The sequence below is a fragment of the Tubulanus polymorphus genome, chromosome 4 (assembly GCF_964204645.1).
Source record: "Tubulanus polymorphus chromosome 4, tnTubPoly1.2, whole genome shotgun sequence".
Lineage (NCBI taxonomy): Eukaryota > Metazoa > Nemertea > Palaeonemertea > Tubulaniformes > Tubulanidae > Tubulanus > Tubulanus polymorphus.
Genome location: NC_134028.1, coordinates 19,882,484 through 19,954,572, shown reverse-complemented (window position 1 = coordinate 19,954,572; position 72,089 = coordinate 19,882,484). Strand labels below are relative to the sequence as shown.

The following is a 72,089-nucleotide window of genomic DNA, read 5'->3' as shown; positions in this document are numbered from 1 at the left end:
GATAAACATCCAATCATCTTAGCATCTGTAGCCAGTACAGTTAATGGGAAGATAGGAAACACCCCTTATAATGTTTTAATTGACAGCGGAGCCATGATCTCCGTAATGGATAGTAGAGTTTATCATTCATCTTCTCTACTTAATAAATTACCTATCAACGAAGCATCGTTAACCGTGGCGCATTCAGCAAATGGAACCCCTATATCTTTAGAAGGAACGGTAGATATACCTATTCAAATAGGTTCTGAGCGATTTTCTCAAACAGTATATTTAGCGAGCCCTATACAACAAACTTTGATATTGGGATTAGATTTCATGAATGAGAAAAAGGTTGTATTAGATTTTGGTTCAGGAAATATGTCTATAGATAATGGACACCCAATAAAATTACAAAATCAAGTTGGTTTGGGTCATCAGGCTAAAGTGAGAACTGTTAATGAAATAGTAGTACCACCGAAATCACAGTATGAAATAAGGGGTAAACTCTCGAATTATCTTTCTGACAGCAACCAGGTTCTTTTAGAACCAGATCGCAATCTTGGATCGAGGTACAGTATTCATAGTGATGAGTCAGTAGTCGAGGTGCGCAATATAACAGTGCCATTGACACTATACAATTTTACGAATGCCCCGATAAAATTACATAAAGGCACATCTTTAGGTTTTGTAACGCTGAATTATATGATAGTTCCCGAGGCTAATCAATCAAGTGACTCGGAGGGTGAAAAATCAAAGAACTCGGGACCTAAAGAATTTAAAGTCTCTGATTTTAGAAAACGATTTTTAGAAAATGACACTGGAAATATCAATTTTCAAGATATTAATATAACTGATACAGGTCTCAGTCCGGAAGGTAAAATTAAACTGTACAATTTATTAGTAGAATTTAAAGATATTTTTGCGAAGGAAACGAAGGAATTATCGAGAGCTAAGGTACCCTGGGAGCATCGAATACACACTGGTTCATCTCCCCCGGTAAGGTTAAAACCCTATAGACCCGCTGTTGCACTCAGAGAAGTTGAAGATAACTTAATTAAGGAATTAGCTGATAAAGGAATCATTCGGGAGTCAACTTCCGAATGGGCGTCTCCTTGCATACTAGTACGAAAAGCTTCATTGAACCCTGATAAAACACCAGCTTATCGCTTGGTTCATGACTACCGCCAGCTCAATAAAGTAACAAAAATTGACACATTCCCTGGACCTACATTAACTGAGATATTCACTAACATTGGTAAAGGGAAAGGCAAAATATTTACAACACTAGATTTACATTCGGGATATTTTCAGATTCCTATGCATTCGGATTCTATAGACAAAACAGCTTTTGTTTGCAACAGTGGAAAATGGGAATACCTAATGATGCCGCAAGGGTTAGGAGGAGCACCCGCCACATTTTGGCGAAATATTACATATGTTTTAAAAGATCTCCTTCATGATATTTGTGAAGTATTTTTGGATGATATTATTATATACTCTGAGGATGAGGAATCTCACTTAGCACATCTGAGACTAGTGTTTGAACGACTGCGTGAAGCGAATTTGAAATTAAAACGACTTAAATGTCATTTCTTTTCTAATAAAGTTAAATATTTAGGTTACTTAGTAACTGAATTTGGATTGCTACCATTGGAAGAGAAAATTCATAAGATTGAAGAATGTGCTACTCCAAACTCTCTTAAAACTCTGAGAGGATTTCTTGGTCTGACAGGATTCTATAGATCATTTGTAAAAGATTATGCCACGATTGCTAAACCCCTAACGTTACTACTTCAAAAGGATGTTAAATTTGAGTGGTCTGATGAATGTCAAAAATCATTTGACAATTTGAAGATGGCTCTTCAGTCAGCTCCGGTATTAGAATTTCCTGATTTCGACAAACCGTTCATTCTGCAGTGTGATGCTAGTAACTTTGCTTGCGGTATGGTTTTAAGTCAAATTTCAGACGATGGCAATGAGCATCCTATTTCGTATGCATCAATACAGTTTACAAAAGCCGAACTTAATTACAATACCACTCGCAAGGAATTAGCCGCCATACTGTACGGTGTCCGTCATTTTCGGCCATTTCTTTATGGTAAACCGTTTTGTCATTCAAACTGATCATGCGGCATTGTCTTACGTTAAGCGAATGAAAAATCCTACCCCACAGGTATTACGAGTGTTAGATGAGTTATCGGAGTATGATTTTGAAATTAAACACAAGCCCGGTAGGATCCACGGTAACGCAGATGGGTTAAGCAGAATGAATTTCGGATCCAACACCAAGATTTATGAGTTAGCACGTGTTGACGTAGATAATATTCGCAATGAGCAATTAAAAGACAGGCATTTATCTGACATGATAAATTATTTAGAAAATGGTACTTTATCTGATGACGAGTCGGAAGCAAGATTAGTTCTACTAGAAGCTGATCAATATACCTTGAATGAAAAAGGGGTTTTATATCATATCCCAAGGCCGTCGAAAAATGAAAACGGAGATTATTTCTTACCATCAGTAGTACCCGAATCATTGAAACAAGAAATTCTACAATTTATGCATGTCGAGAATATTTCTGGGCATTTTGGTATACCTAAGACTTATTCTAGAATATATCGAAACTATTTTTGGAAGAACTTGTATCGAGATGTATCTCACTTTGTATCCAGCTGTTCTAATTGTAATCAGCGAAAGAGGTCTAATAGACGTGGTCATGCACCAATACAACCACAGGAGATTCCTGATGGTCCTTTTGTCAAAATATCAGTAGATTGTGTGGGACCCTTGACAAGGTCTAGTGATGGGATGAACCAAATTGTGGTCTTTGTGTGTAATTTTACACGATATTGTGAAGCATTTGCGGTTCCTGATATAACTGCTCCTACTATTGCTAGAATCATGTATGATGAAATTTTCCTAAGATATGCTTTCCCTAAAGAATTATTAAGTGATCGCGGAAGTAATTTCTTAAGTGAGATTGTGGAGGAAATACTTAAATTCTCGAATATTACACATAAGAAGACTGCTTCATTCAATCCTAAATGCAATGGTCTCTGTGAAGTTACGAACAAGTCAATTAAATCCTTATTATCTATGATGATTTCTGATAATCAAACCGATTGGACCACTTACTTGCGTGCTGCAGTCTTTGCGTATAATACTAGTCCAATGAAGTCAATATCGAATTATAGTCCATTTTACTTAATGTTTTTAAGGCATCCGAACACGCCGCTAGATAGTGCATTACTGGAACCTATGTATAATCCTCTAAAGATAAACACACATGTCAGACTGGCCCAAGATAAATTACGGTATGTTTACAAGATAGCTAAAGGTGCGATCCTTACGGCACAAGCTGCATTCAAAAAGATCAGCGATAAACATGCTACCCCGGTCAACTTTGAAGTTGGGGACCACTGTTGGGTTTTCTTTCCAAATTTTAAGAAAGGGTTGACTAGGAAGTTACAAAAGCGTTATCGTGGACCGTTCCAGATTGTAAAGTCAATAGGTCCCTCTACATTTAGAGTCAAATGTGTTAAAACTGATAAATATATGAAAAGTCCTATAGCAGCAGATAGGTTGAAGAAGTTTGTTCACAGGGACGATCTTCCAATAGGAGATCAAGACGCTTGTTTTGGCGAACCTTTAAGATCGGATTTAGCAAATCAGGAAGATGAGTTAGTTGATATTCCAGATGACATTTTTATAGTTAAAGAGATTTTAGGTGATAAAGTTATCAATGGTAAACGCCATTTTAAGATATGGTGGGAGGGTTATACGAAAGGCGAGTCTACTTTCGAACCTGAGGAAAATATATTAAACCCAAGTTTAATTGAGAACTATTTTAAAACGAAGGAACTAAAGGAATAAGTTGGTTCACGGAATGTAGTAACTATATTTCGTTCTCTTTTAGGATACTACCATGAGGCTTTACATTTTATTACTGGCTGTTTACATGACGACGTTGGAACCGGTTGACACTTCGGCGAATTCAGTTGTTATGTTGAATTGGGGAATTGTCTTCAATAAGTTCACAAATATTCTTAATGGTGTTTCCAAGTATAGGCATACCTTCTGTATTCCCTGGCCTAAATTTGACCTCGATATTATAACCCCTCTATCATGCCCTATACATTATCATTTTCACCCGTATAACGGTTGTGGGATGTTAAATACGATTATTGAGCGATTAAATTCTCAGATTAAAGAAACACGAACACGGCTTAACGCTAATATGAATACCGTTAAATCTTTGATTCCTGTTAGGGCAAGTGGTCGTGGGAAAAGAGCTTTATTAAACTTTGTAGGAAATTTTGCGAAGTCGCTATTTGGCACGGCTACTGAAGAGGACGTGGACGCACTTAGGCAACATGTCCTCAAAGTGGAGTCAGGGGTAACAGCCTTGGCTGATCAGGTTGTACAAGACGGCAAGTTGCTTAATTCATTCATGAACACAACTAACGAAAGGCTTGATAATGCTATGGTGGCCATCAAAGAGAATCATGAAACAATTAAGAGGTTTGCCGATTCTTATAATATTTTGACTGTAGAGTACCGAAATTCTCGGAAGGAAATATTTCATAAATTGGATCGTTTAAATGTCACAGTTTCGGCTTTGTCCATTTTAATGAGGAACTTGGTTGACTACCAATACCGTTTTGGGGTAGTAGTTGGCCAGTCGGAGAATTTTCTACAGGCAACTCAGTTATTATTGGATGGCTTTTTGCCTATTTCTCTCGTGGGTCCTGAACAGATCAATAAAGTAATTAATAATGTACAGGATATTCTCAGCGATCATTATCCTAGTTTTAAGGTTACGCATAGTCAGCCTAGTTTTTATTATCAAATGCGGGATATCACGTTCACGCAGACTGAAACGTATTTATATATAACGATCGCCATTCCCATCCATAGTTTGGCTGGTTTTATGGATGTTTATCATATTGATACATTACCTGTACCGTCGAATGCCACTAGTGCTAATACGACTCAAATTTTTGGTTTACCTCAGTATATCGCCGTTACAAGTGATAACGAATATTATACCGAATTCGATAGTGATTTTTTACTTTCCTGCAACGGTAGAGACCTTAAAGTGTGTAGTACAACTAAATCTCTCAATTCCCGTCATAAATTAACGTGTGCGTCAGCGCTATTTTGGGACCAACCTGAGGCTATAATGAAATTGTGTGACATTAGATATGAGGAAGCGTTACTGTTTGAAGGTAGTTATGAATTAGCGGATGGGCGTTATTTACTGTCATCTGCTGACGAAGTTTGGACTATGCATTGTTCTGACCGACAGGTTAAGTCTATCAATGGTTGCAGGTTGTGCGTAATGACAATCCCTTGTTTTTGCTCTATAATTGCGTCATCTTTTCGGATCCCTTATAAACTCACAGGTTGTCATATTGGAAAGGAGGATAAAACTGTTTTGCATGTAGTAAATTTACCTGTGCTGCATTCGTTGTTCTCTAATGCTGCAGATTTGAGAAAGATAAGGGGGAATGAGTTATCGAAAGCGCCTATGGTTGAGGTTCCACCCTTAAAACTGAATAAAGAATCATGGGATTTGGTAGCATCAAAGGATGCTAAATTTTCAACGGATCTTAAGAGATTGGCTTCAACGCATAAGTCTAATGTAGATTTGTTCGCCTCAAAGGCCGACGCGTTAAAGAATGAACTAGCTAAAGATAATTTGCGACATATATTTTCATCTCCATCGTCTATAGGCATTATATCGGTTCCTACTATTCTGAGCATAGCGGCGCTTGCTATGTCAGTTTATATTTTCTTCATGATACGGTATAATCCAGGGGGTATTTTTCCGGTTGCAGCCTTGGGTGCAGCTCATGCAGCACCACTTGCTGGGGCAACGGTTATACAGTCTAATAGGACTATTTCATTTTTAGAACAGTCTTCGCGGGTTGCTCAATCGCTAATTGACGACGATTCCAATTTTCTAGTTGACACGATAGTTCTTCTGGCTATTATCTTCTGTGCGTTGCATTTCCTGTGTTATGATATTAAATACCTATTTACCTTTCTAAGGGGCAGGCGTAATATGGTTCAACGTTGTAAATCACAGCTACTTTTAGAGATTTCGGATTGGAATGAATGTATCTTACTTCCATTAATTGATCTTAATGCCTGTGCGGGCAGTATTTCCTTACTTGGATCCCCTGCTTTACGTAAGCTACATTGTAATTCTCATTTCTTTAAATTATTTATCAATCTTGATTGGGTTACACCTTGTAAAATTCAGTATGATGGAATTGCTATTGATTTTCCGGATAAAATTCCGGTCAAGCCTTCTCTATATAGGCGAATTGGAAGATTGATTATGAGCTCATCATTTACTTTACGGATATATGTTAAACATCACGATCTTTTGGTTCCTTTGTCGATCAGTGAAGATAAAGGTATACCTCATGAGATTCAATATTCTCAAGACATGATTCGAAATATTGATGCATCTAGTTTAGCTGGGAGACCAGGTGGGAGGTCAGGTCTTTATCCGGACTTGTCACTTTATCAGCCTTAAGTTTTGAATATTTTATGAAATTATTCGTATTTGGAATGTAGTCGTGTTGCTGTGTTCGTTTGGTTCTATAGTCATTAATTGCAAATTCCTTTATTATTTATAAAAGATATTACGTTCATTTGGAACTATATAACGTATGTTATATCGTATATCGTTGCATAATTATCATTTATCGGAATCTTTTGGTTTAGCATTTGGAGTGAATTGTACCTTATCTATTTACTGAAAATCTCATATATTATTGCTATGCTATCTTTATCTGCACAACCATGGGGAGTGTTTTGGGTTTGATTGCTTAGTTTTGTTTGGGTTGTTCCATGTCACTTTCGTTTCGGCCAGAGTCGAACTCGTCGGGAATGGACTGTATTGTTTCGAGATCGTCGTGAGACCGTAGCCGTCGCCATCTTCACATATACTTGCAGTCACCGGATTCGCTTTACGTGACCTCAACTTAGCGCGATCGTCCGTATCCTGGATCTGAATGCGTTGTTCGGACTTCGCCCAATTCGCTGTTCGTGCAGATTGTCGAGCGTTCGGTCGCTTGTTCCGTTATACCGCTGCTGAATCGTTGTGGAGAGTGATTCTCAATATGGTGCCGTCGTTCTTGCGATCCCTGGAAGTCCCGTATATTATGGACGGTGTGATAGATAATTATATTCAGGATCGTAGTATGGTCCATTCGAAAAATAAAACCGACTCGAGCTGTGAGACTGTGCTAGCTTGTTCGTTAACACCTATGGCCATCATTCTGTATTATTAGCTGTCAGTTGTTCGTTCGAAAAGAAAAGAAAACCGCTTCGTCATCGTTTGCGCTGTAATCGAATTGATTAGTGTTCGTCTGTGGCGATGTATTCGCATTATAATATATACCTGTTTGTTCTGCGTCTTAATGTTTAATATGTCGTATACCTTATGGTACGTCTCTTACCGTATTTTGTTGTGTACTCATGTCATTTGTACGGTTACTTGATTTGATGCTTTTGAATGGAGACCGTTTGTCGACGCGAGAGCCGCCGTTATTCGAGAAGATTCTGATTCGCCATCTAAATGGGTGCGTTATTGTGTGTGAGTGGTACCGATTCATGCTTCGACACTTTCTTGTTAATTAAATGACTTGATTGAACTTGTTGTGCATTCAATTTTCGTACATAAATGATCAACTTTTGTTTTGCGCGTTGTATGCTGAACTGCTGCGGAAGTGGAAATAGAATCGTGCGAAAAAAAAATTTACATATTTAATAATGCATTAATGAATAAAATTAGTTCAATGAATAAATAAATTGCCATGTATAATGATAAATGAATGATGATATTAATTATGATAATATAAACTACTGATGATTATTATGTTAAATTAAATTCCTTAAGAATGCTGTCGTATCTGTATTGTATTGTTTGTATATTGTTTTATCTTATATTTAATCTGGTTGAATAAAGTTCATGTCTGGATGGTTGCCATTTGTTTTTCGGGGCGAAAAAAATTAAGCCTGGGGGGATGATAGTTGACTAGGGTTAACCAAATAATGAAATAAATATTAGTAACGTCTGGGAAAAAAATAATGATTTAATGGGAACAGTTGGGTTTAACGAAGCAAACAAGAAATATCTTAGTCTAAGGGAATAGTTCAGAAAACATGATTCAGAAACTTGGTATGTAGTGTTGGTGGTTGGGAATATATTTCTAGGCGGAGAGTGGTTGATGGAGGCTGCAGATTCTGTAGAAACCACACTAAATTTGGTAGGGAGAGATCACGTGGTTGAAACTTGGTAGAGGGAGATACTAGTTAAGTCGGGGAACAAGTAGAGAGAGGGAGTTCAATTTTTGGCAGCCACCAGGACAGTTGTCAGCAGTAGATCCTATGAGATTGCCTGGTCGTTAGTTTGATTTTTGGAGAGAAGACATCTTAGAGGCAATCGATCACTATCCACGACCAAATCATAACGATATGAACTATACTCCGAACCATGGTTCCTAAAACAACAATTTAAATCATAACTCCTTGATTTCCTAACAATTTCTTAAAACACAGCAACTTTATACTCATACTCATTTCTCCTATTATCCTTAATTAATTTCGCAACAACTGTTGGGTGCGTGGCAAATATCCTATGCACGTCGTTTCCGTCTTTTCTTGGCTTTCTGATGATATGCCGTCAAGATCGACCTATCCAAGAAATTCTCCTCCGGTTCCCAAGTCTTATCCGCATAACCCTCCCAGGCGACATAATAATACAACCTGCCTCCCCGTCTTCTATGTTTGAGTATTCGAGACACAGTGTATATCGACTCGTCTTTCCCGTCAATATTTTCGCGACCCTTCGATAACGTCATGTCCCTCTGCGTCAAAGTAGGAGGTTCAATTGCGGGCGTCATGCCGATTTTGACATGGCGACTCTTATGGGGCAAAACGATTTCATCCATGGCGAGGTTCCCTGGTAAGTCATCTAATTTTTCAATAGTCTGCGGTAAGTCGTAAGTAGGCGGTTTTTTAGATTCATAAACCGGACGCAACCTATTTACATGAACTAATGTTTTAACCTTTCGATTATCATCCGTTCTCAATCTGTAATTAACTTCTCCTATTTTTTCAATAATTTCATATGGGCCCAGCCAAAATGAATGTAATTTCTTTGATGCCCCAGTAGGCAAGTGTGGGTAATAAAGAAAAACCTTACTCCCCACTTCAAACTGAATATCTTTAGCATTTTTATCGTACTGCTGCTTCATTTTTATTTTGCTCAGTTCCCGATTCTTACGAACTATGTCATGTACTATATCCATCTTCTTAATTAAGTGTTGAAAATAGGCCACATGAGACCCATATTCATTTTTTGGAGCTGATATGGCTAGTTCCATGGGCAATTTAGGCATCCGCCCAAAAACAATTTCAAAAGGCGTGAATGACGTCGAATTGATATTATTTGAGGAATTCATTGCGAATACCGCAGATTGCAGATATAAGTCCCACTTTCCCGGGCTTTGTCCATCTAATAACTTAGCTATTGATTTGTCTATGTTGTACTTCTAAAGCACCATTCGCCTGTGGATGATATGAGGACGTAGTTTTTGTTCTACCCCCCAAGAGGATGGCCGTTCGTTGAAAGACTTTTGAGATAAAGTTTGACCCATTGTCGGTAAGTATAGTAGAAAACATCCCATATCTCAAAATGATACCATCCACCAACCTTTCGGCCACCATTTCTGCCGATGCCGTCTTAAGCGGAAATGCCTCCATATATGATGAAAAAGTTTCAATACATGTCAACACATATTTATGCCCCTTGTCAGACACCGGAAAGGGACCCACCATATCCATAGCAAATTTATGGAAAATTGGCTCCACCCGTACCGTTTGCATTAAAACCTTAGTAGCCTCTTTTGCAGACAACCCTTTCCGTTGACAGAAATTACATCGTAAGCAGAAATCCTTTACATCGTTAAACATACCATTCCAATAATACCTATTTTTCAGACGCATATACGTTGACTTGATGCCACTGTGTCCTCCAAAAACCTCATGTGTTTCTTGCAGGATTTGTAAGCGAAGTTGTTTTGGTATCACATAGCAAGGAGAGAAGTGAGCAGATTGGCGGCGATTTAAATGTTGCAAGTATTGAAGATTACCCTTGTTGTCCAGAATATACCTTTCGTGCGACAAGATTATTCGTCGTGCCAAACGATCATTTTTTGGTAATGATCCGTCTAATAGGTAATCAATGATAGGTCGTAACTCATTATCTTTACGTTGTTCCATAGGCAAATTCACCAAGATATCGTCGTTACCTGTGTCAACAGCCACTATTTCTGGATACCTTAATCTAGACAAGAAATCCGCATCTGCATGTTGTACTCCTGCCCGATACTCAACGTCATATTGGTATCCTTGTAGGAAGATGCACCACCGTTGTAGCCGACCTGAGGCGAGACCATCGACCTCCATCTTTTTTAACCACAACAGTGCTTTATGATCTGTGACCACCGTAAAAGGATTTCCATACAGGTATACTTTATAATACTTAATGGCTGAAATGAGTGCCAGACACTCCCGCTCACTAGCGGAATATGCTTGTTCTTGTTTTGTTAGTGCTCGTCCACCGTATGCAATTACGTGTTCTTGACCATCGTCTCCTTCCTGTACAAGACAATATCCCATCGCAAAATTTGATGCGTCGCAGTGAACCTTGAACTTGCGTTCCAGAGAAGGATATGCTAACACGGGTGCTGTTATAAGTGCCTGTTTCAAGTCATCAAACGCTTTCTGACAATCGTCAGACCATAGAAATGGTATACCCTTTCTCGTCAATAGTGTCAATGGTCGTGCCCGCCCCGAAAAGTTCTTAATGAATTTTCTATAGAAATTAGCAGCCCCTAGGAAATACCGAACTTGAGTTTGATTTGTAGGCACAGGGCAGTTTCGAATCACATTTACTTTCTCGGGATTAGTTCTAATGCCATCCCCGTCTAAATAGAAACCCAAAAACTTACAGTTTGGTCGAGCAATAAAACATTTGCTGGGTTTAAGTGTCAACCCCGCCACCCGTAACCTTTCAAAAAGTTGGCGTAAATGTTGTAAGTGATCCTCCCAACACGTAGAAAATACTAAAAGGTCATCTAAATAAACCAAAACAGAGTCCCCTAATGAATGTAAGAGGCGAGCCATAATGGATTGAAAAATACTAGGGGCCGATGCTATGCCCATGGGTAATCTAGTAAATTGGTAATGACCAGTAGGCGTTACGAACGCCGTTTTGTGACGAGACTCTTGTGAAATCAGGATCTGAAAATAACCACTTCTTAAATCTAGAGAAGAAAATATTTTTGGCCTAGCGGAGCCACACATAGTTAAGGTGTCGAAGATATGAGGTATTGGATGTAATGTTTGCAATTTTAATACCTTATTTAATCGCCTAAAATCAATACACAATCGATATGACCCATCTGGTTTTGGTACCAAAAGTGCGGGAGAACTATAATTTGAATTTGAATCTTCAATAACGCCTTGCTTTTTAAGTTCATCAATCTGCTTATCTAAAATATCCCTCAACGCTAATGGAACCCGATATGGTCGTGACCGAATAGGCACCTCATTTTCAGTCTCAATATTGCAATCAACCCCCTTTGCGGTTCCCAACTCCAATATCCCTTCTGCAAACCTATCTCTGTATTCCTCCAATAATGATTTTAAATCAGCTTTTTGCTGTACCGATATGTCTCCCGTTTCCACACTATCTAATATATCGTTTTGATTTTCAGGTTGAGGCGTGGAAATACCTTCACTATCAAGTGTCATATATGACCCGTCTGCGATAGGAGCATCTAAATCGATGAGAGTAACATCTCCTAAAATGGCACCCTTTTTTAACCGTTTTGAATAATTTGATGGATTACAAACTTGCACAGGTAATACCCCACTTTTAATATTAGATATACTAGCCGCACCCATAATACCATATTTATCCCATAATCTAGCTGACTGTTGAACAAAACCTACACCGTCCTTTCTTCCCGTCCCCTTCATTTTTGCTTTTATCTACACCTGTGTACCAGGCGGAATTGTGACCGTATCGTTAGCTACTATACAAATTTGTAATTGTACCTTTGCCCCCCCCCCCCCCCCCCCGTGAAGAGGTATTGAGTGACCGGATGACAGATGTAGGAGCTTTCTTGGAGTGTCAATAACCACACCCTGACTGTTAATGAAATCCATGCCTAGAATACATGGGTGAGCCAATTTCCTTAATATCAGAAATTCTTGCGTAACAACCCTTGATTCCATTTTAAGATTTAATTTAACAATACCGAATATTTCTAATGTACCCCCATCAGCTACCGTAGCATATTTATAACCGTCATATTCTAACGGCGTTACTAATACCGTGGATCTTAATTTTAAAAAGTATTCATATGATATGACACTTCGAGTTGCTCCTGTATCAATCAAAACATCCATCCGTTCATCAAAAATAACACAATTTAAGGATAGCGGGTGCTCAGAGCATAATACTTTTGGTTTTTCTTTCAAAATTTTCTTCTTTGTCAAGTTTTGTTTGTGAGATTTCAATTTTGTCTGTGAGCGCCCACTATCCCCCGTTATCCCCGATCCTACCTCATACAATACTTGGGCATTCTCTGTTTGTATAGCTCTGGACAGCTGCCCTAAGCCATCCTTGCTACAGCCCTAATTAGTCCGCTGTTGTCGATTCGTATTCCGACGGCAATATCTGCTAATATGTCCAGGTAAACCACATTGATAACAAATGATGTTTCTATTTTCCGTTGCAAAGGTAGATTTCGCTGGCCCCCTGCAATTTCTAGCCATATGTCCAATTATGTTACACCTGTAACATCGACCTCTAAACGTAGGGTAACGAAGTCTATTGTTTGTAGCTCCATTTCGCGCGTACGTAATCGCTTCAAACGGTCGTTGAATTCCCGTAAGAGCCCGACTTTCCTGTGCCATCGTCTCCTCCTTTCGTTGTTTAATTTCAAGCTGATTTATTCTTGTTTTCAGTTCGTCCCACTCCGCGTTGGCTGTCTCGACTTGATGAACACCAGGGCCATCTATTTTCAACATCTGGACTACGTTACTAGCCATTTTGATGGCTTTGTCCAGATCCTCTGGCATTTGCGTCCAAACGATTTTGCGAATGTCCGCGGAGAGACCGTCAATAAACGTACTCAACGTCACATGCGCGGGTAATTCCAATTCATTCGCTCTCCGTTTAACATCGTCTGCGAAATTGTCTACTGTTTGGCCTGAAACCATGCGCATGTGTTTCAGCTGGTGAGTTTTTAGCATTTTTCGATCCGGGTTATTATATCGCCGATTAAACGCTTGTAATAAATCATTCCACACGCGTTTTTTATCTTTATCGACACCTAAATACCAAGATCGAGCTTCTCCCCTCAAAAACAAGGGAAAGCTCCTCAGTATCTGACGGTCACTCCATGCCATGAGTTTTACGTATTGTAAAAATGCGTCTAACCATGGTTCCGGATCATTTGTTCCGTCAAAATGTTCTGGTTTCAGCCCGCTTATGCCTTTCGGGACAATGATTATTTCATCGTCGCTATCATTGTCGTCGTCTTGTCCTACAGCCGGATTGGCTGGTCCCACGGCCGGTTGCTGTCCCGCGTTTGCCATCCCCAACAGTTGTGCTTTTCGTTTAACGGGTTGGTTATAAAACATAAACCAGATTTTTATAAATCGATTTAAAGTTTCGTATAATGTCACTCACCACTAGCTTGGCTGCGAGACCGGAATTCTGCCGCTATTCTCCACCAGTGTTGTGGGGGTCCTCTTTCCCAGTGTCCGGGTGACGTGTGTTGACCACCTGCGTTGTTTGCGTTTCACCAGCGTAGTTCCATGGGGTTCTTCTCATAAATTAACTACAACTAGCTTCTTCTATCGATCCAGATCTTTATTCTTATACTCTCTTCTTACAATCTTCCTAGCACGTCCCCTCTAGTTCTAACCACTAGCTCAACCGACCCAGCTCTACCGACCAAGCTTTCGACCCCACTGCATTAAAACCCTCCCTTTTTATACTTATTCTTCCTTCGCTCGTGACGTATATTTCCACACCGCTTGGCCTCATCGCCAGAGACGTCTTATTCTATTACTACAGTCCTACTGGCCATGTAAATCATTTCTACGTGTGTTATACGTCACGAGCGCTAAATTTATAACTCAACTTTCCAGAGCTCAAGGCTGCTGCTATAACAAGCTTTCCCACGTAGACACCCACGTCACTCTCACCTATCTTCTATGCTTCTCTCTTATGTGTGACGTAAGTATTCACGTAGGTCGCCTGCTAACCGCAACTACTGCCTTGAACTCCGGCTTATTTCCCACTGTCTAAATAGGTAATTTATTACTCCAATAATTCCATCCATACACCCAACTGGACCTATTCTCATCGTACACGCTATAGGTTTGTTGTATTTCTTCATGACATCAATCGCCCATTCCATCTCTTCGATTGAACAGAAAAACTGGATTCGAAAAGTATATGTATACATTCTACAGTGTTATACAAAAGTTCGATTTGTTGATAGGGAAATTCCAATGTAAAATACCAATGAATACCATCTTTGTCTTGAATAGTAGAATTTTACCTCCGCTATAAAGAAATCGACATCCTTTTCTTTGAACACTTGGCATTGCTTTTCGAATTCTGCTTGAACTGCTGCCTTCCCTTTTCCAGCTGTATATGTCGGTGTAGGCGACAAACCTCCGCAAACTAGTAGATTGTATAATGTGGCAACATTACGTGCAAGATCGCACGCCGCGTGGTTTATTTCAGAGGTCTAAGATAAATACATTATAGATATGTACATCATTACCAAAGAACTAACCATTCAGTACAATTTGTGTCACTGAATAGTTGAATAAGAGTGAGATAGATAAAGACCACAACCTACGTTATAATTTTTGGCCGACTCACTACATTGAAGCATTCCATCTGTCGCGTGAAAGGTGAATGCTTGCATTACATCAGCTCCAGCTCGAGCAAATTCTTTGTGTAAACCACTGACTGAAAAATGGCAAATTAATGATTTTTCTTTTATCGGCTAATCCCCGTTTTGACTTGAAGATAACCCAACGGTTATTTTAAAGGACTTTTTTTCTGGCAGATGCCTCGTAGTTCGTCATTGTTTAGATTCAAAATGATGCCCACGAAACTATAGATTTTGTTGCAGGCAGGAAGGTGTGCTAAAATTGATCGGGTAAAGTTGGGCTGTGAATAGAATAAGTCACAAACATGTAAAACCTACCGGCGTCAGGATGTTCTAGAACGCATTCAGGAGTATACAGCCCAGCAGTCACATATCCTCTTTTTTCGAATGTATTCATGTAACAACCGTCGCCAATGATTATGCGTTTTGCTAATATCTCCAGTATATTCGGTTTAGCTGCCATATCTAGTATTTTGCAAATAAGGCCACCTTGAATCGTTTAACGTTTGACAAAGATTTCCAAACTGGTCTATGAATTTTACAGAAAACACATTCTACTATTAGGTCAACCATCGTTGTCCCATTTGATGGTTATAGAAATTGATTGCCTTGATATACATGTCACGCGTATATTCTGTTGTTGTTGTATGAGGTTCCGTCTAGGCAACTTGAATGATAGTTTTGATGTATATCAAATCATTAACTGGACCGTTGCCATTGGGAAATAGATTTCCCCCAAAAGTTGCACCTGTTCACGGTGACGAATATCCGCGATATCATAAGCTGAGATCCTGCCCTTTCTGATGATATCGACGAACACTATCAAGTCCATTCAATTTGCTTGATCATGTACAGAGGTTTATTAAGGTTTTTATTGGTTCATACGAAATTCCTGGATGCTGCGGGGACCTGCTGTTTGAGGGATGATTTCTCAAGGATTCTAGATTTTGGCAATTTGGTCGGAAGCCTTCATGAGTTGATAATTATATAATGTGTTTTTGTACGATATAAATTAGTTGCATCATATCTATAGAACTAATTACTGGATGTAATTAATCTATACCGCTGTTAATTCGTTGCTGATTTCAATATGTCAATTAGATCTTAATCGATTTACTCAATTACAATAATTAGAACAGCATTGAATTAGTTTACCTTCACAGAAGTCGAAAATGTGTAATTAAGTAATTAATGTCAGTCGCCAGTGTTTTATTAATGAGATGTGCTCCTCTCTCACGTGTCGGGTTTGAGTGACAGATGATCCCGGTATAAAACAATCTGATGCGACATCAACAAATCAGTTCAGCCAATGACTAGTCATCATCATCACTTTCATTGGATTAGCGGATAATCAGTAAGCACGGGATTAACGAATTAACATTCAATCGATGATTTACGGATTACCACTCATAGGATTTAAAGATTACAATGGATTATTACGCCTTTAAAACGATTGTGTTGATGTCAGTAATCTATTTAGTAACGGGTTAGTGTTCATATCTTATCGATAATGACAATAAAGTTATTAAATTATCCGATGATAAATGATAATATTGAAATGTTGTTTTTCATCAATTAAAGGTTGTAAATATCGGAATAAAGAATATAAAAGTGGAGCTGAATGGATTGACGAAAAAGATCCCTGTAAACAGCACTCGTGTTCGGTAAGTAAATTGAATCTGGATTTCTCAAATAATATGTCACGTCTGAAATAAACTACTGCTGCTGCTGCTGCTGCTGCTGCTGCTGCTGCTGCTGCTGCTGCTGCTGCTGCTGCTGCTGCTGCTGCTGCTGCTGCTGCTGCTGCTGCTGCTGCTGCTGCTGCTGCTGCTGATAGCTACGACCCAGTCCCATCTGCGTTAGAATCTAATTCATTAAACTTACAGAAAAACATCTCATTCTAACTCACTGGATCCTGATTGTTTTACATTATCAAAGCAATGGTTTAATGTTTCATGATATTTTTTTCAGTCCGGTGTTCTGACTCTAAGTAAAGTACAATGTCGCGCGGGATGTCGTGAACAGATATATAAACCGGGTCAATGTTGTCCGGCCTGTAGCAGCGAGAAAGAGAACACTAAAGGATGTGTTCTGAATGGAATAACCGTCGAAGATGGGAAATCAATGACAAAACCTGGTGAAAAGTGCACAACATGTAAATGCCAGGTATAAATGAATAATCATGTTTAGTTCTAAAACTTTTAAGCAATTCATACGTATTTCAATCATATACACACGTTCAATTTCATATAATATAAATATCATTGTTTTCGATGTGTTTCAGTCGGGTGAATTGACGTGTATTCGGAAAGTTTGCCCAGTTCTAAATTGTCCGCAAAAATATCAAGTACACGAAGAAAATGTGTGCTGTCCAATTTGTAAAGGTAACTAATCTTTTAAGATGTCCAGGTTCGAGTCCTGGCCCGGTGGCATAATTATGTTTGGTCACAACTTCACCTCTTATATACCCTCTCTGAATTAATTAGGAGGAAAGAAACTTCGATCACTAACGAATTAGAGGGCTCAACGGGTTGAGGCATAAACAACATAAGTTCTTGTCGTTTAATCTACAATATTTGATTTTTCTTGCAGGTAAAGAAGCCGTATCGGTCAGTTCTATTCACGGCAGTTGTTTATTTCGTGGTCATCTTCATCAAGAAAATCGACATTTCATGCCGGATAAATGCACGAAATGTTCTTGTTACAAGGGCGGGATGCAGTGTTATCGTAAATCGTGTCCAGATCTGAATTGCCCGAAACAATTCTTGGTCTACGATAAGAAATCGTGTTGTCCGATATGTAAGCGTCCGGCTGGATGTGCATACAAAGGCAAAATGTACAAGGTAAATATCTGACTTTGAGTTAAAAGAGCACATGACTCTTATTGTGAACATATATTCTAATAACCGTAGGATAAGCATAGATGAAATATCCCTGTACATTGTAGTATATTTTTTCATAAAAGAGGAAGAAACTGTCTTTTTAAATTTTAATTAAATCTTTATCTTTAATGCTAATCTGTCCTTTATTCCAACCTTGAACTCAGTAGTATTCTATTTATAGATTGATCAGATCTGGAAGGATGGATCCTGTACTGATTGTAGTTGTAAAGATGGAAAAGTCACCTGCCAAGAAATAACGTGTGGTTCAACTCCTAAATGTTCACAGGTAAATATCTTAGTTTTCATGTCTGAAACTCTGGTACAATTGAGGAATTAATATTAAGATCATTATTGATTGAAAAAACCAATAATTATTGTTCTATCATTTCTTGAGTGAATACCTACTCGATGTTTCGACCATATCCTAATACTTGTTTGCAGGGATACTTTCGGGCTGTTTTTATTCTAAATGTGGGGGTTTATTTTAGTTTGATATGTTTTGTTGCTGCCCGTCATCCATTCTTGGAGGGTCTTTCGTTGGCATTTAAATCATTTCATATTTTACTGAAATCATGAAACTTATATACAATACATTACATCTTTTCATTTTTTCAGAAATCTATTCTCTATCGGTCTGAAGGAGAATGTTGCCCTCTATGTGTCGCGGCTCATAGTATCTGTTCAGTTACTAACTCGAACAAGGATTATCTATCGTACGCTTCGTTTGACGGGTTCAATTACAAATTCGGCGGAACTTGTCGCTACACTTTACTTAAAGACGTCGCAGATCGTCGGATTAACATCCGCGTCAAGAATGAGTATCATCCGTATCCGACTGTCAGAACTAAACTCGTTACAATCATCGTATCTTCGTTATCTATCGGGCTTCATCGAGATCTGGATATCAGAGTGAATCGTAGTAAAATCGCTGTTCCGTTCAAACATGAAAACTTTACTATCGAAGTCGTCAAAAACGCGACAGTGGTCGTGAATATGATAAACGGATTCAGATTAACCTGGAGTAAACAAGGCGATATCAATGTTTACGTAACTGCGAGTAAGCAGAATAAATTAGGCGGTCTTTGCGGTAATTTCAATCAAGTCGTAAAAGACGATAGTAAAATGAAAATCAAGCAGGAAATTGTCTCAGACTCGGAGGTTTTTGCCAAGTCGTGGCGAGTCGGTGGTAAATGTAACTGCGACGAACCGTTTAATAGTAGAAAGTCGTCGTGTAAAACTGTGGATCAGCGAGTTCGCGCTCATCAGAAATGTGCTGTCTTAAAGAGTCCGGCGTTCAAAAGATGCCACAAGAAAGTCCCCGTCCAACCATTCCTCAGGTAAATATCAACTTCTTTAGCAAAGAACCTATTACGCGTTGGGGAAAAGGTGGTTAACGAAAAAAGAATTTGTAAAATTCACGACCGAATTAACCAGTTTCCTCAGTTGGCTGGTACCGAATAAGGAACAGTCCATATCTCATAGAAACAAGTTACGAAACTCATAAAATGAAAACTAGTTTGATACTGATCTGATTTGTTATCTATTTTATTTTCAGGGCTTGCACTGATAACGTTTGCGAATGTCCTTCGGGTAAAAACTGCGAATGCGCCATCGTGAAGTTTTACGTGAAAGAATGCGCCGAGCACAACATACAACTCAAACTACCTAAACAATCTCAATGTGACCATTCTATTCGGCAGAAACAACACGACTCTAACTCTTCAAAGAAGAAGAAGAACTTGAAGAAACAAAACAAACAGAAAAGAAGAGGAAAAATGCCGTTGTTGTTACGATCATTGGGAGGTGTTGTAATTGGTGATGAGTTCGAGAACGCCATATCGGATTAGAACGGGCGAGATCCTACATAATGTTAAAACCTGTTCTAAAAGAATGTTGACTTTAAGATTAGTAAAAAAATTCAGAATGATTGAGTGAAAAAAATGTTTGTGTCTAGTGGAAAAATTGATTCTCGGTGTTCTTTTTTCTGTTGCTGCTGCTGCTGCTGTTGATGATTTTGTTATTAATTAAAATTTTTATTTCAGAGTTTTTGCCATTTCAGGATTTATAGTCATTTCGTAGAAAATGTAGAATATTTCTATATTTTTGTGGCATTGTTTTCAATGCCTTTATCTCTAACATTGCTTTACATATGTATATATACACTGTACGATTTTGTTATCATATTGCGACTTTGTTTTGCAGGTTGTAATTAGTATGTTTTTGTAAATTTTTGTATTTTTATATAATTCTTTAACTCAAATTCAACGTCTTGACGTTTGTAATGTTACAACTATTATATACTGTGCTCTTATAATGAATTTAAATTCTATTGATTTGTTACTTAAATATCTGGTTTTTTTCAGGATAATTTAAATAATCGTATGTTTTTTATAACATTTGTTTGAAATAAAACATTTGATATCATTTATAAACAATTTGTCGTCAAACTTCACTTATGCGCAATATCAGCATCGTGTCTTGAGTAGGGTGGTGATACTCGAACATCCCCGGGCGCGGTCGCAAAAAGGGAATTGTAGAAATTTTAACTAGTTTTTTCTTTTGAAAGGCAAATCAAAATATAAGTGGAACACAGCGAACTTCACGGGACCAGAAAATATGTTCGTTATAACCGATAGTTATAACTAGTATGAAATCGATAACATTTTCTTACTTGGAACGGAATTCTTCATATTTTTGTTGTCAACCGAGTTCGAAATAACGAGGTTCCACTGTATTTCTGAATGCATTTTACCAGCCTTTGCCCCTAAAAACTTTAGAAATCAAATCATGAAAATAATGTTCAAGTTCGATCTCCTGCTGTGTATGCCTGTTTAACCAAACAATTCTCATCGATGAGCAGGGGTTTTATTACAGGGATGCATATTTGATATTGTATATTTCATTTTGTCAGGGGTCGCCGGTCGTTACAGGGCGCCCACAACTTGCGAGGGTCGTGTATAGCTATTATAGTACATACCGGGGCCACCAGTTGTCCTCGCGGGATATATTCTGCCGAATATTGAATCAGCCGTAAACATTCAAAAACAAAACTTGATTCTGATTGGGGGGTTTATAAACCTGCTGATATCAAGACAATCCGTCTGAAGCCATCTTAAAAACTTCCAAAAATATCTGGACTCACGTGAAAAGGAGGTAGCCACTATAAACAGATTTAGAACGAAACAAAATGTGAGAGATAGAATTGAGCTAATTTAAGTCCCATCAATTTATCTATAGACTATTCTGAAAAAAATGGGATACAACGAATATCAATTAGCTTCTAACACCTGCAAAAACAATTCGTTTACTTCACAAAACTACAATAAACGAAACACTCTGGTGCTTAAAGGATTTCAGTATCTTCAGGTCGATTCATTAAATTAGATTTGATATTCAAAAGCAGCTAGGATGACTTGTATTCTGAGAGACAATACTTTGATGAATATCAACAGTTCGATTGACACATGTTTATGGGATTCTAAGTCTATAACAAACGACTGCTTTCAGTAAGGGATTAAGTTATTTCTATGCGGTATTTTGTCTCCGAAAGCTCCTCTATCAAAAAGGAATTAAGTCTGGTATATATAAACAGAGATTAAAATCGAAACATTCAACTCTCATCGCGAAAGCTTTTCGACTTGTCACAGAGTGAAAGATTCCGTAAGTAGATATATGTTCTTTGTTTTTAGTTTTACTGTATTTTTGTTGAAAGTGTAGCATTCAATCCTTAGTCAAATTATAGAAAATAGAAAGATTGGCCAGTTTGTTTGACTACATCTACCTATCATAGAATCGAAAGTGTAGTTGTTAACATATTTAAGACCATTCTGAAGAATGGCCGATTCTATTCTACAAGAGGGAATACATTACATGTATATTGGTAACTAATGACTTGTTGACCTCATCATTCAGTGAGCTAATATCAGTGCAAATGAGTCAACCCCTGATCAACTCCGCGCCCATATCGGTCATTTCGATTTTTGGCGAGTATAGCGTAATTTCAGAGGTTGATTTTGACCAGTTTCGAGACAAATTATCTGTTCCGTTCTCGGCAGTAAACCCGGCTTCAGACGGGATTGGCGGTATATCGGGGGTTTACTGTATTTTTTTAATGATAATAATCTGTAATTCATTGATTACAGACGAATCGGTAAAATGAAATTGTCGGCAGTTTTTGTGTTGTGTTTTTTACTGGTGGTCGCCGTTACTGGTGATCAAATAGAACGAGCTCTCCGAGACGCTGAGACTGCTGGACACGATCCGCTGCAGTTGATGGAGGCCAGACGAACCGTTCAACTGATGAAACGAGGATGGTTCAAGAAACTCTGGAAAGGAATCAAGAAACACTGTTCTATTGGTTACAACCGAGGCTTCACAGCTCAATGCAGTGGTTAGAATAATGAAATATGCTAAAACATTTAAAAACATGAATAAATAAATGTTAATCGAGCAGCAATTGAATACACCTTGAGTTTATTCAATCCTATGTTCAGATGATCAACAATCATAACAATTCAGTCAATATTCAACGCCCCCTGGTGACCATATACAAAAACCAATGACCTTGAAACTCACAATCATGGAACATGTCAGCAGCTACGATTTTGTAATCGATAATGTGATAAAAAATATGCCTAAGTACCAATATAATATGGAAATGCTAAGCATTCTACTATTCAACGCCCCCTGGTGATCATATGCAAAACCCAATGACATCGAAACTCAACACAATTATAGAACATGTCATATCTACAACGGGCGCAAAACGAACATCATAGAGCAAAAACGAAAATTTTCCTCAAAAACTTCAAAAATGTGTGAAAAGTGCTGATTTTGGCGTACAACAATGGCTGTGCCAGTAGGCCATCTTGATTCTACCAAGGCCGGTTTTTGGGCTGAAGATGTGTCTTGGGTAGATAGTATAGTATAGTAGTTTATTTGTCACCATCAATATGTACAAATGAAAAATAACAAAATAGGTTATTTAAAGACAATGAGGTGGCCGGAGTCTGAATAGATACATATATAACCCAAATATCGAGACATTACATTGAAGCGTCTTTTCCAAAAATTTCCAAAAATAAATGGATTCCGTCTACCAGTAGATACGTGAAAGGTCGAGACGGGAATGGTGTCCAAGGAGCTGCCCTAGAAAGTAGGGACAGATGTAATGGGTCGAGACGGGAACATGGTGTCCAAGGGGATGTCTAGAGAAGAGAACCTGACTAGAACAGCGCGTAGTCCTACGAGAAAGACAACGTGTCATAAGTTTATCAATTATATTCATTTTTCAGAAAAATTCATACACTCTTGACTTAGAAGAATTACATTTGAATTGATAAATGGCAAAATAAAACATAAGCAAAAAGCCCCCGAACGTGAATTTTGAGAGATTTGAATCGTGAAACTCGATTTGTAGAAACCAAATGTTAAACTCGTGTCATTCATCGAATATTTAATTACAATAGGAAAGTTTCCAGTTACCAGGTGCCATTTTCAGCGTGTCTCACATTGTCGCGCAGATTTTAACATGTTCAAAACTAAAACCTTTAGTGCGATTAATTGTCGTCCATCCCTTCTTAGGCACAAAATCTAAACTTTTGAATCGTAAGAAAGTTGACAATGTTTTTTTCTTATTATTTATTTCATTTTTCTCGGCTGCAACAATCCGATACAAAAAAAGATGCGCGTCACTTTTAGGAAGGCGCCTCAAAAAAAATTGGTAATTCTGTGTTATTGGCTGTAACTTTTAAACTTTCTGAGATACAATTTAGAATTTTTCACTTAAGATAGAGTTTCATCTGAGGATTTTGTTTATACTGCAATCGTAAAACTATCTTCATAGAAACGCGCGTGGCCACGGGTTGATCAGTGCAAAGCGTGCAAGTGGTCGACCGTCGATTTTCTGCATACGCGGGTTAAGCTATTTTCACGGCAATTTTCAAACTTTTAAAGATTTTCAAGATCAAAATTCCATGTTGAATTGATCAGCTCATATATAAATGGTATATAGTTAATTTGTATTTGCGACACACCTCTACTAGGTCAAGGTCGGTGGAGACTAATGATGGCGGCTTGTCAAAAAACTGAAAATTTTCACTTTCAAGACGATTTTACAGCTTGATGAGAATCAGTTGATACGACTGGTATTCACAGTTTGACTGAGGCCCAGTTGTCCCCGGCCCCTATTATGAATAAACAAAAAATAAACAATTTCAGACTTATTTCCCGTTCGCATTGCTTTGTGGGAGTTTTTATAACAGTTGATTTACAGTCGGGCTCAGTTAAACCTCGTCTCAAAAGAGAAACCACTGTCGCAGTATTTAATACCGTACGCCTTCAGGTTTAATTCACTCGTCTGTAAGAAATATCTCGGCGAACAGGAATGTGAAAAATGGCGTTCGTTGCCGGACAGCCAGACGCAGCTGTCAGTGACAGCCGGAAGACACGCCCACACATCGGTCACACCTACAGGTATCAGCTCTCTTATTGAACATGTCAAGTTGAAACAAATCTTTTTTCTGGCGTTTCTAAACTGTTTAATTAGTTTTCTAACGCAGATGAACCGAATTACTTGTTATCGTTGAGATTGGGGTCTCGTGCAGTTGTTTGAGTGGAGGACTGGGAACCAAGAGGTCCCTAGATCGAAACCACATCTGGCTGTCCAGACACATGCATGGACTAAGCTCTGGTAACTCTGTCAGGTTGTGAGCCATAACAACCTATAAAAAGGCCTTGGTCGTCTCTTAAGAACCACAGGGTTACACTGTTACTTGCTGCTGGGATCCAAAACTCTTCTTATTACACGCTAGGTGGCGTTACGGCAATAGAAACTTGTCCTATTGTCCTATGTATTGGACACCGTCTGAAACAACTGGAAGCTCGTAAGTATCACCTGCTAAGAGGTTCCCGGGTACTTGTAAGTAATATCCGCACACCCCTTTTGGGGGAACTGTAAACTGCAAATCGTCAATGAAATCAATACATCACTAAATTCATTTCTAATGCCAAAAGAATTATTTATTTGCATTTTCAAGCATTGACATAAATTTGAATCGTATAGAACAAGGAAACGCGAAACCTACAGAATTAGAAAATACATCTTCTAGTATAATGCGATGCTGTTCAAATTATCCATCATTTCTTTATACATATCTAGTTTTCTAGTTTTTTCAATGCATTTTTCAGAGATTTCAAATTGTTTCTTAGATCTTTGGCATTTTTTCGTACGTAATCGAAAATCAGAGATTTGCCTTGTTTTGACTTGAAGACTTACGACAAAACGCTAGGTAGTTGTGAACCTTATTTTTGGAAATGAGTTGTTTTAGGAAGTCTATATTCGGGATTGGAAACTTCCGCGGAATCCTCAAAAGATTGGATTCGAACCGTTTACGGTATGTTCCATTGCGCATGTCTATTGCACGCGACAGAACAATAATCTCCCGTTCGATATGGCTTCGATGTTAGACGTGAAAGATGAAACTAGGAAAAGACTTTCATATTTGAGTGTTTTGCGAGTTGATATCGATATTGTTTATAGGTAATTCGATTTTCAGACTTATTTCCCGTTTGCATTGCTTTGTGGGAGATTTTATAACAGTTGATTTACAGTCGGGCTCAGTTAAACCTCGTCTCAAGAGAGAAACCACTGTCACAGTATTTAATACCGGCCGGACGCCTTCAGGTTTAATTCACTCGTCTGTCAGAAATATCTCAGCGAACAAGAATGTAAAAAATGGTGTTCGTTGCCGTACAGCCAGACACAGCTGTTAGCGACAGCTGGAAGACACGCCCACACATCGGTCACACCTACAGGTATCAGCTCTCTTACTGAACATGTCAAGTTAAAACTTATATCTTTTTTCTGGCGCTTCTAAACTGTTTAATTTGTTTTGAACCGAATTACTTGTTATCGTTGAGATTGGGGTCTCGTGCAGTTGTTTGAGTGGAGGACTGGGAACCAAGAGGTCCCTAGATCTAAACCACATCTGGCGTTGGCTGTCGAGACACATGCATGGACTCAGCTCTGGTAACTCTGTCAGGTTGTGAGCCATAACAACCTATAAAAAGGCATTGGTCGTCTCTTAAGAACCACTAGGGTTACAGTGTTACTAGCTGCTGGGACGAAAAACTCTTCTTATTACATGCCAGATGGCGTTACGGCAATATAAACTTGTTCTATGTATTGGACACCGTCTGAAACAACTGGAAGCTCGTAAGTATCACCTGCTAAGAGGTTCCCGGGTTCTTGTAAGTAATATCCGCACACCCCTTTCTGGAGAACTGTAAACTGCGAATCGTCAATGAAATCAATACATCACTAAATTCATTTCTAATGCCAAAAGAATTATTTATTTGCATTTTCAAGCACTGATACAAATTTGAATCGTATAGAATAATTAGAACATACATCTTCTAGTATAATGCGATGCAGGTAAAATTATCCATCATTTCTAAATACTTTTTCTAGTTTTCTTTATTTTTTTTCAATGCATTTTTCAGAGATTTCAAATTGTTTCTTAGATCTTTGGCATTTTTTCTTACGTAATCGATAATCAGCGATTTGCCTTGTTTTGACTGAAATACTTTCGCCAAAACGCTAGGTAGTTGTGAACCTTTTAACTTTAGATCGTCCAAGATCTTGCTGTTGACGATAGTTTCGCAATCTAATTTGCTCAGTGGTCCCGATATGGCCTTGCCGTAATGTTCGACAGCAAGAGATGATACCTGTCGATGAAACCAAACACATAATTGAAAATGCTATTTCCCGGAAAGCCCTTTAAATACAATACTGAGATTATAAGAATATTAAGAGGTTATAGTGAGTGTAGCTGCGATGGATTAACACACGTGATATGATTGAAAAAACGCTTTTTGACGATTACAGCGTTTTCTCTTTATAGACAGATATTTACCTTGCGACATGTAATTTCATCAATGGCATCGGTTGAAACCCAGAAAACGGCCAGAAAAACCACCAAAAAACTGATCAATTTCATGTTGTCTCCGTAAAACTGTAATCAGATCATAGAAATAGAGATTGGTTTTGTTGTGGGGTTGCTTTCGGTTCTCCAACAATGTTGTGGGGTTGAGTTTCTCAACCAATTGTTGTGGGGGCCACGTTGCGTTCTCCCCTCGTGTTGTCGTTGTTGGTTCCGATTAATCCGATAAGTGATATCCCTCTGACTCCGGAATAATAACAACTCTTCTCGTGGGTCTACGTTCTTTCTTTATTTTCCCGCACAATTCTTATTCCTTCCTACAGCTCGTATTTTTAGGCTTCTCCGCCACTCTAGCATCTCTCTCTCCCTTACTGTGCTGACCCTCCCTTTCTATCTTATTTCATGTTACTCGTGACGTATACTTCTACATATGTTATACGTCACGAGTTTATTATACTTGTTTACTTCCTAGCCATACCAGAGCTCAAGGCTGCCGCTATAACCAGCAACCCTACGCAGATACTCACGTCACTTTCACCTATCTTCTATTCAGTGTCTTGTGTGCGACGTAAGCATCTACGTAGGTTGTTTACTAACTTCAGCCACTGCCCTGAACTCTGGCTTCCCTCCCTCTATGCAAACTACTAATTTATCACCCCAATACTATCCTCCTCCCCAGACGATTGGTCCCCAATCGCCAAAAATTCACAAGACCCTATTGTAGTTTCCCAAAAAAAAAAATCTTTTCAAAAGTGCACAGGCTTCAGAACATCATTTATAAGCAACATCTCTTACAACTTAAAGCCAGCCGCAGGGTAATGAAAATTACACAAAACCTTCAGAACATCAAGACTAATGATACACAACCACCATTCCGTACATCAATTTACAACACCTGTAAAGTAGCCATAAATCACAATTTCTGACCCTTTCCCCTATTATCCCATCCCGCATAACTTCTACCTAAACTAAGCAACACACCCCACTCATCATCAGTTCATCTGATTCATCAACGAGACCTACATGGACCCCATAGAATTTTACGGTAAGCAAAAAAAAATTTCTAGATACTTATAAACTTAACACACGAACTTTATCTAAGGGAAAGCAATCATCTACAAATATCAAATATGAGACTCTTTTCATCAGTAATATATAACAATCATGAGGCATGTACATATGTATATTGATCTTACATTTAATGAGAACAAGCCTATACAATTGTAGTCATGCAAAAAAATCATATCAAACACAACTTCCCAAATAGCTTTCATAGACAATCACCCATTTCTCTATATCCACATTTATGTAGTCTAATAATTTAACAATATATGACCAACCACTTCAACTTTCTGACTCTTCTCGTTCTCGTTATCTTTACCAAAAAAAATAATCAGTGTGTGCAGCCTAATTTGTCTTTAAAATTACCATTGCAAACACGTCAATTTGCCACTGTCCAAACTATCAGCCGTTACCTTAACCGATATCAGATGATTTGTCAAACCTGTCCCGACCCCAATCAACGACGTAAATTAATACAGATGCCAGATACATCATTTAGTTGATTATTATGTGCCCAGCACACGTTGGCAACATACATGCTCAACAATGAATTCACAAACAATTTCATAATAATTTTTCTATGTGTACGTAACATAAAGGTAAGCCAAAACATACCAAAAATGAATATACCGCATGCGTACATTCGCATTATTGGGATGTCAGCTGCTAGTCCCCACCCATTTCCTCAGAAAGCACATTTATCCGTAGTCTAGGCAGGGATAACATGAACTGCTATTTGCGGCTTGGAACCGTTGAAATAGACAGACAGGCCGCCATATATTTATGGAAGGATGTCATAAAGTGACCACAAAACTCATTAAGATGCATCACCCAAAAGTTAGGGAAAATTCCTCTGGACACTACTCATTCAGTGCCATTCAAACAGCCGATTCTCAAAAATTAACTTTAACTCCTGGGCCTATGGTCTTCCAAACCACCCACATCTGATATTCGAATTGTTCTAATTCCTTCCCGCAAATCAGGGGATATAACCCCACATGTAAAACGGCCGACGCATCATCCTGTATATAAACCGGTCAAGACGGACTGAAAGTTCGGAAAAAAAAAACATAGCGCTCACACATCCCTGCAATCTACGACCATTCAGTTAAGATACCCAATCTACCGAATAATACTTATCATACTTATTGTATTACGCAATGAGCAACCCTTTACTTCTAAAAAACCAATCCCCTGAATGGCCATTTCAGCATACCTAACAAATAGCTGTATCGTGACATTTCTCATTTCCGTATCATCCCCCATGTCACGCCTTACCGGAGTAAATAAAATCTATGGATAAATAGGGAACCGGCCGACGAATCACCCATTTGGTATTTCTTGATATTCGACCCTAATAATGTCCAACATATATATCCAATCTTTCCCAGAGGCTAGCCACTAAACATTATACTGTTTCAAAGGATCTTCAGAATTAATCCTTCGGGCTATAATCCCCCGTTTTATTCCGGACCATCCCTAGAGAATCCCTTACTCTTCATCCAGGTCCCTGGTCCACCTTAATTCATCTCATATAAACTACTCTATTCAAACCCCCTCCGGTAAGATTCACCACTGAGCGCCCAATCTAACCTTTGCACAATAAACATATTCTATACTAACTCGCGATACTCATTATATTTCTTAAAACCACATAAACACCACAGTTATTTGTTAGGTATATACAGGCAGTGAGCGCTTTCAACTATCGTTACACTGATAACCGAGTGGCTCACCTAGACTAATAAATCATTCTTTCGCGAAATACCATCCAGCAATTTTAGCAAACTATAAAAGATTTACGTAGTGCATATTTATATCTACGTAGATACAATAACCCAGCACACAAGCAACTTAAAAACGCTGAGTATCATTCTACAAAAGCAATCAAAACATGCAGAAATACATATCATATTATTTACAATTACTATAAGCCGCAATCGTAGTCCGTTGAACGTCTCCAAGGTCGATTTCCCGTAGCAGATCTATGAACTGTCCGATGATGAAATGCGTTTGTATAATGCCTCTAATACCCCACTGTATTTCATTTATCGCGTTACGATCGCAGAATCGCTTCGTTTCCGAACGCCATTATGTCCGTTAATTCACACGAATCTAAATTCGGAGTCGTAAATTCAATTTGCTTTGATGTAAAACGTAGTGTCCAAAACACGATCTTACGAAAACGCCACACCAAATCGGATAATTCAATTAATTTAAATATGGAAAGAAACAACTTCTTTCCGCACTGGAAGCTCTATAATTCATTTCAACTGAATCTGACGATATGAAGATTACATATTTCTCGAATAAGACAAACAAACAGCTATTAAATCCTGACGGGAATGATTTTTATACACAGATCGAGTTATCCGCAATATTTCAACTTAACCCGCGGTAGCGGCCCGTATTTCATGTAATTATAACGGTTACGGAATGTAACGTTCATCTTACACTTTTACTTCACCCCTGTTCACTCACCAAATATACACGATCGCTTGGCAGCGAGAGGTGCAGGATACACCACTGTTCTCCACCAATGTTGTGGGGTTGCTTTCGGTTCTCCAACAATGTTGTGGGGTTGAGTTTCTCAACCAATTGTTGTGGGGGCCACGTTGCGTTCTCCCCTCGTGTTGTCGTTGTTGGCTCCGATTAATCCGATAAGTGATATCCCTCTGACTCCGGAATAATAACAACTCTTCTCGTGGGTCTACGTTCTTTCTTTATTTTCCCGCACAATTCTTATTCCTTCCTACAGCTCGTATTTTTAGGCTTCTCCGCCACTCTAGCATCTCTCTCCCCCTTACTGTGCTGACCCTCCCTTTTTATCTTATTTCATGTTACTCGTGACGTATACTTCTACATATGTTATACGTCACGAGTTTATTACTTGTTTACTTCCTAGCCATACCAGAGCTCAAGGCTGCCGCTATAACCAGCAACCCTACGCAGATACTCACGTCACTTTCACCTATCTTCTATTCAGTGTCTTGTGTGCGACGTAAGCATCTACGTAGTTTGTTTACTAACTTCAGCCACTGCCCTGAACTCTGGCTTCCCTCCCTCTATGCAAACTACTAATTTATCACCCCAATAATACCGCTAACTGGAACGAAGCTTTCAACTTAACGTTGAAACTCATGGTACTGAAATATGACCCGTTTTGGGGCGGCCTGAGAGCAGCGTATTTTGAGCAGTCAGTATCAGTGGTTAACGGTGACCCACCTGACATCAAAATGATGTAAGTGTTATCTTTGTAGTACGAATACAGTTAAGTCCCCTTCGTAGGACGTCTACCTTGTCCGCCGTAGATCCCCAAGCGTACGCGGCTAAATCTAACATTTATAGGCTTTAAACCTTTTTAATTACAAGGGGTGTTTTTAAATTTTTTTTTCAATAACAAAATAATTGCTTCATCATATCAGCCTCGATTTTAAATCTAGTAACTTTCACAAGTTACTAATTCATCGTATTCATGATTTCTTTTGTTCCTAATTCATTATACTTTAATTTATCCTATTTGTTGTTCTGTAATTATATATCTACGTTAAGTTATATTCATCTTAATTTCTAGATCTCGTGATTTGAAAAAATTTATTTCTTCCGACATTTGATTCAAATTCATTACAACTTTTTGCTTATTTTATGCAGTCCGTCCGAGGTTTTATGTGGAAAATACTCAAACAATAATTTTGTTTTAAATACGATTTTCCGTTCCCTTCCGTTTTAAAACGTCCAAAATAGCTCATTTTTATTTTCTCCCTTCGTTCTCCCACTTTTTTGAAAAAAAATCCATACTCCGAGTAACTAAAAACGGCCTCGATACCACACATGTAAACTATACGGAATCGATGACGTTTCTCAAAAAAAACTTCAAGACACATTTTCGGTAATTTCTGCAAAACCTTTGCGTAAATTTTGGTAATCGTTTTTGTTTTTAGATGTGTTACGAACTGTCAAACTAAAATGAATCCCAGCAGCCGATTTTCAATAGGAACGACCATCACAAATTTCCCGGGGCTTCGCGATTTCGGTTTCGAGTAAGTTTATACGACCCTTCTCCAATCATAGGTAATGATAATCAAATCATTCGATGTTTTCCAGATAATCCGAAGTAATAGGTAACAAACTGGATAAGGCGTGAAGATACACAACATCCGTATAAGATAAATATGCGGGAGAAATCCCATAATAAATTCAGCCAAAGGTCATAAGTTCTAGAATGGAAGTGTATATTACAGTTGTGTTGTTACAGCGCACATGATAAATAACAGTGGCCCCTACTTCGTCGGCGCCAACAAAGTAAAATGCGACGACTAAGATGGATTTTCGCGAGAACGAATGCTCAAAACACGTCTACCTATCATGACGCAGCTCTGCAGAGACTAAGGCGCAAGGTATCCGATTGGCTATTGAACAGCTGCGAGCGCACGTGAAGGTTTAGTGATAGATGGCGCCAGTGCGTGGTCCTCAGTCTCTCGTCGCGTAAATACAATTATCCACCATTCGATGGACAATTTCCCTTAATTTGAGCAACGTTTGGGCTAAAGACTATTCGCAATCATCAGTACGTCTGAACCAATTCGGAAGGAGTTTTGCTAATCGCTTTAGATATTTGGCTGAATTATTGTGGGATTTTTCACGTACATATACGTGTGGGATATATGTTGACATGAAAAATCGCATTTTAGCTGGACGTTGAGAAAAGTGAAAATCCAAGGTCACACAATCCTTTTCCAAACAATTGCGCTAAACGATTGGGCGAAATCAGTGCCCACCGGTATCACGCATGATTACATTTCTATATACCCAGCTGTAGATGGCTATTTCAACAATTTGAGAACCGATCAAGATGCGAGATACGCGCTATTAGTGCAGTCGTGGAGGACAGCAAACCCGAAAATCAAAGGTATAAAATCATCGTGTCTATCTTACTTTAATTCGGCTTGGCTGAATGGATATTTGTGGTTTTGTCTTTAGGTCAGTTTCTGGCATATAACCTATGATGAGAGGGCGCCAAAACAGCATGATCATGGTTTCCAAATGAATGACTCTGTCAATATTTAATTTCCCGAAGCGTCCACATACTGATATTCACTACTGCACACTAGCTTCATCAGAAAACAAAATCAGTTTAAGAGAGCTACGTCTTTCTCTTAGGGCCTAAATGTTCCTTTTTTGCATCTGCCTGTGCCCTTTTGAAATGGTGTCTGTATTGAAATCTTGGACCGCTAGTATCTTCGGTCTAGAAGGCCCTAGGAAGAGATAGCAAACTAGTCGGCGGACGTTTGGTTCATGTGATTGGAAATTTATACGAGGTTTAATACGTCATTTTCAACTCCAAACATGAGAATCTTAACTGATAACTTAGTTGACCTCAGATATAACTTCAAAACGGATCCTGTTAGTTTTTCTTTGCATCGATAGGAAAGGCCAGTCTGCCGTTCGAGATAAACGATACTCCGAAGGAAGGGATTTGCGGTGTGGATCCGCCTGAAGGAACGGCAATCGGTACAGAGTTTAACGTTTTCTGTAGTAAGGATTGTAGCGATCAGGACGGTCCACTTCGGTACAAGATCGCTTACAGGGTAAAGCCTACAGATGATCCCATTTGGATTTACGACGGTGAGATATGATATTTAAAACACTTTTTCCACGAAAAAGATTCTTCTGATATAATGACAGTGGTTACTTAAGCTGATGACCGACATTGTTCAAGCAATATAAACGTCAAATAATGGCTGCGTCGTAGCAATCATCACGAAAATACATTTGTCTTTTGAATTAGAAACAATTGAAAATCAAGTATCATTTACAATCCCGACAATTATACTGACTGTTATTGTATTGTAGATCTATCATACGATTTTAAGATTGTAATTTCGGAGTGTAATTTTACTTAGGTTTTCAATTCAATTTCAGGCAACAACGCGACGATGGAAAAACCCTCAATGTTACCGACAGGTTTAGTGTCTAATGACTATCACTTAAATGTGACATTGCGTTGTTTAGACCGGCTGGGTGCCCTTACTGATATGTTCCTTTCAGTCAAAGTACGTCGTGATTTTTATGAAATAAAAAACCTGATTTGTTGGTGAAAACAGATCGTTTGTACATGACGTCATCACACGTTCATTGTACGTCATGATTGGCCATTCATTCCATTGAAAATCCCGGAAAAGCAACACCATTTTAAATGTATATTTGGATTTAATTGATTTTAAAACTATTTAGTAATTTAGTTAAAATAGCTATACGACGTGGCTTGGTCGTGTGTATAGCTTGTGTCTTAGTAACAATTTAAGACAGCATGTGATTGCACGGGCATGGTCTGCATTATAGCCATTCTTATATATTCCACTTCAACGTTGTTTTCTAAATCTTAAAGCCGCGCTTTCGTAAGTCCAGCAATATAAACCGCCTAATACTTTTACAGGTGCTGCCACCTACGCCTAAAACTATCGCCAATACTCTGTCTAAGTGGTCAGTGGTTGAAGCGAAGATTCAGGATCAATTGGCGGCAGCTAATCTTGCAGGATTCGCTCAGTTCATTGGTTTATACGGCGGCTATCTGAATAACGAAGCGGCCAGTGATGATGCACAGTTCAACGATTGTAAGCATTCTTTACACGATGGCACATAAAGCCTATTAAATATTAAACGGATCGCATTAGTTTTAGGGTGTCCTCAAATTCTAACACGACATTGACACGGTTGGATATGGAGGTTTTGAGCCATTTGTTTTTCTTCTGTTGAATCTTTAGCAGCATTCATATCGTTTATACGACTGGAATTATGAAATTCATTTTGATAATAAGGGATTGGAGATCTGTTATTCGTTTCTTGTTTATTTTACATAAACAGATTTGAATTCGCTGAACCAAACGTTTGATGCAGCGAATATACCACCGAGGAACGAATCCCTTCTTGCCAGACAAAAAGTGAGAGAAAAGGTAATCCAGTGGTAATCCATTGAGGATTTCAATACCGGTATCATCCGTAACCATATCCCGTCCTACCAAATCAAGTAAACCCTTTGTTCAGGGTTGACATTTGACCCGACATTACTGGGCTGATCTAAGCCCAATTAATGAGCACGGTTTGGACGACTGATACTAACAACTCCGACGAGGATTTGAAAATGTTCTTGGACTTGTCCCAACTGACAACTTGATAAATACCAAAAATTTGGCATCGGTCTCACTCCGATGACGCATGATTTATTTTTCAGTATCGTGAATTAGTTGTGGGCGAATATACAGCAATAACGCCTCCTACTATCGGCGTTTTGAACCAGCTAGCTTCAGCGTTAGGTGTAGTAACAGCGCGTCATGACGAGTTATCCATTAGAACGATTGTAAGTTGTAACGAAACGATTTTATCTAATTGAAACCCTTTCGGTGCTGACTAATCAATACCTTCTAGTGCGGTAGCCAGTGCGGCGTACTAACAAAGTCCATTATCGATTTATACCCCGCACTGCGGTGTAGACGCACTGAAAGGTTTCATCAAGTTTGGTTATATAAATATAGTTTATTTTCAAGAGAAGTTGGTTGGCGAGTAAAAGTAATCGAAAAAAGAATCTCGCGGGTCGAAATTCAGTGAACCTCTTTAATACCCATTATGCTTGCGTCACTAAATAAGGTCTACAGAAAACAGTTCCAGTTTACTTATAAGTTTTCCATCTTCTTTTGATGTCAAATAGGAATTGCTTTACGCAATACTGACGGATTACTGTCATATGTCAATTCAACGCGCGGGTCAAGTTGAAAGTTCCGCCGAAGACATTGAGAGCGTTAGCAGGTTTTTACTGGAAGTGGTCGGTAGGTTATTTCTAAGATTGTACACTATAAACTATACTGAACATTATTCCTTTCCGATTGTATTCAACTCAAACGTAAAACTCATATCAATTTACTACTGGCTTCAAGCGACCAGACCCTATTAACCAAATGATCATCATTTCTGATACGACGACAAAAATTAATGCTTGATTCAAATTTGAACTGCGAGTGTGGAAGCAGCTCTTGGGCCACGGGTCTGCGATCGAATTCAAGTTCTTAATTGGCTTTTGTTTCTTTTCTCTGATCTAAGGTTTCGAAGATTTATCTTAGTATAATGGGTCTATTCAATTTAGGAAATGCGGCTATTGGTGCTGGAGAGGTCAGCAAAAATGCGCAAAAAGAAATTGCCATGTATGAATCGATGTTGAATCCGAATAGTAAACAACAAAATACTCCTCCAACAAGAACTTTGTCTCGGGCTGAATTACAGAAAGAAATGCTAAAACTGGATGATGTTGTAAATACGGTATGTAATTAACTGTTTTAACGGCTGAGTCAAAAGTATTCATTGACACTGTTGAACGCCGTCGATAAGCCTTCCAACGCGGTCGTTCAAAGATTCATTTCTTACGATGATGGTAAAGCGCGAAAGTCCAACGCATCTAAAAAAACGCATGTAATTTCTGCGAAGGTTTAAATGTGAGATAAAGCCACACGTTTTGACTATCCAGTACATATAGCCTCAAAAGGCTATAATGCAAATTCGGTTACAAGACAATAGGATATACATGTACGTATGGCCAACATTTTGCTAGGGGTTAGAAGACAATATGAGGTTTATACACAAATGACAAAAAATCAATCGTTTGTTCAACTAATATTTTGCATGACGCGACTTTCCAATAGACATGTTTATGTTGTTATGATCGTTTTAGGCTAAACAGTATATTCTGGATTTGGACACATTAGTTAAATCTTGTATGGTTATGATTGTGATGCAACGAAAAGTTCCCGGCGACGAGCCAAGCGTTATGACAACGGCATCAATGAGTATGAGTCTGGAAAAGAGGTTTTCTGGAGAGCTATCCAAAAGTACGTAATATCAAAATGTTCGATTTATTACTATTTGAATCGACTAATTGAGTTTCTTTTTGCAATTTAGAACCTATCACGCCTGGCAGGAAAAACTCGAAGGATAAAATAGATTTGCCTAACCCTTCGTTGATAGTCGGAGAAGGGAATGACACGACTTACTTTGTAGAGTCAAAGGTTCGTATTAGTGGAACATCAAAAGCTCTAAGTATACAATTTCTCCTATATTTTGTCGGATATCAAAAATGTATGTTAACACGTTTTCGTGTTCTTCGTATTTAAGTGTCTTTCAATCAGTTCAAACATTTATACGTTTTCGAACAACACCGGTAACAACGCGGCAACCAAACCCAAGGAAGTGACGTCAGGACTACTGTCGTTAGATATGAGAAATGAAACCGGTGACCCGATGATCGTTGGCGGTCTGCCAGACCCGATCGTACTAGTTATCGAAAGGAAACGAAACGGCGTAAATATCGTAGCAAAGAAACTGTTGATAATGTTAATTAGTAATATCAGATATTGCACTTTATCATGTTTTTTTTTTTAAATGTACTTAGATTCCAGATATAAGTGTTGTAGAATCGACGAAGCCTAATGAGGAAATGCTGATCCATACTATAACGGTACCACTTGACGCAACGCTCGGCATTAAAGTTGTATTAAGTGAAAACGCCACGGACGTTGTCAACGGCACAACAGAATCGACTACCAACAACAACACGCAGCAAGCCCCAACTACAAAGTTGTCTTCAATTTCAAATAGCACGACTTCAAATACGGTTACATCCTCGAGTTCCAGCGTTACTTCTCCGAGCGCTGCAACTTCCAGTAGTACTCCCCGAACTACTTTACCAAATTCCAAGATTTTCAAGACTCCAGACCAGACATTGGACACTACTTCATTCAATGTAACTGATGTAACCAATGTTACCACTTTCGGCGCAACAACTGCCGGTATTACCAATACCAAAACTATTGTCACTGGGACATCTGCAACTGTGACTTCACTGACAAATTCAACTCCGTCGATAAATCCAAAAATTAATGTTACTACAACAGCCCCGATGAAAGGTACTCACACTCCTTTTTATTGTCATCATCTACACAATCTACGAACGGTCGGAGTTAACTTGATTTGTAATTACGGTTGTTATCAGCGAAAGTTTTTTTAAAGCGTTGATTTGAATTCATGGATGAAAGATTATGATATCGAAGAACATGAACTTTGTCAATGGTGCAACCGATATCATTAGACTTAAACATTTCAGGTCACGTAGTAAGCGTGTGAATACACATTTCTGAATTGTTTCTCAATTTTGTTAAAGATCCTCCTGGTGGTTTTGTTCTTTCGGAGAATATAACGAGATTCGTCGTTTTCGTCAAAGTCGGTTCACGTCCAACTGTTTCTAAACATGATTTCAACTGCACGCTGCCCTTTCATGCTGAAACTGATTTGAATGGCTCTACAGCAGCAGAAAGGGATCTGAATACATGCTTGTTCCACAACATTCTAAATGGGTAAACGATGTATTGACACCAAGTATTGATTGTTCTGCATAAGCTTAACAGTTTTAATCCAAAATATTTCAAGTCATTCTTTGCGCGAGTAAGTTTTCGATTTAATCAGATATTTTAACCTGCATATCATACTGAACGACTTTTTTCTTGCAGAACCGATAAACCAGTTTATGTTGGCATCAAGGCTTTGAATGGAACTATAGGTTAGATGCCCGATTCTATGACGCAAGCATGCATTTCTTGAAAATTTATTCCGAATTCTTCAAGATACCGTCTACGATTCGTTTGCAGATCCTGCCAATGCAACTGTCAATGATTACAAGGAGGCTATGTACAATGCATCATTTTTCACTGCTGATTGCTTGTACTGGAATACAAAGACCGAAGAATGGTCGAATGCTGGCTGCACGGTAAAATATCCTCTTGGAAACCCCTCTTACTTCATCTGACGTGGAATACGATTTTTGAGGAAGCTCCCCGAAGTCAAAATTCATTCTGGATCCTAGTCATAATCAATATCTAGTTTTGACTGGCCGCCCTCCTTTGTTCTGAGTAAAATCCACTTGAAGTATTCTTTCGTTCTTGACTCGAGGCGCTGGCCACCAGTCAAATTTAATAACCCTCCCATTTACCGCCGCCCCCACCTACCGCCAATGTATATCTCAATACAAATACATAGTAAAACACCCCGATATACCGCCATTCACTCTCCATATAGTCAAAATCGTTCTGAACCGATGAAGCCGGTATACCGGGGGTTGGCTGTAGTTTGAAATCTCTGGCGCTAATCGTATCTATGTTCTACCACAGGTTGGTGACCTAACTACTAGTGATAGCACGCAGTGTAAATGCACACATTTGACGACGTTCGGGTCGTCTTTTACGATTCCTCTACCGAAAATAGATTTTAGCGGCGGATTTCTCAATCCTAACGACAATCCAGTGGTGTTCGGTACGATGGTGTCTCTACTATGTTTATACTTAATTCTACTGATCTGGGCTGTTAAAGCCGACAGAAAAGATCTCGTAAGGGTAAGGTTTCAGAAATTCACAATAACAAGATATGTTCTGGACCGATAGTTGCACAGTCAAAACCCTAAAAATGTCTGTCAAAATCTCTAAAAATGTTATTTGAGTATTTGAGACAACATGGCCTTGATGGTCGTATCTAACCCTTCACTGTGTTACTGACGCATAGTTTTACATTTGTAGTTGATGTTGTGTAAAAATGCTTTTTAACGAATTATCAATGGATAGTATTAACATCATTATACCTATTTTTCGATAGGCTGGTTCCACGCCGCTGCCGGATAACGATCCCCGAGATAAATACATTTATGAAATACTCGTAACTACAGGAGAAGCGAAAGAAGCCGGTATTGTGAACGAAATCCAACTCGTATTCCCTTTGAAAGTTCCTTAGATCTATCACCTGACTTACGTACGTGTTTCCTGCGGTACCTAATGTGTTTACATTTTCAGGTACGACAGCTCAAGTATCGTTTGTATTGACCGGTGAAGATGGTGATACGGGTCCCAGAGTTTTAATGGATGAGAAAAGGAAGGTTCTTCAAAAAGGCGATGTTAATTCGTTCATTATGGTAGTGCCGAAACCGCTGGGAAACTTAGCGCACTTACGGTAATACGTTCTAATACATTAAATCATTTCTAAATGAAATTCTATCAACATCTGAATTAGGAGAACTAAGCGTTTCTTACTGTCAAGTGTAGATCTTCGATACCATACTGTCTTATTCAGTTTCTCCTAATGATAGAAAGTTAATTTTGAAATGTATCATTCAGTATTTGGCACGATAATGGTGGCAAGAATCCGTCTTGGTTTTTCAACCAGATGCAAGTAACCGATATTCAAACTCTGGATAGATATCTGTTCATTTGTGACAAATGGTTGGCCGTAGAACAAGAAGACGGTTTGGTGAGTGTCATTCCAATTCCTTCTTCTCCACTGGGACCTTACGTGTTGTTTTGCCTAAGCATTGTAAATACTGATACATGTATAACCAAAATATGTTCTTAGCTGCAACAGTTCTCATCAAATAAGCACTGATAAGCAAGAAATGATCCGAAATATACGTAGATTGCTTTTTGAAACGTGAGCAGTACGGATGGAATTAGCAATGGGCCAGACCTTGCAAGTTATGGTTAATATAAACGTTTTTAATTAATTATTTACTACCTACGTAATAACGTTTAAAACTAGTAGGCCTTAATGGACCCTTAGCATTAATGAAGCAATCGTCCACTCGAGATATGTCGATGCGTTTTTTCAGATCGACAGAATAATTCCCCTAGCGGGAGACATCGAGATGAAAGCCTTCAACTATCTATTCTGGTCGAAAACTCGCAAAGACCTCTCCGACGGGCATATTTGGTTATCGGTTTTCAAAAGACCTCCGAAAAGCAACTTCACCCGCGTTCAGAGATTGACGTGTTGTTTAACCCTCGTCTACGTGTCGATGATGGCCAGTTTGACCTTCTACAAGGCGATGGCGATGCGGCAAAACGTCACGCAAATTGTCATCGGGCCGATCAAGTTTACGCTCGAGCAACTGGTCGTTTCTATCCTGGCGTCGTTGATAATCGTACCGGTGAATGTGTTTATCGTGCTGCTGTTCAGGATGTCCGGTCCCTGGCCACCGAACGCCTGTGGCAAATGTTGTCGCAACAAACGCGTGTGCGACTCGAAATACAGCGAAATGAAGTCGGACCAGGCTTCGGAGGCGATGGAAATAGAGTTGCAAAACGAAAAAGAGTATCTAGATACAGGCACGTAAATACCTAAATCAAGCCCGTTTTGACTGGAATTTAGCTACTTATCTTACTAATCATTTGTACTTATTTACGGTTCAGGCGAGAGAAAATCCGCGACACCATCGCGACGACCTTGGAAAGACTCCCAAACCAGTCAGAAAATCAGCTACACGGACGCATCGGGCTACGGGAAAATACCAGAATCACCGAAAAAAGACGACCAGAAAAAGAAGAAGAAGAAAGTGGTTTTGCCGTGGTGGTGTGTGATTGTCGGCCATACGCTTGCATTTATTGCCGTGGCAGTGAGCTTCTATTTCGCGAACATGTTCTCCAAAGACCTCGGGTTATCAGGCTCTAAGGAGTGGATTGCATCATTTGGAGTTTCTCTCATCCAGTCGATCATGCTTCAACAACCGATTAAGGTACCGTAGTACATTCACCATAGTATATTCTCACGTGGGTTCGAACTTTTTGCATTTTTTTTTACTTTTGTGATGAAGTGTTATCACATCTCTATGCATTGATTGCCATTATTATGTTTACATTAATTGTATGTAATTTATTATGCTTAGATAAATAAAGATTAATATATTTCTCTTTTTTTCGTTTTTTCATTCAGTAGATGAATGATCGTTTCATTGTCATTTCACTTCCCTTGACATTTTTCAGGTTTTGTTTTTGGCCCTTCTTTACGCCCTGATCATCAAGAAACCCGACCTTGAGGAACCGGACGAGAGCGAGTACGACAACAGCCTCAAGGACAACGAGGAGTGGTTGCACGATCCTTACTGCAACTCGCCTGATATTAAAGAAAAAATCGCTCGATATAAAGCCATACCACTGCCACCGGACGAGGAAGAACTTAAAGCTGCCAGGGATAAGAGGTACGTACGAATGAATACAATTTAGGCAATAGAGATAAATCAAAACAAATCAAGTCAGATGACAGCCTCGATAAACTGAAGACATATATACATGGTGAGGAACTAAAAGCTACCTGGAATAAGAGGGAATAGACTGTAGGCCATTCCAATCATGGAATCAAGAATCCATGTTCCAATAAAGATGACAAAGGCAGAGATACATGGTATTCACACTTAGGACCAAATGCTTTTTAGTCGGAATCGTAGTAACAGTTCATTTGTTGTTTGGTTTAAACGCTAAGCAGCCAGTTAAAACGCGGTTCCTCAGCCGTAAGCGAAATTTAACTCATGGTTAGAATGACATACATAAATATTTCAGTTCTTTTCCCCGATCCTACCCGCAAAACTGCAACCTTGTTCTTTGTCGTGTTAACATGGTCAATTCTCATCTCTTTTAGGCTTAAGGAAATCGAAATGGTGAACATTATCTGGGAGATCATATTCTACACGATATATGTTGGAATTCTGATGGTTTTGTCTTATGAAAATCGAGATACGAGATCTCACTATTTCTATAAAGACATAGAGAACATCTTCTACAACGATAGATACACCAGAAACAACACCGTTGGAACTTATGCCTTATCCGCCGTGAGTTTTTTTATGGTTGTGAGCAATTGGATCGTTTTTAATACCCTCTAATAAACCCTTAAACTAATGAGATGCCTCTTTGTAAAAAGATCCAGATTCCGAAATTCGAAGATATGATAAACTTGGAACTTATCAAACTTGCATACGGATTTGTGAATAGCTAACTTCCGCAACAAATTCTAAATATATTTAATTGGAATTCATTTAATCACAGATATAATACCAGAGCTCGAAACCACCCCAGAATCTAGGCCCGCGAAACTAGCATTTTCAATAAGCCGTTCCTCTGTAAAGTTCCTTCAATTTGGCAAAGCCAACCTGCACTTTAAATCCGCCCCAACTATCAGCACCCTCGTAAGTAGTAAGCTGCTTGATTGATGTACACTTTAAAATATATTTTCATTCAGAGAGACTTCTGCATGACATAAATTTATCTTCATTTTTCATCGTTTCATCCCTTTTCATTTCTTTTATTTTATTTGTTCGTTTTTATGTCGAGGTGCCTGAACATCCTTTTAAATACAGCCTTTATTGCTCTACTCGGACTCCTGTCACTTCAATGTCTGTAACCTATTTTGTTTTAAGGTATTCATTTTCTACATATTGATGGTGACAAGTAAACTACTATACTATACTATACTCTACTATGAAATACTCAGCAGTAGTATAGTCAGAGGGGGGTTCTGGCACAGCTAACTTTTGGGCTAACTGTGCTAATGTGAGCTAACTTTGAGCTAATGTAAGCTAACTTTTGAGCTAATCTGAGCTAACTTTTGAGCTAATCTGAGCTAATGTCGGTTAACATCTGAGCAAACTTTTGAGCTAATCTGAGCTAATGTTGGTTAACATCTGAGCTAATCTGAGCAAACTGTTGAGCTAATGTGAGCTAATATCGGTTAACATCTGAGCTAATTTGAGCTAATGTCGGTTAACATCTGAGCTAATCTGAGCTAACATTGAGCTAATGTGAGTGAATGAATGTTAATACCGAGCTAATGTGAACTAGTTATCGGGCTAATGTCTATGTGTTATATGGAGCTAATGTGGGTTAACTATTGAGTTAGGTATTTAGTTACCGGTTTTTATGGTAATCTATTGAGCTGGTGTGTGTGAAATTTAAAAACGAGATCATTTGAATATGGTTAGATCTGAATGAATATAAACATATGCAAATTATCAATTGTTTCGATGATTACGATCCTCGTTCTGAAAAATATCTGACGTCATGAGGGGTATATAACGTGTGTTCTCCAAAGGTGATTTCATTCGTTGAGTTGATCATGGATACGCACACAACTCCCGTGTTGAAACGAAACATGTCTGAACCTGATGCTCCAAAAAAGAGACCTCGAAGACTGAATTTCAAGAATTTAAAGCTAGATATTAACGCTGCTAAGCCTGGTATGTATGTGTAATTAATTTGTTTGTTTGTAAAACATCCTCTCCTCCTTTGAGTTATTTATTGTTTCACTTGTAATGTAACCATATTATCTTTTCTTTTGTCATAGATACGGTTGTTAAAGAGAATGCTTGTGTACAAACGGATATAAAACTGAGTGAGTCTAAAGAAGAATACGTCTATGCGAAAGCGGATGTGAAACGTCATTATCTGGGCAATTTAGTGTTTGCGTGTGTCAGCGAGTGGCAGGATGTTAAACGTGTTGACATACGAACTTATGAACTCAGTGATGACCTTCGATTATTTCCAACGAAACGCGGCATTAGCCTACACCTGCAAGAATGGGCTAATCTCGACTGGCATAGAGATTCCATAAATTCCGCCATCAATTCGTTTAATGAAAGCAACAATAACAATAATATCATAGAGGATTTTCGATTACACGTCGGTAGGAACCGATACGTGACCGTGTTCAAACGTTTCAATAAGGTTATAATCGACATTAGATATTTTTGTTATATAGCTGCAACGGAACAACGAGTTCATACGAAAACCGGGATAGAACTATCTGAAAAACAGTGGGAGAAACTGATGAATATTTCTTTCGTTGATTTGGAACCTGAACTCGTTGGGATGAAAGCGTGTATGTTCAATGATGATCATCAGAATCAGATGGGTGCTCTCCAGTGTGTTTACTGTAATCCTCATCCTGTATTCCAAATCGATGATTAATGAATATATGTATCTCCTGTATCCTCAATCCATATATAGATAAATATCAAAAACTAAAGTCATGAATTATGTTAATAATCAAATGCTGGTTTTTTCTTTATTTATTTTAAAAATGAATTATAGGGAAATTGGCATAAAAAAGTAGAAAAGGAAAAAAAAAAAAAAAACGGGAAAAGGTGCGCTTAGAGGGGGTACGAGTTAGATCCCATCCCTGAAATAAAAAGAAATATAGAAAACACTTATAACGATATTAAACCAATGGTTTACCAACTTTCATATAATCTTAAATAAATAGATAAATAAATAAATATATATATATTAGTTAAATAGTTTAAAGTAAAACTGAAAACATAAACGCATGTATAAGTGAGTGTAAATAAATCAATGTTTATAACTATGAATAAATAAAGATATGCAAATATATATTAAGTATAACGACTTGTTCTTTTAATGATGATTTATCTCCGGAATTTTATGATGACCATAAGCATATGTGCTTACACCATCATCTAGTATATAACGTTTGTCGTCGTATGGTGATAATCCGACTTTATTTAAATTAACTGAATGTAACTTATGATTGAAGCTCCGGATAGACCGCATGTTAGCCATCATACGTGATTGATTACGCAAGCAATCAACGTAGTTATTATGGGATACGGACTGCTTAACGACGTACTTCGCAACACCTTTTGCAGTTTTCTTTTCCACAAGTGTTCCGTTGTTATCCGGAGAAAGATATGTCATTGAATACATCTTACTCCGTAAACCGCAGAACACTTTAACGGGAAAAGAATTGGTCTCATCCTTAAATTTGCCTAGTACTTTCTTATTTTTGTCCGAGAATAAAGGATGGCCGGTGGGATAGGCTGAAAAGTCGAACTGGTCGGAAATCCCCGCCATATCCGTGTACAAATCGTTGCTGCGAATAGCGTACGTTAAACTATCCGTATCTGTAAAAAGAAGTTTAGCGTTATCCCCGTATCCTGCCTTGATGGTGTTATAATGAAAATCATACATTAACGTTTTGCTTATGTCTAAAATTGAAAAGCCAAGATACACAGGCTTATCCAACTTGATCGAAATCTGCTGTTTTTTTACCCCCACAACATTCTCCGAAATAATGTTCCATGAAATCGTAGATGGCTTCGCTAGAGCTTTTCTCAATTTCCCCGGTTCGTTAATAATTTGGTAGTTGATTCGATTCCTAATGTTCTCCATTGTCTTGCCAAAACTTGCATTATTCAGTAATTTGTACATATCTTTCTCAAAATTGGATTTCGCATTTTTTCGGAATTCGGTATTCAAAGCAATGTACGGTGACATCCAGGCTGATTGTCGAAAATGGAGAACACGATGAATCTTTGTTAATTTCATACCAAGTTTCATGTAAAGCCTCAAATTCCTATAATGAACAATATACCGAGTTTTATTGTAAAGATTAGGGATAAGCTTGTGTATCTTGCTGGACGATAGTTTCAAAGTCTGAAATAGAAGCTTTTGATACGGAGATAACATTAAATCTTCGTTGACTAACATGCGCTCCGGAGCTAACGGTAAATCGTTATGTAGATCGTGTAACTCGGCACCGTATTCAAGGTCCACTTCGAGTATCATGCCGAAATGGGCGTCGTCCGTCATCGTTAAAATATCCTGAGCGTCGGGCCAAAGGGGATCGTTTTCTGTTTCTAACCACCTAAATTCACCAACAGGCAATGCCTGAGACATTGCCCACCCATACAGATTATTAGCATCTAAATACATGATATAAGATGACTCCTTGGCCTCGTCGTAATCGGCGAAATACTTGTTATTAGCCTCGAAATATCGATGGGTAATAACAGATATTCCGCCGCGTATCCCCTGTTCTATGAACAAATACATATCGACTTCAGTGAACAATTGAAGTTCGACTTTTGTCAGTTTCAAGCAGGCATCCCATGAGTAGCCGGGTAGAGTGTAGTAATGACAAGGATCTAATCCGTAGCTCTTATGAGCGAACTTGCGGAATTCCTCGAAAATATCTGAAAGTAGCAATACGTCGGTTCTAAGATAGAGATCGTGATACTCGCCCATGTTTGCCATGTTAAACTGCGACCAAATATTCTGTGCATGTTTGTAGTCATCTACCGAAATTTCAGTGTTCGTCAGGGTGTTGGTAAATGCCTCCTTAGGAGGGAGACTTGTCTCATTAAATTTCTCCGAACCTGTCATGTAGTCGTATGGGTAAACACCTTTACGTAATAAAAGATCAAGTTTATTGGCGGGGAACTCCGAGTTTAAATGAATGAATTTCTCTCTACCCGAATTGACCAAATTTTCCGTAAGAGTACTGAGAGAGGTATTGAGAAATGCCAACGAGTCGATGAAGCGTAGGGGACCAAGTGTAAATCCGATAAACTTTTCAGTGTTCGTCGGGATCACTGAAATTCTATACCCCCTAAATTCAACCAAGCCCAATGATCTAATAATTTCATGACTGTCATAACTTTTCAAGTTATGAAATATCACAGGTATGAAATTAGGAACCCTATAACTCAGATTACATGAATTACAAGCTGGGCCTCTGTATTTGCCGGTTATATGATCGTGATCCCGACATTTCTTACCATTTATGGTTTCCTTACATATATGACAAATATCAGTTGATTTGAAGTGTGTTTCATCGACGTCGTTCATAACCAAAGGTTGAGGATTTTTGTATTCCTGTAATATTTCCTCTGCTTTTTCGAGGAGGGATGTTAAGAATTTCTTCATAACATCGTCTCCTCTATAAAGGACTGTCGGATGGGAATGTCTGGTGTCAGGGCCAACGACTTTAAAACAAAATCCACACGGTTCATGAACCTGATAACGATATGTCCAAGATTGATTCTGGTTCAATTTACACCCCTCAATCGGTTCTAAAAACATTTCGAAGTCAGCATATATCACATATGGCAGTTTGTGCTGTTTTGTGACATTAACAAATTTCAAGACATTCTCATCTGTCGGTGGCATGATTGTCTTTTGTATTCCTTGAATACAGTACCGAGTATGAACATCAAGATTTTCTTGCGATAAAAAAGAGTGCATGCACTTAAAACACCAAAAACATTTGGCTTTCTTTTTGTTTAGATGGAAAAGGAATTTACTAAGGTCATTTATCAAACAATAATGGGCGTTATCGTTATCAACTAGTAATAATAAATTAACATGATTTGCGCGTGGATTATCACTCAAACGACGAACAAAAATATTTCCATCCTCATAGGCAAATACGTTAACTGATATATCGTTTTGCTGTTCGAAAATGGGTATTTGTTCTACGGTTACTGGATAATTGATATTGTTCATATTCAATTCGTCTCTGTACCGTAAATACTTAGATACTCGTTGGGGGTTCGTGTCCATTCGGTGGAGGTGGGCGAGTATAGACCAAAGAAAGCACATATTGTCGAAATTTTGGATATTTATAACCCCTCCTCGTGAAACGATTACACGAGGAGAGGGTATATACGAACCTCCACCTAATGGTTCATATATGCCGACGTGTAGATCGAACACTTCGACATAATCAAACCTCCAACCAGTACCCTCAGTATTGTATTGTTCCAATAATTGGATCATTTTATTCTTAGCCTGATCCAAGAGCTCGTCAAATTGTTCACCATTGAAAGCACTTCGAGTGTGGCTAGTAAAATACACAGTCCTTTGTTGATGGACACCATCGATATCTTTTTCTAAAATTATATGAATGCTGGTAAACCATTTTATCCCACCCAATCTACTTAAATCATCTTTAAGCAGTCGGATGAGATGCGGTTTGATATCGTTATAAAATTTAATCAAATCAAACTTGTTGTTTTCAGTGGATGGGAACTCGTATTTTCGTACATACCCCTCTAAGGCGCCACCTTGCCGGATCCCGATGAGGGCAAGAGTTTCCTCATCAAGATCCGGTAACTCTTCCCATTCCCATTCCAGTGGTGCCCCTCCTGCTGCTGCTGCTGCTGCTGCTGCTGCTGCCGCTGCTGGTGGTGCCCCTGCTGCTGCTGGTGGTGCCCCTACTACTGCTGGCACTGCTGCTGGCACTGCTGCTGCTGCTGGTGGGGCCCCTACTGCTGCTGCTGGCAATACTGCTGCTGGCACTGATGCTGCTGGTGGCGCCCCTACTGCTGCTGCTGGCAATACTGCTGCTGGCACTGCTGCTGCTGGCACTGATGCTGCTGGCGGCGCCCCTACTGCTGCTGCTGGCACTGCTGCTGCTGGCGGCGCCCCTACTGCTGCTGCTGGCGGTGCCGGTGCTTCAAGGACCAGTCGCCGTCGTGCCGCTGGGATTGGGAGGGGTCTCGCACAACGTGATTGGTGCCTGTCCCGGTAGGCCGTCGTGCTAAACCCCTCCCCGCATTTGGCACAAAGCGGTTTACTCTTTTTGTGCACCCGGTTAATGTGCCGGGATCTCGAGCTGGCGTGTGCGAACACCAGCTCGCACATTGTGCACCCATACCGCTTGGGTAGGGCGACTGGTCCAAAGCTGAGTCGTTCTGATACTTGTTTCTGTGCCATCTAAAGAAAAAGAAAGGAAGACAGAAATAAATATAATGTGTGGATAATAATCTTTAAAATGAACGTGTTTTGGATAGATCGCTGTTAATTTTGATTCTGTTAATCTGTGGTAAAAGGGGGCAATGGAAATAGCTGATTTACCGCCGACTAAATTGCAAGGATGGTTCACGTCGATTATCAATGGAATGACTGGTATCGGGAAGACAGTCTTTACTAAAAGATTGATTGAAGAAAGAATGTTCGATCCATTTCCCGATCGTATAGTTTGGGTGTACGCCGAAGATCAGGAAATCTATCACGATACAGAGGGAGTTGAGTTTATTAAGGGTTTAACAGAGGAATTGTACGAAAGTTTGTCAGGTTCAGAGACAACAAAACTACTTATTTTGGATGATGTATTGAACGAGTGCGACCCCAAATTATTGGAGACCATTTTTACACGTGGTAGTCATCATAGAAAACTTCAAGTGATTCTAATATCGCAAACCCTTTTCCCGAGAGGACCTCATTTTCGGACAATATCGTTAAACACGCATTATATAGTTCTATTCAAGCATCCGAGGGATCGACTCCAAGTAAAGACTTTAGCGATGCAGTCCGGGTTAGGTAAATCGCTCGAGGAGGCGTTTACAGATGCGACCTCAATTTCACCGCGTGGATATCTATTTTGTGATTTCAAACCACAAACGTCGGACAAATGGAGATTACGCACACGAATATTTCCCAGCGAGGGATATCATATTTATTATAAGATAAAAAGTATTAAATAATGTAATTTCACGCGAACATCGTCAATTGATAAAATGAGGAACCACTTGCATTTGAAGGAATTCGCTCCTCACTTAAGACTTTTATGCGATGGAAAGAAAAATATGCGCGATGCGATTCTGTCATCATCGTCGAACAGATTAGTGAAAGTTATTTGCGAAGTCTGTATAAATTCATTAAGAGGGAATATCAAACACAGCGAATCGGATAAAAAGAAATTGAAGCGACATAAGAAGTGGATTCGAATTCTCGCTAATAGACGAGTACCGATTAAATCGAAAAAATCATTAATCGTGCAAAAAGGCGGTTTCCTTGGACTGATACTGAAAGGAATCGGTCGACTACTCGGGTTTATGGAATGAAGAACGTTGAAAAACTTTACGTTGTTCCGGGATCATTTATTCCCATGATTGAAAAAATCACATCAACCGATGACAAGCGAGAATCTTCGAGTGGTGAAACGAATCGCGTGAAAAATATAGAAAGTCAAATGTCCGATATCCTTCAAATGGATAATGATGTGAAGGACGACGTGAAATTGAAGATGTATAACGACGCGTTGAATAAACTAATGCAAATCGAAAAACATTCAAAGGAGTCGACGATCACTAATTCTAACATAGTAAGTAAAAGCAGTGCATTGAATACCGATCGTGATTTAAAACGAACTACCGAAACTAAAAGTGAATTCGACCAGGAAATTTTGAATAACGTACCGAAAAACTATAGAAAGAAATCGGAAATGTTATTGGAGCGAATAAAGCGATATTCCGAAATATTGTCATGGACCGATAAGGGGGAGATAATAGTAAAAGGAGTCAAAAGAGATGATAGTAATATCGTCGATTTAATCAATCTCTGCATGACACCTAACAAGTCTCAACAAATGAACGGACTCGACGATTTCATCAAGGCATTACAAGATATGTCCGTTCCACAGACGTTTATCCCGAATAAATTCGTTAGAAATAAATTAATTAACAATCGCCCGAACGTTAAGAATGAATTCGAAGCAAAGATGACGAAGAGGAGGAGGATGACTACGCCATCTAAAAATTCTAAAGATATAGATTTCGAAAATTGGATTTATATGTGAACATATTTTTGTTTAGTGTATTTGTAGAATATAATGATAATAATAATAGTAATAATAATAATAATGATAAAGCTAATTTATCATCGGATTACCTTTTTTATTCGATTGTCTTGATACGTTTTGATGAATCTAATGTAAGTTTGAAATTCTAATATACGTCGTCGTCGTCGTTGTCGTCGAGTGATCTATATCTGAAAGAGAATGAATGGAGAAAATTTAGATTCTATCTCATTTTATCCAAGTTCATTTAGTATCTAGTTCTCGTAATGGTAACATCAGAAATGATCGACGTTGTTAATGTAGTAGCGACTGCAAATCTTAATTGTAAGCTCAATCTAGAGGAGTTGTCTAGGACAATGTCAAACGTAGTGTACAACCCTCGTAAATTTAACGCATTAATTCTTAGGAATAAGCGCATCAGGGGCACGTGTCTATTATTCGCAAGCGGGAGAATAGTATGTAACGGAGCAAAGTCATCCAGCGAGAGTTATACCAGTGTGCGACGATTTGCTAGATTGATACAAAAGATTAATACCACTGCCGCCGTTAGATTGACAGAATTTAAAATTCAAACAATGACAGGTGTTGCGAGAACGGGAATTAAAGTTAACTTATCCCAACTACACACGTTATTAGGTGGACGATATGATCCGGAGATCACCCCCAGCCTCATATCTCGCTGTGGAAATGTTACATTTATAATACAACATAAGGGATGTGTGATTATTAGCGGGTGTAAATCTTTAAAGCAGATGATTTCGGTGTTGCCGCATGTGTTGTTCAATATGCATATGTGTGAATAATCGGGATAACGAAATGATGAAGTCTGATTGTTTACCGCAATCGCTCATTAACATTAATTGTAAAAAATTCAACATTTCGTGTTGTGTGCAACAGTCAAAAGTGAAAGACGATGTCGACTCGCCTGACCTCGGACTTGAAAAAGATACTGAACAACCTGTACTACAACCCAGAAAACCCAAGCGCATTCGGTGGTTTGAATGCATTACATCGCACCGCGAAGCTGTCCGGAAATGAAATTGGTATAGACGTTATTAGAGACTTTCTGAAATCGCAAGAGGCATATACGCTTCATCGTCCTACTCGCGTGCGTTTCAAGAGGAATAGAACAATAGTATCCGGTATCAATCAACAGCATCAAATCGATTTGTGTGATTTATCGAATATATCTAAGTATAATAAAGGAATTAAATATCTACTGGTTTCGATCGACGTTTTTTCTAAATTCGCTTACGCCATACCCCTAAAGTCGAAAAATGGTGGAGAAGTTAGTAGCGCATTCGAAGGTATAGCGATTAAAAGTCGTATGAAAAAAGTTCAAAGTGATAAGGGCAAAGAATTTTTGAATGCATATTTTAGTAAGATAACAAAGAAGTATAACATTCATCACTTTACGAGCGAGGATACAGTGAAATGTAGTATTGTCGAGCGATTCATCAGAACGTTAAAGGGAAGATTATTCCGCTATATGACCGCGTACAAGACGAAAACCTATATAGATGTTCTTCCTAAGATTATAAATGCCTACAACAATTCGTATCATAGGTCGATAAAAATGAACCCGTCTCAAGTTAGTGAAAATAATGAGAAGTTGGTGTGGGAAAACCTATACGGAAAAGAGTCTCTTATGAACAAACAGTACAAGTTTTCCATTGGGGATACCGTCAGAATCACAAGATATAAGAAAGATTTCGACAAGGGTTATTTACCCGGATGGTCGCACGAAATATTCTCGGTTTCAAAACAGATCCCGCACAACCCACCGACATATAACGTTATAGATCAAATGGGTGAGCAGGTTCAGGGACAATTCTATCGTCACGAATTACAAAAAGTAATTAAAAACGACGATGATTACCGAGTGGAGAAGATTATAAGAAGACGCGGTCGAGGAAGAAACCGCGAGTTGCTCGTGAAGTGGTTGGGATACCCGACGAAATTCAATTCGTGGATTCCGGCACGAGAACTAAAGAAGAAGAATGCATGACTTTTATCTAACATTATTGAGCGATGGAAGCGTGGATGAATTTCCAGGAAACTCTCAAGAAAAGTTTAAAGTTAAATTGAGAGGGACGATTAACCTAGAAGGTAATTGGGAAGTCGCGTTAGTTCACATAAATTTCAATTGCGAATTCGACAACGTAATTACTGGAGAATTTTATGTGGACTCTGGTGATGGACAATGGAGTGACGCGTATAGCGTGCCAGGCGGTGTGTATAGAAATATCGAAACATTGATAGAACATGTGAACTCGGTTATAACGCGATCACCGGCAGCGAATAAAATACAACTAATGTATAATGAGATAAGCCAACGAGTTTCGATTAGATTATCCGCTAACGCGAAAATTAAGTTCAGGAAGGAATTAGCCTGGGTGTTGGGCTTCCCTTCGATGCATGTAGTCGACGCCGACATTTTTAGTGATGATATTACCGAAACTAAAATCATAGGAAAAGCAAGTTCATCCGATAACTTCGGCTACGTCGAGGTCATAGCGTCTAGACCGGTCGACCTTATGGCCGATAATCATAACATCTTAATCTATTCAGAGTTAATTCAACATCAACAAGTTGGACACGATAGCGCACCTTTGTTAAGGATTGTAGGTGTAAACGATATAAATCAAACAGTTATAGATCGTGAATTTAGACGACCTTATTATCTTCCGCTCAGGAGTAATCGACTGGACGTTATTGAAATCTATATGTTTAAGGACAGTGGTACTCCGCCCATCTTTAAAAGGGGCAAAGTATCCCTCGTGTTACATTTTAGACGAAAGTTGTTACTATGAAAACCGAATGTATCATAGATCAAGACGCTTGCTGTAATTATTATTTACGGCAGGCGGGTGGCGGGAATGATTTCTATCACGGTAGACCGATACAAAAAGGAGCAGGAATCGGATCTATTCTGGGAGGATTATTCAGGGGAGCGATCCCTTTGTTTAAGACAATTGCAAAGAAAGCAGCACCACATATAGTTAAAGCCGGTGTCAACACAATAGGTGACGTCATTGGTGGAAGAGATCTAGGAGAATCGTTATTGAATAACGGTAAAACAGCCGTTCGAAATGTATTAAAAGCCCCGAATAATCAGAGAAAACGTAAAGTAAAATCGAAGTCGAATAGACGTCGGGTGAAACGTCAACGTGGAACAATCGAAAGCCTGGAAGCATATTAATTAACTGATCGTTATCATTGTTAACATCTTCATTGTTATCGCCAACATCAACACTGATATAACATGGGTTTGAAAGTACACAAAGACTCGCACCCTGCACTCAAGAGTGAATTGGACATCTTTTCACTGCCGATGACTAATATCACTATGGAGTCCGCACATTATGCTAAATATCAACCGTTAGCTACAATTACGGATAGCGGAAATATCGATTTTCTTATAACCGGTAACTCACAACATTATCTAGATTTAAACCACACGTGGTTAGATGCAACGTTTAAAATTGTAAAGGGCGATGGCAGTCCGATGAACAATGACAAAGCAGATGATCCCGTAGCTACCCTTATTAATTACGCTCAGTCACTATTCAGTGACGTCGAGGTACGATTCAACGACAAATTAATTAGTAATGGAATGGACTTACACCCGATTAGAGCCGCTATTGAGAACTTGATATTTTGTCAATCATCTACGAAACCGGGATGGATGGAAAGTGCTATGATATATAAAGACGAAGCCGGGCGTATGAACGATACAGATCCTAGAAGCGCGAATTGTAACTCGGGTCTCAAAGAACGTTATGATTTACTGAAAAAGCCGAACAATCTCGTAAAAGCGCAACTTCGATTACACAGCGATGCGTTCGGACTAGATAAACTACTTCTCTCGAATGTAACGGTTAAAGTTAAGTTAATCAGAAGTAAGGATGCATTTTGTTTAATGTCCCCGAATCCAGACGTAAAGTTCAAAGTGAAAATTGAAAACGCTACATTAAATGTGCGACGAGTACAACTAAGCCCGTCAGTTCAGTTAGCGCATGAGAAAGCATTGGCTACTAGTAATGCCAAATACCATTTTGTAAAAACAAGCATTTTTCCGGTGAATATACCACGTGGAGTACGCAGTGTTATAAGAGATAATCTGATAATTGGAAATTTACCGAGGAATATAATTATCGGATTCTGCTCGGACGAATCGCTGAGTGGAAGTTACGATAAAAACCCGTTCGACTTTAAACACTATGATATCGCTAGAATTGCGGTGTCCATCAATGGGTCGCAAGTTGAAGCGTCGGCAATAAATTTCGAGTCGAAAGACTTGAGTGAAGGATATTTCTCATTGTTCACTGGCACCGGTATTTTATATCAAGATAAGACAATTGGAATAACCAGAAAAGATTATGCTAACGGATATTTCCTAACCGCATTCGATCTGACACCTGATTTCGGATTCAGTGACCTGGCTATCAGTAAAAAGGGTTCCCTTCGCGTGGAATTGGAATTTTCAAAACCTCTACCAGAAAATATTAATTTACTATTATACGCCAACTTTGATGAAGTGTTGGAAATTACAAAAGACCGCACTGTTGTCACAGATTTTTAAAAAGATGTTGTATACCGATCAATTAATTAATATTTTGCGCGAAGATACCTGTGCGAACAAATTGTTTAAAGGTGTCTACGCAGCTGATCGTTTACCCGAACCTCCTGAGTATCCCAGTATTTTCATTGTAAACTCTCAAAATAGTGATAAGAGCGGAGAACATTGGATTTGTTTTATAATATTTGCAAATAAACAAGGTTATTTCCTAGATAGTTACGGACAACAACCGCAATTCTATAATATTATATTAAGAAACTATTTAGATACACACTGTCATTACTGGGATTATTCTCGAGTTAGAGTACAAAGTTTGTTTAGTACGAATTGCGGATATTATTGCATATATTTTGTAACTCTTCTCTCACACGGTATGTGTTTTCCCGAGATATTCAGTAGTTTTAGTAAAACTGATTACGAGTATAATGATTATTATGTTAAACAATTTGTTAGTAAGTATTTCATTAGAATGTAAATTTCATCTTAAAAAATTGATAAAAATTGTAAAATATTTTTCGATACAATGCAAAAATTTCGATAACGAGTATACATATTTCACATTGAGAATATCTAAACAAAAGAATTATGTAGAATTAAGGAAAATAATACGTAGCTTACCTTAGTAAATGAGTTTTCTTTCCTTAGTCTCCTTTGGTGACGATAATGTCGATGATGATGATGATGATGATGATAGCGTGGTTCTGCGTTGTTGGATACTTCGGCGCGTTGGAACGAAAAAGACCGTGCTGCGGTAGTCGGCATTTTTAAATGTTCGATCAACAATAGGATGTTAAAATTTACCAATCAACGTAATTTTTAAGTTACCACAGAATCATACCATTGGTCTACTTTAAATCACGTGATTGATCTTCATTGTTTCTTTAAATACTGTCACTCCACCTATGTCTGTTTTACCCCCCCTGTTAAGAGAATATTCAAACTTTCTCACGGTTTACCACCGGGATGGTCATCAGAGTAGAAAATCTATATTACTATCTATTCAGTCAAACAGTCATCAACAGAAACGAATAAAACAAACAGATAATACCTTCTGAACACATTACTTTTTGAAAAGAACAGGGAGTTTCAATACAGATGTCCGACGATAAATTCATTTATGATAGTATTCTCGGAAGCAAAACCTAATAAATCACATTGAACCCAGTATTCATAATGAAGATTATAAAGAGAAAAAATGCCATTACCGTCGGTGGGAACTCTCGAAATTACACCGGAGTGTTATTGTTCTGTATTCTCATTAACAGGTCATCTGGGTTCGCATATCCCAACTATCATGTTAGCCCCTATTGTTATTCGACTACATTCACCATCACATCCACACCTGTCTGTTGAATTCATTTCAAACACATTCAATAAAAAATATCTTGCTATACTTATAGTTTTGTCTCCCCTGTTTAATTAACACTCGAAATAATTACATCATCATACCATACTTATAACATATACTTTGTTCTATCAGATTTTACTGTACCCCCTTTCACAATACTTTCAGAAATTTACTCATATACCAGAAATAGTATAAACAACCCGCTGTTAACCCTCATCAGCACAACATTAACACACATTAGCTCAATACCTAACTCAATAGTTAACCCACATTAGCTCCATATAACACATAGACATTAGCCCGATAACTAGTTCACATTAGCTCGGTATTAACATTCATTCACTCACATTAGCTCAATGTTAGCTCAGATTAGCTCAGATGTTAACCGACATTAGCTCAAATTAGCTCAGATGTTAACCGATATTAGCTCACATTAGCTCAACAGTTTGCTCAGATTAGCTCAGATGTTAACCAACATTAGCTCAGATTAGCTCAAAAGTTTGCTCAGATGTTAACCGACATTAGCTCAGATTAGCTCAAAAGTTAGCTCAGATTAGCTCAAAAGTTAGCTTACATTAGCTCAAAGTTAGCTCACATTAGCACAGTTAGCCCAAAAGTTAGCTGTGCCAGAACCCCCCTCTGACTATACTACTCTCAGCATTTCGGGGTATCTTATTTCTTATTTTCTTATGATACGTTTTCATCGGTCACTTTCGTTGCCTGTTTCTGCAGGTGAGGAATTTCGATCAGTTTTGGGATTACGCCGAAAAATCGCTGGTGCCTGGAATGTTCGGGTACGATATGTTCCCGGGTGATGATTGGTACAAATATAAGAATTACATCGTTGATCGACAGGCGTTGAGAGTCTGCGTTCCACGTCTACGTCAGTTACGAACAAAACCTGGTAAGTTTTCCTGTTTTGGCTAAATCGCTATTGGTTCTAAAAGATACAACTCATATGTTCATCGGTAATCGAGAACAGTTGCTTTAATTTCGTTTCCAAATAAACTTTTTACGTACTTATACATTCATTTTAGTAGTAAATATCGTTTTAGTCGCATGTAACTCGAGATTAGATCGGTTATTTGGTGATGTGTGCCGGCCTAGCTATAGTATGTTTAGCCAAGAAGAAGGGAATTACAAAGCTGGATGGATTCCCGTTAATAAATCAGGTGAATACACGCCATCTGGAAAATGAGTAACTAATTCAATATGCAAAAAAGATATTAATGTATGCATAGTGCGTAGTTCCAGCCTGAAAGTGAATTCCATCGCTCCTTCGAGAAATGATGGCGGATGCCGTAACCCCCCCCCCCCCCGTATAAAATGCCCGCATTAATGATTCGAATGAAATCAATTCTCTCGACGTCAATTTTAGATTTGGACGTTGTTTATATTTTCATGAATTTACATGTAGAGATTTCGATATTCTAGATCCAAACGATAAACCGGATTATGGGTTCGGTTACTCGTCGGCCTGGAAACTCAAGGGTTCGCCTACGTCTGGGAAATTTGCCACGTACTCCGGTGGCGGTTACGTAGTGAATTTGGGAACGCAGCCGAAACAAGCTCTGCGCACTCTAAAAACGATTAAAGCTGGAAACTGGTTGGATAAGAATACAAGATGTATCATCATCGAGTTTTTGCTTTACAACAACAACGTTCGCTTGTATGGTGTGGCGTTTCTCCTCGTGGAATTCCTAAATAGTGGAGGTAATCACATACATAGTGAATATATAGAGGAGCTTATAATTATTGATGCAATATGGCTGCGCCCGATCAATGGACTACATTACAGTCCTGACTATAGACAGTTGTAAATCAAGGTTATCTGTCGACAAAAACTCCAATATTGTTTTCCTATCAAATTCAAGATTCATTGATTGCATTTTTATATAAGTATATTTTATTTCATATTTGAAAGATATCGAATTTTGTCTATGTGTATGAGCCCGTAGTAGCCACCATTATATATCACGAAGCCCGTTGAAAACGTGTTGAGATGAACAAATATCGAAAAAAACCAATTGTATTCCCAATTAAAAAATCCATATCACGATTGATGCATTTGTTTAAGTCAGAATCGTGCTCTCAATTCAGGGGCGTTTACAAAGTATAAAGTGACAGTAATGCGCCTGGAGAAAGGAATGACACCGACGAACTCAGTGATGTTCTTTTTCCAATTCATTTTTCTCGGGTTCTTGATCTACTTCGCGGTGCGCGCTTCGAAGAGACTGCGGAAAATCGGTCGACGTCAATATTTTAATGTAAGTATAAAATGTGTGAACATATGAAGATTAGAACGGAGACGTAATTTTTTTGCATCGGATTTGACTGAATTTCTTTTTAGCCCACTTGGGACTTTAGTCCCAGCGGGCTATTGCGTTCACTTTTCGTCCGTCGTCCGTCCGTCCTTCGTCCGTCCGTTCGTCCGTTCGTCCGTTCGTCCGTCCGTAGACGGAATCCAGTTATTTTGGGAGGATTTGAAGACGCTTCAAGGTAACGTCTTGATATTTGGGTTACACATGTATCTACCCTAGACACATCTTCAGCCCAAAAACTGGCCCTGTCAGAATCAAGATGGCCGACTGGCAGCCATTGTTGTTCACCAAAATCAGCACTTTTTACACATTTTTGAACTTTTTGAGGAAATTTTTGAAGACGCTTCGATCAATTACCTTGATCTTTCGGATATATGTGAATCCCCCCAGGACCCATCAACATAACAAAAATTGGGTCGGTCGGACTCAAGATGGCCGTCCTATGACCTTTTTAGTGCCCAAAAATGTTAATTTTGGCCCGAATTCTGAGTCCTGTAGCTTCCTACTGGTTTGCCATTTCTCATTACAATTTGTGATGGGTATTCTTTGGAAAGGGATGTTTTATACCTGAGACAGGTATTTTTCATCAGCCAATTATGACGCAATTGGCGGCCATCTTGGTGTCACCAGTACTCATTCGTAAGTTGGAAAAAGTTTTTCCACATTATATTGATACCTAAGCGTATTTTGCTACCACAATCAATTAGAAAGTTGTAGCTCATAACGTGTTCTATGATTGTGGTGAGTTTCAAGGTAATTTGATTTCGTATATGGCCACCAGGGGGCGTTGAATAATACAATATCTTAGCATTTCTTTATTATATTCGTATCAATGCATATTTTGTAACCACAATCAATTGGAAAGTTGTAGCGCATGACATCATCTAAGATTGTTGCGAGTTTTAAGGACATAAGTTTTTCTATATGGTCACCAGGGGGCGTTGAACAGTAGAATAACTTAGTATTTCCTTATTATATTGGTACCTAGGCATATTTTGTTACCATGATCAATTGCAAAGTTGTAGTTCGTGACATATTCTATGATTGTGGTGAGTTTCGAGGTCATTGGGTTTTGAATATGGTCACCAGGGGGCGTTGAATAGTAGAATGACTTAGTATTTCTATATTAAATTGGTAACGAGGCATATTTTGCTATCACAATCAATTACAAAATCGTAGCTGCTGACATGTTCTATGATTTTGGTGAGTTTCAAGGTCATTGGATTCTGTATATGGTCACCAGGGGGCGTTGAATATTGGAATTGTTAGATTGTTGAGCATTTGAAACCACTTCCCAAGTGGGCATGGTGTCCCTGGGCCCGTAGTTTTCGAATAACTCACTATCTAACTATTCGTTATCTGGCTTTTGACGCCTTCAAAACGGTTACAATATTGTTTATAATGACATCCTGCGTTATAGAAGGCGTTCTGTTTAAAGTCGATGTGCACAACGTCATCAATATTCGCGTTGCAAAATAAGAATTAAAACTGTGATTTTTGGAATTCATTTCTGTTTAGATATATTTCATGATTCTCATTTTATTTTTGATAAATTTCAATAATTAGTTTTTAGAAGATGCGGACTAAGTCATCAATACATCGGTGTTAGACTGGTTGCCAGTCAATTCAATTCATTAATCGATATATTCAAATCCGATATAACTTTCTTGATGCTTGATATTGTATGATTTATATCGTATTATTTATTGTCGACAATATTAAAAGCAATATATGCGTTATTTTAAGGCGTCAATAAACGTTCAAGTTCGTTTTTTTACAGTCATTTTGGGATGTTTACGAGTTTGCGGTGATACTCATGGGATTTGTGGCCATATTCATGCAAATAGTGAGATTCTTCGGGGCGTACGCGATGGCTGAAATGATGGTGGACAGAACCAAATTCATAAATCTTGACTATGTCGTTTTGTACGACGAGGTAATTTTCACAGAATACAACTAACGAAATGAGGAAATGATAAACTATGTAACGTTTGTGATTGTCATATGTTTGTATAATGTTATCTGTCTATATTTGCAGTTGTCGGTTTATTTACTCGCAATGATCGTATTTCTATCGACACTTCAAGGGCTGAAACTACTGCGATTTAACAAAAGGATTTGCGCCCTGGCTTTGATGATGAAGTGGTTGTCCTGGCCACTAATGCGATTTATGGTCGTGTTCTTGGTTCTGTTTTTCGGATTTGTTAGTTTGTGTCACCTGAAGTTCATGGTCCGTTTGAGAGAATATTCAACGTTCATTGCTAGTATGGAGACATTATTGAACATGATGTTAAGTAAGTGTTATTACTAGGATCTCACTGAATGATGTTCTACTATAGGGACATAGGTTCAGAGGGTTCCATCCGGAGGACATTGATTTGGGTGCCACCCATTCCGTCTCTATCAAAGCCCAACGAACGCAGCACTGGGAAAACGGGTGATAGAAACATGTTTCTGGCGTTTCTCTTGATCACTAGCGTTTACAAGAAACGATAAACATTGTTTCGGGAAAAGATGTTTCCGAGGTCAAACGTGTTTTCGTTTGTGGGCTTGAAGCACAAAAGGGAAATACAACAGGGAAACACAGGAAACATGTGCTTCCTGTTTCTGTGCTTCACCGCGTCGTGTACGTCGCGCTTAAGTGATGGGGAGGGGGTCCATTTTGAGGTTTCCGAATCGACCATTCTCACGCCCAAATTATTCAATTTTATAACGTTTCAATTCATTGTATACCTCCATTCTAGATAAATTCAATTTCCGACGAATGCAGGCAGTCAGTCCCGTGATGGCTCCGTTAATGTTCGTGGCATTCGTTATCATCGTAAATTTCATGATGGTTAACTTCATGGTTGCGATCATTTTGGAGGGCTACACGTACGCGATGGATTGCATAGCTGGACAAGCGAACGAGTATGAAATTGTGGATTTTATGATGCAATCATTCAAAAAAGCCATCGGTATGACTAGAATAGAAGGGAACCCTACAGAATGCCGGTTGGAATATTTGGAAGGTAAACTGGATTTAAATCATTTTAACTTATTCATTGTGGATATTTCAGGTAGAGTAAATTATACAGAGTAAAGTAGTTGAAATAATTAAGATCTATTTATTTCTTGGATACATTTATCTACATAATGCTAGCTTGATATATGGTATGATCTTTATAGCATATCATCAACATTAATTGAACTATAACAATCCAACGATAAACCCAACATTTTCAAGTTCTGCGGCTGTTTGCGAAATTGGATTTGTTAGTTTGTGTTTGTAAGACAGGATTTAAGTTCTACAGTACATTTGCAGATTGGCTTTATTCGAAACTAGTTTCATAGTTCTTGAACTAATTTGACTAGAACCTAGATTATCGGTCGTGGGTTTTATTTATATATGGAGTCTCACTAATCAATTATTCACTCGAGGAACTAGCTTCGAAATACGTATACTATAGGTTGTTTAATTCCTCGAGAAGCATGGTGAAATATGAAAGAAATATTCCCCAATGGTTAAAATCAGTAAATACACGTAAAATGTAAACAAATACACGCAACATTCGTATACGTATATACCAAAAGTATTCCATTCATTCTCATTCACCTGATGAAGCTTCTATGCATTAGTAGCGAAATCTCGTGCGTCAAATTAATAGATAACCAATATAGTTACTACTCGTCTCGTTATCTATACCAAAAGTAGTATAATGACCAATTCTACAAATTTCAGTTTATAATCTAATTTTCAAAGCAACTTATCCTCATGAACTGAATGTTTATACATTTCCCTCACAGATTCCTTGCATAGTTTTTATTAGAACATCCTTTGAATTTGATAAACAGTTTCTGCTGTTCTTCAACCTCAAACAACATCCATTGATCTTCCTCCTTACACTGAGGTATATGTGGATTTGATGTTTTCGATTTACAGGAGCCCAAGATAGCGCGGATGAGAAGTGCCGCGAGCTTTCGAACCGAGTCGATTTGATCATCGACAGGCTGGAGAACTACATTAAAAAACAAGCCGACAGCAAAGACGTAATGGCCGAACTGGAGGAAATGAAGAAGTCGTCGGAAAAATCTAAAAAACGAAATATCATCATCAGTTAAACGCTGAAAGATTTAAGACATTTCTTATAGTATCGTTTGAATAACTGCACATTATGTTGATAATAATTCTATTTGCATTGCTCGAAAACGATGAAGTGAAGTTGACCTGATATATCCAATAACTCGACTGATCCTCGGCTCAGTCAGTCGCTACGGGATGGTAGTGTGAAGGGATCCGTTGAGAAGGCTCCGACTCGACCATTTACTCAGTCAGTCACTACAAAGGACAGTAGTGTAAGAGGCCCGAATCATTTACAAAACATACTTTACCTTCCATTAACATTATATTTGCATTGAACTTGAGTGTTTTTTTTGCTCTAAGTGGACCGGTATGAGTCCATATCCGTTAAAAATCTGTTTTGATTATTGATCGCTCTTGCGTCGTGTAAATATTTTCATAATTTATGCAATCTACAATTCTCAATGACTAATTTTTCATTGCAATGTATTTTAAAAATTTGCTTCTTCTCGAAATAAATGCATGAAATTTAATATGTTGGAATTTGATTTTCCACGTTAGAATCGGGCTAAATCGATCAATATTCGTCCGACGATACAACACTTGAATTATATCATTGTTTTTGCCTCTTATGAATAGTTCATGAGATTTATGTATCCACAATTGAATACCAGGTCGAATTTTAATCTACGATTGATGATGAGATAATTTAACCATTTTCAAAGAATAAATCATCGAATGTATTTTCTATCGAGAAGGATTATATAAAGCAACTGAGTATTTTTATTTGTATCGTCCAACAAACACAAGGCAAGGTCTGCTCCGGCGTACTGGTTGAGCGATATTGAGTAAGAAGGAGCCTATGGAAGTTGAAAAATAGCATATATATAACCCATTAGACATCTCAGATATTTGGGTAGAATTTCATATCACCCAATATAGGCACTCGCGTATTATGCGATTCATGAGTCAAGACTCCGTGGACCGTTGTTGCATTAGTTTAGTGTTAAAATCTAATAAACATCTTGAGGATTTGATTAGTAATATCTCCAATAGCTTTGATTCATGAAGTCTTTTAGGTTAAAACTGACCAAAGTTATCACACAAAGCCCTAGCAATGAAATAAACAACATAACGCCTTATGAGATCTAGTTTCTAGGGATTTTATTCGAGGTTTTTTAACTGTAATTAAATCAAATGTATATTAAGAATATACGTAACAACCTACAGACATCTCCGTGAATAATTTATACATTGAAAACCAATCTAACAATTATGATAAGTGGAAAACTAGAATTGAATTGAAATATCCGATTAAGTACACAGGGAATTGAATATGATTGATATGTTTTTCACCTAGTGTGACAACGCTTCAGCCGTCTACAAGTGGTACTTTTCATACAAACTAATAGCTGTTTGTACCGCGTCTTGTGCGCACCATCACATATTGACAGGTTGGATGTGCCCACCATGGCAGGGTTTCGTTCCGGGGCAGAGTTTCAATTCATCACTGTAAGGATTTGTTCGATACATCCTTCGCCGTAAGCGCAATTAACAATGACCAAGCAACTTTTTACCAGGCCAGATAGTCCATGGACATAAAGAGAACATAAAAATTCCATCCCCTCTCTCCACGCCTGAACAGTTTGGGCTATTCGACGTGATTGATAAGCCCCTGATCACTAAAGAATAATGGGACACTGGCACTAACAGATGGCGCATAAAAACATTGGGTCATTCGTAATGAAAATCAGTTCATTTTCAATGAAAGTTAGTTGATTTTTAGGCTTCCGTCCCCGACATTTATCAAACGAGGCATCGAATAGATATACGATTCCCTTTCTCACTCAGTGTATGTTACAGATTTCACTGAAAATTTAGTTAATAATCGGAAAAACTTGCTCGAATTCAGTCTCCAGCGAATTCAGGGTCCGATCTAAGCGCTTGTCCGATTGCCCGGGACAAGTATATTCTCACCAGGGCAAGTAGTTAATCTTTATCACTTGTCCGCCGTGCTAGTGCAATCTTATGTCACAAAGCTTTTTTCCACTCGATACTCGGATGATAGTGACACCAATCGTCGGACTGCCCGTGAAGGGCAAATATTTTTTTAGGGGCCACACTGCTACGTATTCTTCGTCAATTTATTTCCTCTGCTGAATTATTCGAAAACAAATGGATCAATGCTTTAATTTTGAAGTCAACATAGGCACAGAACACATTCGAGTTCAGATCTCTACAGTTGTTGGTCAATAATATTTATATCTATGGAGATCTTTTCACAGTCCGTAATTTTCTTATTGAAGTTCTGCATAGTTTCTTTTGAACACTTATCTTACTTTTTTCATTCAGTTTATTTCCCTATTTGCACTCCTACAGTTAGTTTACTGACTCAACGAAATCAAATTAAATCTTGCACGACGTTTGAATGCAATATATATATATTCATTTCAACGATTAAATCTTTGTAGAAAAATGGAATTATCCTGTTGTGCAAAGAAGAAAATATTCAAGATCATCAAATTACATATAGATTACAATTTGACGAATGGTAAAAATCTATATCTTCAAAGGTTAATTTTCAAGAATATCTTCAAGGAGTCCTATCCATTTTTTTTTTCAGTCGAACGAAAAGAAAATCGTTTTAACTTTTTCATGTATTACAGATTTTTGCCTTTTAATCAGCGGGGATATTTTATTCTAAATTTCAATAAGAAGTAGTGCAGTTTATGGAATTTTCTCTTTAAATCTAAAATTGCTTTGGTAAATTAAACTTTTATTGTTCTCGCTACAATTGATCTCAAATTGTCACCAAAAAGGTAATGATAACAAATCTGAAATTTCATTTATTTCTAAATGACCAATTTCAAAGAATAAAGAAACATATTTCAAAGAAACATATTTTGCGAAGCCCAAATGGTGTCCGGGGGAAGAGAGTGCCATAAAACAGCGCAAACCCGTGTTGACAGACGACAGCAGGTCTACAAGTGACAGCAGACATACGGAACATAGCAGGATGAATTGTGTTTACAGTCGCGACAGCTCTACTGGTTCTGTTAGCTCAGGGTGAGTTTGTATTTTAGTCAGCCCCACAATATTCTGTCCACTTCAAATGCAGCTTAATTCGTGAAAAAATCATTTCATCTCAAACTCTTTTTTTTCATCTCATATCATCTTCGTTTTCAACAACAGTTGTTTAAAAGTCTGACAGGCCACTCTCGTGTGTTTAAAAGCCGTTGTAAGGCAGAATATAATACAATGAAACATTTTGCTATTGACGGTAAGTATTTCATCTAATTTTTTTCTTATCCTTATTTTCAGTGACAGCAACTGTAATGAGATGCTACTATTGTGAATATCATAAAGACGGTTATAAGGCAGTATATGATGCGATGAAACAATTTGCTATTGACAGTAGTAAGTTTATCTTTATTCGCATTTTTTAATCGAAATCAATATAGATGTAGACATTTTCAATGCAGTCTTGTGACGCATCTTCCTAACGAGCGGAGACAAAATAACGACGCCCAACTTAAAAACAAACTTACTGGCGTCATTCGTGCCTAATCTGTTGAGCCCCCCGACAGTTAATTTGTTTCATCTGTTTCAGTTGTTTTGAAAAGAAACACCACAAACGACATCGGAAAACGGTCATATTTTACCGACGGCTGTGAAACCAGCGATGATGTTCATAGCACAACGTGTCCCCTCAGCCGCGGTTATCAGTGCAGGGTAAGTAATGATTTACAGTAATCACCCCGGTGAATTTCGTTGATACATTCATCGGTTTAAGAAATCATTACTGTTCGTTTCATTTCAGAAATTGCAATACGAAAGTTCAGTGTTTATTCGGGGCTGTTTCAAAAATTGTAAAAGCGAATATCGTCTACCACACAGCACTAAAACTGTTGAACCGAAATGCTGCACCACCGACGAATGCAATAATCTATAGTATAGATATGATAATATTCGTTATGGTTGTTTCCGGTGTTTGGTTGTTTTCTAGATAAGTGAAATTCGAGACTGAAAGTTAGGTTGCTTTTTAGGCTGACTATTTATTTTCAAACCTGGTTCATCATCACTCGATAGCAATCAGAATACAGAGGGTGCAGAGTTTGCAACATTTTAAACGGATTTTTCTGAAATCAATTTTCTTCATGGATGCGATCAAACTAAGACATCGAAATAACGACAGATGTAAATGGCGCGGGTCCATTTCATAGTTAATCGTCCTTCAAAAGAGCTGTGTTTCTCAGTGAAAAGAATAGGAAATTATAGTATCCGACGAAGAGCAAAGCTATACCCACAAAATTACAAAACACTTTCGGATAGATGTGTATTGAGAACGCTGATCTCGTGTTACCATCCAAACTTTGGATGCGACAGCGAAACAAAATGCAAGACGCAGTTTCGCTTAGAGTTACAAACAGTAACTGTCAAAGTATCGTAATCGCTTATTCTATTGTAAGGCGTAGATACCGACGAATTAGCATGTGCCGCTAATAATCACAACCAACCCAGTCAGTTTACCTCTCGTAGACTAAAAGAACCAACTGAACACAGATCTAGTTATAATGTACATGTGATAGGATTCATGAATTACTGACACACGAAATCAATCAATAGATCTTTTAGTTGCACCAAAACACTTATATATCATCAATCGGTTAATTACCAGTATTTGGTTGATGCTTTCCAATTATAATGTATTTCATATAATCGATCTGTAAATTACCAGTATTTGGTTGATGTTCTTAAAATGTATTTCATTTGTAAAATTTTCATTTGAAATGCTGATTATATAATCTGTACTCAATAAAGTAAATGCCTATAGCGCATAGTGAGTAAACTGTGTAACATCAGAGATCTGACTCAATTCATTAATTTTCACCATATTTCACGCCATACCTGACTGGTCACTGGTCAACATTCCTGACTTTTTGCCTTTTGGTGGAACGACAGCGAAGATGATAAAGGGGGCGCCACGAGCTGGTCAATTATCGGCGGGCTAAAAGTCCGGGACACAAAAGATGGCGGCTTTTGACAAAGTTGACTCCTGGAACAGATTGGGGGAAATTCTACCTATTTCAAATGGCATTTTCAATTATCACTCTATCTACTTACTGCTAGTACGCCTATTATCATATTGTAAAAATGAAATGTATATCTGCAAAATAGTTAAGCCGTTAATTTTGATTGGCCGAGGGTATGGGATTGATAACAAAAATGGTTAAAGAATAATTCTAAAACCCATAAAATCCCGAGGAAAACAATTTACATGGGATGGACAGAACTTGGAAATAAGTTGTTGTAGGAAGTCTATATTCGGGATTGGAAACTTCCGCGGAATCCTCAGAAGATTGGATTCGAACCGTTTACGGTATGTTCCATTGCGCATGTCTATTGCACGCGACAGAACAATAATCTCCCGTTCGATATGGCTTCGATGTTTGACGTGAAAGATGAAACTAGGAAAAGATTTTCATATTTGAGTGTTTTGCGAGTTGATATCGATATTGTTTATAGGTAATTCGATTTTCAGACTTATTTCCCGTTCGCATTGCTTTGTAGGAGATTTTATAACAGTTGATTTACAGTCGGGCTCAGTTAAACCTCGTCTCAAAAGAGAAACCACTGTCACAGTATTTAATACCGGCCGGACGCCTTCAGGTTTAATTCACTCATCTGTCAGAAATATCTCAGCGAACAAGAATGTAAAAAATGGCGTTCGTTGCCGTACTGCCAGACACAGCTGTTAGCGACAGCTGGAAGACACGCCCACACATCGGTCACACCTACAGGTATCAGCTCTCTTACTGAACATGTCAAGTTGAAAGTTATATCTTTTTTCTGGCGTTTCTAAACTGTTTAATTTGTTTTTTCTTATCCAGATGAACCGAATTACTTGTTATTGTTGGGATTGGGGTCTCATGCAGTTGTTTGAGTGGAGGACTGGGAACCAAGAGATCCCTAGATCGAAACCACATCTGGCGTTGGCTGTCGAGACACATGCATGGACTCAGCTCTGGTAACTCTGTCAGGTTGTGAGCCTTATCAACCTATAAAAAGGCCTTGGCCGTCTCTTAAGAACAGGGTTACAGTGTTACTAGCTGCTGGGACGAAAAACTCTTCTTATTACATGCTAGGTGGCGTTACGGCAATATAAACTTGTCCTATGTATTGGACACCGTCTGAAACAACTGGAAGCTCGTAAGTATCACCTGCTAAGAGGTTCCCGGGTACTTGTAAGTAATATCCGCACACCCCTTTCTGGAGAACTGTAAACTGCGAATCGTCAATGAAATCAATACATCACTAAATTCATTTCTAATGCCAAAAGAATTATTTATTTGCATTTTCAAGCACTGATACAAATTTGAATCGTATAGAACAAGGAAACGCGAAACCTACAGAATTAGAACATACATCTTCTAGTATAATGCGATGCAGGTCAAATTATCCATCATTTCTAAATACTTTTTCTAGTTTTCTTTATTTTTTTTCAATGCATTTTTCAGAGATTTCAAATTGTTTCTTAGATCTTTGGCATTTTTTCTTACGTAATCGATAATCAGCGATTTGCCTTGTTTTGACTGAAATACTTTCGCCAAAACGCTAGGTAGTTGTGAACCTTTTAACTTTAGATCGTCCAAGATCTTGCTGTTGACGATAGTTTCGCAATCTAATTTGCTCAGTGGTCCCGATATGGCCTTGCCGTAATGTTCGACAGCAAGAGATGATACCTGTCGATGAAACCAAACACATAATTGAAACTGCTATTTCCCGGAAAGCCCTTTAAATACAATACTGAGATTATAAGAATATTAAGAGGTTATAGTGAGTGTAGCTGCGATGGATTAACACACGTGATAGGATTGAAAAAACGCTTTTTAGCTATACAGCGTTTTCTCTTTATAGACAGATATTTACCTTGCGACATGTGCTTTCATCAATGGCATCGGTTGAAACCCAGAAAACGGCCAGAAAAACCACCAAAAAACTGATCAATTTCATGTTGTCTCCGGAAAACTGTAATCAGATCATAGAAATAGAGACTGGTTTCCGGCAGTGTCAGAACTGGAGACTGGTCCCCGGCTGTTTCAGAACTACAGATATCATGAGTGATCTTACCTGTTTAATGTGTGTTGAGATTTAACGTGATGTCAAAGCGACTGACGAATGTTTCATTTTGTCGATTGAATCATGCGAGTTTTATACATATTTTGGGCTGAATAATATTTGATCAGAAGTTGCTGAACGGCTTCACATTAAACATCCCACTCAGTAGATTTAATACCAACTATTTACAGGATCGAGATTCGGGTATTTCTGCTTTGTTTAATCTGTCTGCATCTGTTTTTCTACTGTATATTGCTGGAAATTTGAAGGACGATGGAGGTTTTACATTTTCAATTCAACTGAACTTAGGTACTTTGTCCAGGACAGTGTAAATGGATCCTAGAAACAAGTCTAGAAGTGTGGAACTTGGTCAAAAACTGTAGAAGTAGGTCCAGAACTGGATCTATTATGCGGCTTTCATGAATTATATTTATGGGCTTTCATGAATATTATTGAGCTTCAGTTATTTCAGTGGTTAAGCAACAAGTAATGTACGGAAACTGGAGTTCATGGCCAGTGTTGCTATTTTCAGACAACCTGCGTTGATGCTTGCGTCACACGTATAAAACAATAACAGTAAGAAGATTTTAACAGAAACCCGATACTGGAGAAATGACACAATCGCAACACTGGTTAACATTCAGCAACCATACCAGATCCACAACACTGTCGAAGTAGGCCTAGAAATGTGGACCTGGGTCCACAACTATGAAGTAGGTCCACAACTGTGAAACTGGGCCCACAACTGCAGAAGTAGGTTTAGAAGACAGTGTGGAACTGGGTAATCATGTCGAAGAAGGTCCAGATTACTGTGGACTGTAGAAGTATGTCCAGAAGTGTGGAACTGGGTCCACGTATAGAAGTGGGTCTAGAAGTGTGGAATTGGGTCCACAACTGTCGAATAGGTCCAGCACTGTATAAATGGATCGAAAACTGTAGAAGCAGGTCCAAAATTGTGTAACTGGATCCACAACTGTAGAAATAAATCGACGAGAAGTCGTTCAATTTGAAGAATGAAAGTTTTACATATTTGATGGGCGCTGTGATAATATATAGATTAGGGAGTCTAAAATTCAGTTCAAAGATTAAAAATGAACTTATTTTGACAGCGGAAACCTACTGCTCGTCAGGCCATCTGGCGGGATAGCAACTTTGTATGTACCCCATTGTTTTAACACATTGAATATTGATAAAATCATTGATTGCACTGATCACCAGTTAGGTTATATTCAAATCCACCATTAATTATTCGTATCAATTAGATGACAATGATAGGTTTAATCAAATCCCCTCTCTATTGGAAACAATACAAGTCATGTCTAGAAGTTTCTGCCACATTTTGAATTTGCCGAAAATCTGCATGATAAAAAATTGCAAAAACGGGAGAGACTGAGGCAGTCTAGGGGTACCGTCTGACTAAGCCCCGGACGGTGTTGAGACAAAATGATGTTTAAACGCTGATAGTTGAGTTCACACTTGTCCCTAACGCTAACACGGTATTATCCCACGAGCAAACAAGCGATCAAACGTCATATTGTGTTACAAGATTATTTCGTTAA

At 38.4% G+C, this 72,089-nt stretch overlaps 6 protein-coding genes across 6 annotated transcripts; 5 read left to right on the top strand and 1 right to left on the bottom strand.

Annotated features, from left to right (window-relative positions):
* Window positions 1-14,904: 14,904 nt before the first annotated feature.
* Window positions 14,905-15,508, bottom strand: LOC141904390 (S-methylmethionine--homocysteine S-methyltransferase BHMT2-like). Its single transcript, XM_074792975.1, has 2 exons — window positions 15,307-15,508; window positions 14,905-15,065 (listed from the first exon to the last, which is right to left on the bottom strand). Exons 1-2 carry the CDS (start codon window positions 15,449-15,451, stop codon window positions 14,905-14,907), a joined length of 306 nt encoding a protein of 101 aa, XP_074649076.1. The 5' UTR covers window positions 15,452-15,508.
* A 908-nt stretch (window positions 15,509-16,416) lies between these two features.
* On the top strand, window positions 16,417-17,843 carry LOC141904389 (BMP-binding endothelial regulator protein-like). Its single transcript, XM_074792973.1, has 5 exons — window positions 16,417-16,474; window positions 16,570-16,652; window positions 16,960-17,154; window positions 17,273-17,372; window positions 17,581-17,843. Exons 1-5 carry the CDS (start codon window positions 16,417-16,419, stop codon window positions 17,841-17,843), a joined length of 699 nt encoding a protein of 232 aa, XP_074649074.1.
* Window positions 17,844-18,863: 1,020 nt separating this feature from the next.
* LOC141904388 (BMP-binding endothelial regulator protein-like) lies at window positions 18,864-19,734 on the top strand. The gene is made up of 2 exons (XM_074792972.1): window positions 18,864-19,207; window positions 19,426-19,734. The coding sequence occupies exons 1-2, from the start codon at window positions 18,864-18,866 to the stop codon at window positions 19,715-19,717; spliced, it is 636 nt and encodes a 211-aa protein (XP_074649073.1). The 3' UTR covers window positions 19,718-19,734.
* Window positions 19,735-38,267: 18,533 nt separating this feature from the next.
* Window positions 38,268-44,688, top strand: LOC141904387 (polycystin-1-like protein 2). Its single transcript, XM_074792971.1, has 13 exons — window positions 38,268-38,271; window positions 38,563-38,681; window positions 39,082-39,303; window positions 39,560-39,647; window positions 39,754-39,910; window positions 40,075-40,207; window positions 40,563-41,058; window positions 41,143-41,465; window positions 41,713-41,927; window positions 42,365-42,557; window positions 43,143-43,226; window positions 43,814-43,958; window positions 44,066-44,688. Exons 1-13 carry the CDS (start codon window positions 38,268-38,270, stop codon window positions 44,686-44,688), a joined length of 2,802 nt encoding a protein of 933 aa, XP_074649072.1.
* A 9,677-nt stretch (window positions 44,689-54,365) lies between these two features.
* Window positions 54,366-55,685, top strand: LOC141904385 (uncharacterized). Its single transcript, XM_074792970.1, has one exon. The coding sequence runs from the start codon at window positions 54,366-54,368 to the stop codon at window positions 55,683-55,685; it is 1,320 nt and encodes a 439-aa protein (XP_074649071.1).
* A 1,192-nt stretch (window positions 55,686-56,877) lies between these two features.
* LOC141904384 (polycystin-2-like) lies at window positions 56,878-63,452 on the top strand. The gene is made up of 9 exons (XM_074792969.1): window positions 56,878-56,931; window positions 57,763-57,934; window positions 58,086-58,202; window positions 58,465-58,743; window positions 59,131-59,297; window positions 61,132-61,287; window positions 61,390-61,645; window positions 62,096-62,362; window positions 63,274-63,452. The coding sequence occupies exons 1-9, from the start codon at window positions 56,878-56,880 to the stop codon at window positions 63,450-63,452; spliced, it is 1,647 nt and encodes a 548-aa protein (XP_074649070.1).
* Window positions 63,453-72,089: the final 8,637 nt, after the last annotated feature.

Excerpts from the sequence above, each read along its gene's own strand:
- LOC141904390 (XM_074792975.1), bottom strand. The coding sequence starts at position 15,451 with ATGGCAGCTAAACCGAATATACTGGAGATATTAGCAAAACGCATAATC. Across the intron at positions 15,066-15,306 it reads TCTAGAACATCCTGACGCCG|TCAGTGGTTTACACAAAGAA; the intron begins GTAGGTTTTACA and ends GCCATTTTTCAG.
- LOC141904389 (XM_074792973.1), top strand. The coding sequence starts at position 16,417 with ATGGATTATTACGCCTTTAAAACGATTGTGTTGATGTCAGTAATCTAT. Across the intron at positions 17,155-17,272 it reads GCACAACATGTAAATGCCAG|TCGGGTGAATTGACGTGTAT; the intron begins GTATAAATGAAT and ends GATGTGTTTCAG. Across the intron at positions 17,373-17,580 it reads GTGCTGTCCAATTTGTAAAG|GTAAAGAAGCCGTATCGGTC; the intron begins GTAACTAATCTT and ends TTTTTCTTGCAG.
- LOC141904388 (XM_074792972.1), top strand. The coding sequence starts at position 18,864 with ATGATAAACGGATTCAGATTAACCTGGAGTAAACAAGGCGATATCAAT. Across the intron at positions 19,208-19,425 it reads CCCGTCCAACCATTCCTCAG|GGCTTGCACTGATAACGTTT; the intron begins GTAAATATCAAC and ends TTTTATTTTCAG.
- LOC141904387 (XM_074792971.1), top strand. Across the intron at positions 39,648-39,753 it reads AGGAGAAGCGAAAGAAGCCG|GTACGACAGCTCAAGTATCG; the intron begins GTATTGTGAACG and ends TTACATTTTCAG. Across the intron at positions 42,558-43,142 it reads GAACTTATGCCTTATCCGCC|GTATTCATTTTCTACATATT; the intron begins GTGAGTTTTTTT and ends TTTTGTTTTAAG.
- LOC141904385 (XM_074792970.1), top strand. The coding sequence starts at position 54,366 with ATGGGTTTGAAAGTACACAAAGACTCGCACCCTGCACTCAAGAGTGAA.
- LOC141904384 (XM_074792969.1), top strand. The coding sequence starts at position 56,878 with ATGCCATTACCGTCGGTGGGAACTCTCGAAATTACACCGGAGTGTTAT. Across the intron at positions 58,203-58,464 it reads GATTCCCGTTAATAAATCAG|ATCCAAACGATAAACCGGAT; the intron begins GTGAATACACGC and ends TCGATATTCTAG. Across the intron at positions 58,744-59,130 it reads GGAATTCCTAAATAGTGGAG|GGGCGTTTACAAAGTATAAA; the intron begins GTAATCACATAC and ends CTCTCAATTCAG.